Source organism: Ambystoma mexicanum, chromosome 13 (genome assembly GCF_040938575.1).
Source record: "Ambystoma mexicanum isolate Mex_15411 chromosome 13, UKY_AmexF1_1, whole genome shotgun sequence".
In the NCBI taxonomy this organism is placed as follows: domain Eukaryota; kingdom Metazoa; phylum Chordata; class Amphibia; order Caudata; family Ambystomatidae; genus Ambystoma; species Ambystoma mexicanum.
Genome location: NC_090938.1, coordinates 559383502 through 559455172, shown reverse-complemented (window position 1 = coordinate 559455172; position 71671 = coordinate 559383502). Strand labels below are relative to the sequence as shown.

General features: G+C 48.8%; 1 protein-coding gene across 2 annotated transcripts; it reads right to left on the bottom strand.

The window, feature by feature from the left end:
* Window positions 1-28747: 28747 nt before the first annotated feature.
* On the bottom strand, window positions 28748-59291 carry COL1A1 (collagen type I alpha 1 chain). 2 transcript variants are annotated; one of them, XM_069634357.1, is made up of 51 exons: window positions 59091-59291; window positions 56360-56557; window positions 54672-54703; window positions 54474-54509; window positions 54198-54281; window positions 54002-54070; window positions 53465-53509; window positions 52962-53015; window positions 51957-52010; window positions 51133-51186; window positions 50678-50731; window positions 50413-50466; window positions 50259-50303; window positions 49608-49661; window positions 49457-49501; window positions 48966-49019; window positions 47429-47527; window positions 47284-47328; window positions 47069-47167; window positions 45916-45969; window positions 45693-45800; window positions 45398-45451; window positions 44746-44844; window positions 44214-44267; window positions 44007-44105; window positions 43068-43121; window positions 42561-42614; window positions 42407-42460; window positions 42248-42301; window positions 41520-41564; window positions 41313-41411; window positions 40345-40452; window positions 39603-39710; window positions 38783-38836; window positions 38618-38671; window positions 37665-37772; window positions 37513-37566; window positions 36778-36831; window positions 36226-36387; window positions 35659-35766; window positions 34981-35088; window positions 34119-34172; window positions 33896-34003; window positions 33397-33450; window positions 33175-33282; window positions 32099-32152; window positions 31471-31578; window positions 31076-31358; window positions 30452-30642; window positions 30095-30337; window positions 28748-29390 (listed from the first exon to the last, which is right to left on the bottom strand). In XM_069634357.1, the coding sequence occupies exons 1-51, from the start codon at window positions 59164-59166 to the stop codon at window positions 29244-29246; spliced, it is 4347 nt and encodes a 1448-aa protein (XP_069490458.1). In that variant the 5' UTR covers window positions 59167-59291; the 3' UTR covers window positions 28748-29243. The 2 variants fall into 2 exon arrangements, with proteins under 2 accessions (XP_069490458.1, XP_069490459.1); XM_069634358.1 differs by lacking the exons at window positions 38618-38671; window positions 38783-38836 and having other exon boundaries at window positions 37665-37745.
* Between the last annotated feature and the right edge of the window lie 12380 nt (window positions 59292-71671).

Sequence of the window (71671 nt, the reverse complement as noted above, 5' to 3'; positions counted from 1 at the left end):
CATAACTTTCGAAGGAGACTCGAGACAGTGAAAGGGGCTGAGCTGGAAAGAAAACAAAAACACGACATAACAGGAGATGGGGCTGGCGGCGAATAGGCACAAGGGAAGGGTTAGACGCCTGGACTGGAGAGGGCTCGAAGAAGACAAGGGGGAGGGATGTACATGGGGGCAGAAGGGAGCGATGAAAGGAAGGAGGCAGATACAGAAAGAAACCACTCCGAGGACGGGAGACAAAGCAGAGCGCAACGAAACGTAGCACAGACTCCATGGCCTTTCCCGTGATACGGCCCCAAAATATGCAGCTTGAAGGACACATTGAGTACAGAGTGGAGGACCCCTCCAAGCCACGCCAGGGTCCACAGGCTCCACGCCCGGGTTTCCTACTCGGGTTTCTTTGAATCCATCTCCCAGAATTGAAGACTGGTCCCCTGGAAGCAATAAAGCCAAGCCTTGTTAAGCGCAGGCGCCAGGAGTGAGTCACAGAGAGGAGGCCTCTCCGGGAAACCAGACAGAGCCGAGGGCCCGCCTCGCCACGCCACGCCATGCCATGCCACGCCACGCCGCCAGGGGCTCCCGCAGTCCAGGATTCCGCTCCCCGGGCCACGCATACACATTCCAGCGCGGGCATCTCCAGGGAAACGGGGATGAGGCCACCTGAGAGGGGATGGCTCGGGATTCCAGAAACATTAGTCAGGTCCTCCACGGGCAGCAGGCACCGGTGGGCGGGCCGGGAGGTTCCCAGGGCACGGTCCCACTCCCCCGCGGAGCCCAAAGAGGGGAAATGGGGGTCGAGGGGGGGGGGGAATGGGCGTGAATGGCGGAGGGGTCATTGGGGCCCAGGTTGAAAGGCAGAGAGAGGGGGCGCTGGCAGAGAAGAAAGGAACGGACATGAGTGGGAGGGAGTTTTGTGGGTGGACTGGAGAGAGTGAATGAAACCAGGACTGGAAATTATAGAACAGGGAAGAAAATGTGACGAAAGAAACCCCTTGAAAAGTTGAAACAGGCCACCCTGCAGAGTCCTGGCTGACAAAGGTGGGCCAGTTCGAAGAGAAAGTTGACGGATGAAGGCCAGTCAATGCGCGGTTTTGTCTAGAGTTGAGCTCTTGTAATCCAATCACTATAGGTAGAGCCGAGACAGGCCAGTCCTTGCAAGGGCCGGTCCGGAGGAAGAGCTGCTACAGGCCAGTCACCAGGGTCCTGTGTGACGGGAGAGCTCAGCCGATACACCCTGACCATTTCAGCGCACGCCGGGAAGAGACACAGATGTGGGGGAGTCCAGAGAAAAGGCAGAAATGAAAAAAGACTGTCCATGCCGATGCGTACAAGAAGTCCAGGCTTGTAAAATGCAGAAGGGGGAGGCCAGTTCATCCTGTTGGCCCTTGCAGGATTGTGAAAGAAGGAAGGGTCGGTGCTGCCTGGTCCTTGCAGTGTCCCTTTTCATGGGTGGGCCGATGTGTTGATCCCCGCACGGTCCTGTGAGGGCTGGGACCGCCGGGCGGCGCGGCCTGGTCCTTGCAGTGCTCCGTCTGAGGGGCGGCCTGTAACTTCGGGGGCAGAGGGGTGTCTCCGAACGAAGACCGGTGCTGCCTGGGCTTTGGAGGGTGCCGTCTGAAGGGGAGCTGGTGCAGGCTGGTCCTTGGAGGGGCCTGGCTGAACGGAGGGCCGCCGTGGCCTGGTCGCTGCAGGCTCTCGGCTGAGGAGAGCCGCGACCGCCTGGCTCTTTTCAGGGTTCGTACTTCCGAAGGGCCGGTGCTGCCTGGTCCGTGCACGGCCCTGTCTGGAAGGAGTTTACGCGGTGTTTCCTGGGGCTGCAGTTTTAAAGAGCTCCTGCCTGGGTCTGGGGTGGAGGTGGGGCTGAGGGGTACAATGCCCGCATTGTACATGGCACCGGCTCTTTGCTTAGGCCCAGCAGGGAGAACATGTGTGCAGGGGAAGGCCGGGGCAGCAGGACAGAGAGTGACAGAAGGGAAGGCAGGCGAGGGGAAGCAGGGAGGGCGGGGGCACGTTGAGACGAGGGGGGGAGAAACAGGGTAGAGAGGAGAGCAGGACGGGGACATGGAGGTACTGACCAAGAGGGCCCACAGAGCAAACATACACGTGCCACACCGTGTTTGAGTAGAGTTTGGTCCGTGCACATCTGTGCCCCACTGTCAGCATATTAGCATAATGTCTGCCAAGTCGAATGGCCATTTGCTCCATTTTCATGGGAGAAGCTTTGCAGCATCAGACGGAATTCTTTACAACGTGGCCACAGACCCCACTCTCCTCTTGTCAGAATTGAAATGAACTTGGAGGCAACTCCTATAACCCACGTAAAGGGTTTGGTGGGGACCGGGGCCACACATCAGGGCCGCTTTTGCCCAGAGAGCGCCCAGGGCGGGAAACAATATTTGGTGCCCCACCTCCCTGGAAAAAACGAATCTAGCCCTCAACACCAGTACACGCCCAGATGCGACACTTTATAGCAACACGAACAACCAAGGCGGGTTGCCATAGCAACACGAAAAACCAAGACGGGTTGCCCCTGTTGGCCAGCCTGGGAGCAACGTGAGCCTTTGACACTGGAGGGGATCGTGGGAAGAGGGGGAGGTACATTACAAGACGTTACCCCGAGGGGACAAGACATTGCCACTGTGATGTGCATTATACAAAAGGGGAATGCTATTAAATTGCGCAAACGTGAGCGTGATGAAGGCTTTGTTGGGATAGGGGAGCGTGTGAACTGCATAGCGTCCTGTGCTTCAAATATTGGCGATTCAGGCAGAGGGATATACACTGATATGCCCGGGATCACACACCTTGTGAGAATAGGCTGTGACTTGGGCACTGGACCACATATATTCCCAGCTGTAGTTGGTACAAATATTTGTTTTGCTTTCAAGACTCCTCTGTTTTATAGTGAGGTCTTGAAATGTGCACGAATCGTAATAAAGCACCCTGACAATTGGTTAAGCAAAAAGAATAGGATTGTAGCATCATCTTCCCCATCTTGAATGGAAGACTACACATGTCTAAAAGCAAGTCAGCGTAACACTAAAAAGCCGCCTCTGGGTATAGTAAATGTACGTTCAAAGCGTAGACACACAAAAGATGCTGTCGGATGTTTAGGGTGATATGATATGGCATTTATAACGGCCTATACACAATTGTTTCAGATTGGTGAGCAGATTTAAAAAGTAAAAAGCCGGGCGACTAACATAAAAGTAGGACTAACTCTTGAAAGTGGCTGTCAAGGCACTACCCTTCAGTAGAGGTTCTCTTAGAAGAGGGTTTACGTGTTACTGTTCAAATAAACACACATTATCATTAATTTATCACAAACTAACACTATCTTAAATTGTAAAATGCAGCATTTCGCCTGTGCAAGCTGTGCCTGCCTGCAATGAAGACCGTCTACCAAAAACTGGGACCACTGCAGTTTCCAATGGACACATCATCTTGACAAAGGGGGGCAGAGCTCCAATTTCCGGAACGGTCCCTGCATAACTAGGATGTCTGGTCACCCTAGTGATGTAGTCACCTGGTTTTAGACATTGTTTGACACAGGCATGCAGCTTATATGATGTGAAGAAATTATGAAGTTCCCCAAAAAAAAAAACACTTTTTGTGGTGTCAAATAGTCAACCATAAAAATAACAGCAGCAGTATAAAACGTTTGTTTTGTGGGACCCAATTTAATTGCGTAAAATATAAAAGAAAGTACATATCGAGGTAACTAATTGGTGCTTTGTGTGGGCTTTCATAAGAAAAATGGACCCATTACAGTTCTTATAACCGAACTGTTAAAAGCTAAGGTCTTGTTGACAACAATGCGTGCTCACAAAAACATTACACATGAATAGCTTTCCATTGAAATGCTCTGTCTAAACAAAGAGTGTGTTATAAGTATTTGTGATGCCCACAAAAACCCCAATAAACTTCATGCCATGACTAAAACACAGAAATAATGTGTCTACAATGATGTTTTTCGTTTTTACTGATTTTTATACATGAATACAGACAGAAATCCATTTCTTTCCCTTCCGTATTTATTTGTAAAAGATAGAAACAGGCAGAACTGGTGATCTCTTACTTCGCCTTGTTGTCAATCAGGACTTGCAGGCCAATGGCTGTAGAAAGTAACATAACAGAAATGCTTTCAAATGATTGTGCTCCCCTTTCTATTTGCTTAAATGGCTGCAGAGATGTTGCACGGGTCAACAGCAACAACAGCCTGTTTGTTTTTGTGGTGGAAATGGATAACGGGTTGACGTGCAAGAACCCAGCTCTATGAGCGTCCCATTACAGGCATCCAAGCAGTACATTATTTAATTTTCATATGCGTTGAAAAAGTAGGGTGACCAGATGTCCGAGTTTTCCCGGGACAGTCCGGGGAAATCACTGGACATCCCGGGGTCCCGAGAATGTTTTTATTTCATAAACCCCGTTCGGGGTTTTGGTCATGGTGCCTTTTTTTGCCGGGACCCGATTTAGGAATCCCGAAATCGGGTCACGGCGCACCCCTTCCTGCACGAATGGGGGTGTGAAATGCTTTTAACGCCCCCATTTCCTCCCCCTTCCCCTCCCCGGCGCTCTCCTCCAATGAGAGGAGTGTGCCGGTTAGCACACCCCCTCCCCACCCCCCGCAACGGACAAGCAACATAGAAGTAGGACTAAAGTTACATGTGCATTTACTTTAGTCCTACTTCTATTTCAATGGCCCGTCTGTTTTTTTTTTAAATCTGATCACCCTAGGAAAAAGGCTAGTTGTGCCTTCCTTTTATACAGTTAAAAAATAAATATGGCTGAATAAAGATGGAAATGCTGACACAATAACTATCATTAAACTGGAAGACTTGATTATAAGTGATATCCTGCATTAAAGTACCAAACACAAAATAGACACAGACATCAACCAAAAATTACAGCAAAACAAACAGTATTCTGCCAAGCCTCAAACATCTGGGACTCTTAAAATGAATTGACACCTGAGGCCACTGCAACCAGGGCACACACACTATGTTCACCTTTCATTAAATTGTGATCCGTGAAGCATGCTAAAAGGAGGGAATACTGAATGACTCATCACTGAAGCGATTTTGTAATCATAAACATTTTCCAACTACCAATGCCTGTCCAAATAGTTTTTGCCTCACTAGATGTTTCTAAAGCAACACATATGATCCAAAACCTAAATAGGGGTAACGTTGAACTTCAAATTACACGTGAACCGACGGCTCTTAAAGATTACAAAAATGGCAGAGCTCGAAATTGACAGTTAACAGCTTAAGCCCCTCTTTTGCTAGATAGAATGAATGCACAAACTTGATCTATTTCCTGTAGGAACAAACACTCCTAGCTGCACATTTGAAACACAGGATACATGTCTAGACTCTGTGCGGTAAAATAACTACTGATACACACATTTATTTTATTTTCCTGTGCACTTTTTAAACACATATTTGAAAAAAAAATACTTCTTACCAGGCAATACCAACTTTCATAAGATTTAGCAGCATAAATATCCCGCGCTGCCAAGCACTGCATACATGTGTGCCAACATCAGGCAGACCTGGCTATTTAGCACTGAGCAGCCTTGGGCCTTTAGGCGAATACAAAGAATTGAAAAAGTGAAACAACATGACTTCCAACATTGTATTTCATTTTAAAGTTTTGTATGAATGCCCACAGTGCCAGTGATCTGTGTCAGAGTGTTAAGGTCAGGAAGAGCGGGGTTGGGAGACTCTGTGCATTCCCGCCCAATAGCACACTCCAATTGGTGGGCTTTGCTGGGTTTATTCCCCCTCCAGGAGCAGCTCCCATGATTTCTGCAGTGCTCACTTGCCTGTGCTGACACTGCCACAAAGGACCTGCATGTCTAATCTGCCTAGTCACTGCTATGTGAGCACAGGGGCAACCTCCTGTTTCAACTATCACAAGGTATTCGCTTAGCATCCTTCTTACTTATTCGAGTTGTTAGTGCTGTCATTTCATCTTCTCTGGGATATAGAAACTATCTGTTCCTGGATAACCATGATTTACAAAGACCTAGGTATTTGTTACATATAATCATTCAGTAAGAGTGTGGGTGGGAAAGTTTTTAAAAGTGTGTCCTGAGTGGGTCCATGAGCGACACCACACCAAAGGCCCCCCTCCAAGTGCCAGCCTGTTTACTCTCATTGTGAACTCTGGCCCCAGTCACCCTCGGCATGCAAACACTGTCTCTCAGCAATACTGAATACATTGTGGGGGGAAAGGGAAGGGTAGCGGTCAATGTTGGCAAGTTACTTGTGCTGGGAATCAAACAGGACACCTTCTCGAGGTGATGTGAGCTGATTACAGGTCCCACCGCCTAAGGCAAACCTGTATCAGTACTGCTATAGGAATTGGACGTGTTGCCTACAAGTTACACATAGATAGCTGCGGCAGGTGCGCTAACCCTTTGTGCTGTGGAACCCCTCTTTCTCTAAGGCCAGGAGGTTGAGGGCCTGTTCTGCCTTCCTTTGGTTCATTAGATCAACCTTTTGCCCCAATTCAGGGGTTATTTATTCTCACAACGATATGCTAATCATCGGGAGGTGCGAGCCATTTTAAGTTGAGCAGAGCACTTAAGTTATTGGCTTTAGTATTTATTGATTTATTTATTTACATTTATAAAGCACACAAAGCAGCTCTCAGGTATCGTGGCGCTGTTACAAGCAAGGCTTACGTAGTTACAGGAGACAGAAGGAAAGATAGCCTGTCTGTGGTTCGTGGTTACGTTGAATTTAACACCAGAGAGGTAGCGGTTAAACGTACACTTTTACATGGGGGACATAGTGATGTAGGCAGGGCAGGCTTGTCTCATCCGCCATCATACGTTTACTGCTGCTGCCTGTTAATGAACACTCTGCTTGAACAGGGAAGGCTCTTGTTGTAGCACCTCTTTCCCATCCGTGTCCAGGGCTGAACACCACGCCAGAGTGATGCCTTCTGCCTCCCCCTTCCTGAATTTGGGAGTTATCTAGCCCTCCCACACCAGTGGCTGGCTCTGCCACTGCCCTTCCCCAAACTATCCAGCCTGTTTATTCTCCTCGACCGCCCCCCTCCCCTCACCTGGTGCTAGCCGTCTGCTCATGCCTCTCGGTGGCTGGCATTGCCTTGGAGGTAGATTCTATGGGATTCTGTCCTAGTCGCGGAAGCCCGGGGTGATAGCGGAGCAAACCTGTGTTAAGATGGAGTGTGCTGGCAGAGGCGTCTGGAGGGTTTTAAAGGGATGGTTGAGGACAGGCTGTTGAACTGGGAAGATTTGGCTAGGTCACTGTCATGATAAGTAGGTGATCAGGACACGGTCTGAGGAGAGGACCTGACATAAATCCGAAAAGCTTTGGTGGCAGTGCCTGGTAATTCTGCACACATGCAAGGACAGGTCTGCTGGAACCAGCGTGGTCACCGTATTTCAAGATTGAGCTCTACAGTTCCAGACCACTTGCAGGGCCGACGGGAGGATTAATGTTGCCATGGGTTATGTGCCATATTGTCACCCTCCCGCCCTTACAGTGGGGACACATTTGTGTGCTTTAAAGACTACATGGCATTCCCTGCTGCCCCCCTGCGGATGGACCCCTTGACGGTCAGCTGGATTTGCCTTATTGTAGCACCATTCCTGCTCACTTGACACCAATACTGTGGGAACAACAGGCTCGAAGTTGGGCCACTATTGCCCCTATAATTAATTTTCCACAACTGGGCTATTAACGCCTGCTTTTGATCCAGAAGCTTCCACCACAGGCAGTCACCCACTCATTAAATTGCTCCTGAGTAGGCCAACGCCATGGATGGCATCTCAATTTACAGAGAAGGAACAGGGCCGGCTGAAGATTTGTCAGGGCTGCTGGGGTCCCCTTTCAATATGATGTTTGGGGGCCCTCTTCCCTACAGGTCGGGAAGACAGCCTGTGGCACCCGTGAGGTGCTAAACTAATAATGGATACAAAGAAACGCAGTAAGGATTTTAATCACTACAGATTATCATGGGGTAGGCAGCCTGCGGGGAGAGGGTGGGTGGCCGAAACACTACATTTTCACTGAAAAGCTAGTAATTGCTCTTTGTCAGCAAGGTGCTACTGCAGACGAAACCAGAGTAAAACACAACAAGATGATAACAGGGCTGCAGGATGCGGGGTCCCAGCAAAGGTAGCCATTATCATGCCTGTTCTGAAGCGCACATTTTGAGTATTGAGTTAAGGGGATACCAGTCAACAAAATCAGCCAGTACTGTACGTGTGGCAAAGTGCACATTAAATGCCATGAATGAAAGAAATATCTTGCTGTGTAGTAAGACTGCTGTGATAAATCCACTTCCGGGGCAATCAGCGGTCCAGGGCTGAATATCGGTTTCTAAACCATCAATCATCTCCACACCTCCAGTACACCAGAAGGGATCCAAACAGATTGGAAACACATATGTCACTCCATTATATGCTTGTCAATGCACCCCTCCTAGCTTCTTCACTGGAGTCATGTCATCCTTTAAGGTGAGCGGCCCAAAGCGAGGAGAGTGTTGCAGGCAGCTGCTTTGTCCTTGGTTTGGTTCAGAGACTCTCTGGCACTTGCCACCTAGGAAGCTTTTCTGCAGAGCGCAGCCAGGCACACTGTGTGCTAGCTGGGTACCAGTTCTGGAGCATCTGGAGGGTCTTCTGGATTCAGTATCTCCCTCTGTTCCCTGGGAGATGTATAGGGGAGGGATCTTGCTCCCCTCTTGGAGATCCTGGCCTTCCTTCACTGTCAGAAGATGTAACGCAGACTGTACCTCCAGCCAGGGTCCAATGATGAGTTCTTCCTTCTGCTTCTGGTGAAGCCTTCAGATTATCTGCTAAAAGAGGGCTCTGCCCTCTTTTAAAGCCAAACGGACCATAGGGATTGGTGTAAGCTAAGGCTACCTTAATGAACCAATCCTGGGTCCCCACCAACAATCTGTGTGGGGTCATAACCAGAGTGCTTTGCAACAGAAAAAGTAAAGGGATGAAAACATGTAATACTAAGCCCCATCCATCTTCCTGTCTTTTGTGAATCAAAGGGTCCCTCTGGTTAATGGAGCTCTCTGTGGTTCCCGATTAAAGCGGCATGTTTCCCTTGAAGATGCAGTGAGACCAGACTTCGTGGCTGTGCCAAACCACATTCTTGTACCTTCTGAATGGGGTCCCCTTGTGGGGATGACTACTGTAAACAGGCCATCCGAGACATGACATTCACTGTCAATCGATGCTGAGGGCAGGAGCTGGCTTCAGGTTGACACAGTGCATATGAAAGGGTATTGGGGTTCCCTGTCTCATTTGTTAGCCTCTGCAGACAGGCCTCTGTGTGGGCCTGTTTGAATTAAATTCTGAATAGTATGTGAATGCAGCCACCAGTGGCAGGGCTCAACAAAAGGACCATGGGGATCCATGGAGCCTTTGTTAGTTAATTAGGCTGGCCATGGCAGGGGGAAGGTTTGCCCCCGCTCCCCTTCTGGAGATGCATTGTGTACTCCACCTTTCAGATACCAAGTAAATATGGCAGGGGGGACTGTGCCTGTAGGCTGTGTCCACACAGAGTACACAGGTCTATGCATGTGTCGTGCAGTGAGCATAGGAAAATGTGTGCGGATTAGCCCCACACATTTTCCAGAAGTTGATCTACCATCTTTCAATTTAATTTAAAATGTCAAAAAAGCCCAGGCGAGCGCACACACACCCACCTTGCAGATGGTCGAATTCCTCACAACTTCATATACGGTGACACTAATCAGGAGTTGAAAGGACCTAACGCTGTCCCATAGTAGCGGGACAAGTGTCCAGACAGTACTGCCAACTGACCCGTGATTTGCGGTGTGACCCGAAATTTTAAGTAAATTACGGAAGACCATAACGGTCTCACCAAACCCACCAGCAAGGCAGGCTGGCCATTAGCATTGTGCTACTTCTCCAGTAAGCACAAAAGGCGCTCATCAGCTGCACTTTTCCTTTCAATACTGTGCTGCTGGATCCAACAACTACCTGAAAAACTTGACCTCCCTCCTGGCACCACGCATCTTCAGAATCCTAATTATAAAGAGACTTCTAGCAGGCGGATACCACCCTACATGCTTGCAGTATCTGATCACCTATGGACCCTGCTCATAAATCAGAAGCCCTCGGGGGAGCCGACTTATAAATTTCCCTGGGGGTGCCCAAATGTAGGAAGTGACATCACCAGCGGTTATATGACCGTATTTGCATGTAGTCACCAACTTGGTGCAAGGAGTGTGTGGGGCGCGCTGAACAGGGGAAACATTGGCTAGCATGTACTGCATATACTAAAGTCAAGTAAGAAGGAGGTTTAAGCCTTCGAGTTGCATTCCAGTAAGCCATCACTGCCCCTACTCCACCCCTCTATAATCATCCAGGTTGTACTAGCCCTCAAAAGGCAGAGAAACACAACTAGGATGGGAGAACAAAATGCCATCCCATCCTGTGAGTGTGTCAAACCTCAGAGCAAAGACTGTGCGTGTGCCTCCTAACTTGAAGCACAATCTCACTAATTTGGTGCAAATCTCGCAAGTGGGTGTATGGGAATCCCATGCGTGTGCGTGGGCTGCAGACCCCGGATCACATGCTCACTTCTTCAGTGTGAAACTCTGGCCAAGGCACTTTAGGCAAGCATTCAGGATGGGTCTCACACCTTTAAACAGTGTGATATATTGAGTGGGCACCTCACTCCTTGGAGCACAGTATATCCGTTGCTGGTAATCTCAAAACTGAACGTACAGTTTCACTCTTGGTCATCATATTAATGGTGTCAGTCTCCCATCAGGGAACACAATTATATTTCTATTAAAACACTCTGAATTCTCACTCCAGTTTTCTAGATCTATAGTTCCATACCATATTCATTCATTGTATGTGCAGGGGTGATAACTTGTGTCTGAGAGAGCTCATTCTTTCATTCAGGAGAGTTAACAAGGTAACAACCCCTTGTATGTGGGACCAGGCTCATTTTGCCCCATGACCCATTTCGTGGTGAAGAAGCACTCAACATACAGAATACAATGGTGTAGTGTTGCAGTCCTGCTGAGAAATGACAATTTGGTCTGTTTAAATGTAAAGCAGAGTGGCTAAGAAGTACACGCACTGTGCCATTAAAAATAAAGCAGCTGTGGTGGGTGGAAGTGGCATCAAGAGTGTGCAATTCCCTGCGAGGTAGTGTTGGTCATTTCCTATTGAAGTATAGAAGTCCTATTGAGAAGTGCCATTAAAAGAGAAGCTTTCCAGTGGCTGGATCAGTGCTGCCCCATAAAAGGTGTAGAAGCCTCTGTGAGAAGTGGCAGTACTGTCCCAACGGTGAGAAGTGTAGTATTTTCACATTAACTATGCTTAAGCACTTTGGGTTATTGAATAGTGCTGCTACATTCTGAGTAATTCCATACCTTTAAATATATTAGCTCTTGTATAACCACAACAGTGTTGAGTTATTCTGATGATGAGGACTATGATATCAGACTTGCTCAATAGTTCTGGTTCTCTATCATTAAATGTACTTCAGATCTTCAGAGTCTTGGGAGGATAGCTCAGGGGCAACGTGCTCACCTTGGAAGCAAGACGACATGGAGCAACACAGGTTCGATCCCTCAGTCTGCGCAACACAGGTTCGATCCCATGGTCCGCGCTAGAAACCTCTGGGTATTACGTGCATTATAAATAACCAATTAAAATTAAAATAATTAAATCTGCTGAGAAGTGTTGGGGCCTTGCCAATAAGAGTGTAGCAGCTCAACTGAGAAGTGCTGATGCTGTTCCATCAAAAGTATAGCAGCCCCACTAAGATGAACTAGCATTGCCTCAACAAAAGCACAGTATTACAATTATCGACACCCTGTTGCCAAGAGGGGTGCACAGATGTACAAATCCCTCAATTTCTAAAAATCGTTTTGGGTTGGGTGTATTTGTACATCTGTGCACCCCTCTTGGTAAGAGGGGTGTACAGATGTAGAGGTACACCCAACCCAAAACGATTTTTTGAAATTGAGGGAAAGACTTGCTTCGCATCTGTGCCTCTATTTCTAAAAATCGTTTTGGGTTGGGTGTACCTCTACATCCTGGCACCCGGGTGCACAGATGTAGAAGTATACCCAAACCAAAACGATTTTTAGAAATTGAGGGACAGATGCAAAACAAAAGCCTCTTGCTTTGCATCCGTCCCTCAATTTTTAAACATAGTTTTTTACCCGGCTTTTACCCGGGCCGCCAGAGGGAGACACAGTATGGATGGAGCAAAGGCCCATCTATACCGCGCCTCTTCTCTCCGGCCCGGGGGGTAGGGGTGGGCTCAGCCCCGACTTCATTCTGCCAGGGGGTGCCTGTGTACTCGGCGCCCCTGGAAGCCCTGCCCTGGAACCTCTGGCATGCAGCTCAGCTGCACCTTTAAATGGCAAAATGACAAATCATGCCACGCTTCTTATGTTCCTCTTATGTTACATTGGCAAATGTTATCAGAATGGTAACAGTCTGATTACTGCAAACTCGTGCAAGTAAAAAAAAAAAGCGCATAAACAAAAGTAAATCGGCGTGATTTGTGCTGGTGGCTCTTTGTTGCACTTTTCCTGATTCCGCGGGCTGGGTGAGGGACGTAGATCCCATATGTGTCAAATGTAAATCTAATGTTGGCATTTCTATGGTATTCTATTTGGGGAGCCTTAATATGCCCTTTAAGCAGTGCTTTACATGGACAGTTGCTTGCCGGGCCTCCTGAGTACCTACTCTTCTTTTATTTCAAGGTCATAGTACAGGGACGTCTTAGCATGACCCCAATACATTTAATGGAGGAGTACCGGCACTTCTCAACAGCAAGCACAGACTCTGGGACACACAGTACCTGCACTTCGGTGTTTCCACTTCAAGCACTGCCTACATACATTTCTCAAATATGCTCATTTAGTTAAGGGGGTGTGATGGGGGATGGCAACGTGCGAGTGACTCTGGAGTCCGCTGTGAAAAGTTGGCATCCATGCCCAGAATCATCTGATTTCCACCTGTGAGCCCACCAGACACTAGGTGTGTTTCAATTTTTTTCCTCAACAACACAAACCTTTTGTAATGAAGTGACCTCCTAGGCTTATTTAGGTAGCTTCAAGTGTATTCTGAGCTTCTTAAGTTACAGTTACATCTCAAGTTACACAAACACTGGCACCCATCACCCAGACAGGGGCTCTCTAACTGCCTGAGCTTGCAACCAATGCCACAACATTCTCACATCTACAACATAACATTCCACATGACATCACTGACTTCCACTTACAAGCACTATACAACACCTTTGCTTTCAAATGTTGCACCCAAAGAGAAACGCGTGATTGAGAGAACTTCTATTTCGACATGGAAGTCTGTGGGTCTTCCATTTCATCTATAGTTTGAAAATACGTTTCCTTTCCAGTGTGAGAAGCTTGCACTGCTGCAAGGAACTTCTAGGCTCCGTTCTGCCAATCTGTACCCATCACCAAATCCATGCCAAGTTTGCTGAGTGGCCTAGCAGCCACTGAATTCTCAAGGTGACTATTCAAGAAAACCTCGTCCATTTCTCTCCGGCAGTGTTTTTAGTACTGCTGTTCTGTGTAGGCAGAGGTACGTAGCACTGTGCAGGATGCAGTCTGCACACGAGAGGGCGCCATCAGCACACTTTTTGCATTCTTTAGTAGTTGATATGATGCGGGGCCCCATCTACACAAAAGGCACCCGCTAGAATATGAAGGTTGTTACACAATGTCCGCCATCTTGGAAAAAAGGGCACATAAAGGGAGCTTCCCAGGAAGTTTACTTCTAATGTGCATGGAAACTTGTAACTGTAATTTATGCTAATTTAGACTTGATTTTTTGTGCCAAGCTTCGGCACTCACTGCAATCACTCATATATGTGCCCCATTTATGGTGACCAGATTTCAAAAGTAAAAAACCGGGACAGGGAAACTAACATAAAAGTAGGACTAACTCTTGAAAGTGGCTGTCAAAGCACTACACTTCAGTAGCGTTGGGAGGAGAAGGAGGTTTAAGTGTTACTGTTCAAAGAAACACATATTATAATACATTTATCTCAAACTAACACTATTTTAAGTTGTAAAGTGCAGCATTTCTTCTGTGCGAGACCTACTACCAAAAACCGGGACAACTGCAGTTTCCAATGGGAATATAATCTTGAGAAAGGGGGACAGAGAATCTAAACCGGGACGTCTGGTCACCCTAGCCCCATTCCTAGATTCTGTGAATAGCAGACAAATACTGCAATGTGAGGCATTTAGGTTAATGATCCAGGTATCAGAGCTAGATTGGGCCCTAGCTAAAACAAGAGATTCCTAAAAGGCCAATTCAATTAAAAGGGTCAGGGTCTTATTCTCAACTCGGTCTTAAGTACCTTAAAGTCTTGGTACTTAAAACCTATTCTGAAGGTGGCGCATTCTTCCGAAGTCAGTATTAATGTGCCACTTTCGGAATTGTGGCGGTTGCTAGGATGAGTGGGAAACCAACCTAGCAACTACCACATTCGTAACCTGCGACTTAAGACAGGTATTCTTGTGGCACTCCTCCACTTTTAAATGTGTGCTAAATTGGTGCACATATACGCTACCATTTTGGTGCCTGTATCGTGGAGGAGTGCCACAAGAAACCTTGTTTCAGTGCAGGGTGTATAAGTGCGGGGTGTATATGAACATGTTCATATACACCAAAGTAAGCAGCTTCAATGTTGTATCCTGCAACGTTGAAGCTGCTTACTTTGGTGTACATTAAAGTGTTCATATACACCTGTGTTCTCGGCAGCATTTTTGTAAAATGTACTGGTTACTGGGGTTCGTACACAGGGTCACCGGGGTGCTACCTTGGTTGCGGGGGGACAGCCCGCAGTATTGCCAAGGTGCTTGATGGTGGCGATAAGGTAGGCGCAAAAGTTGGTTTATGTGCCTGGTTTTGGTTTGCATGTCTATTTTCCTTTCACCTAGGGTTACTTTGCAGTTAGAATTCTATGAATACGCAGAACACACAAAACATACTTTTGCGTGCAGGTAGGCGCAAAGTTGTTTTGCGCACAGAGTACTTTGCAGTGACTTTGTACATTTTCTATGAATTGGGCCCCAAATATCTTGTGCTCATAATGGATTATTGCCTCTCCTGAAGATGGCATGGGTGCACGCCTGCAAGCCTGTGTTCGAGCTTAAGCAGAGAGACCGTTGTTTAGTATTGTATGTGCTAGGTTGGGAAGGTGGCATCCACCGTGCAGTATCTGGAGACAGCTAAGTTAAAGCCCAGTGTTTCTGGGAGAGTCTGGTTAGGCCTGCACTGTGGTTCGTTCAATGATAGGGCAACATTACCCAAAGAAAGAGCTAGCAGATGGGACCCTGGCTGAGACAGAACGCACAGACCACTCTCCCTAGAAATGAAGTCATGTTTCCATTGGCACAGTGGGCAAGCAAGGAATCCACGGGGTATTTAAGGACAGGGCATGAAAAATATTTGCCCACATTGCGGGTCAGTATTTAACACACATCTAGACACAGGTGTCTAAAGAGATAAGCACTGGGGCACTGACCCTTCTGCCTTTTTTAAGCTGATAGTTAAGAAGATGGGCAGTAGTTGTTTCACAAGCTATTCCACCATTTGCTTGAATGCTGGATGGATCAAGGACTGGCAAAGTAAATGCATTTTAGATCTCAGCCTAGCTGGTGTAGGGAATTGGCATAGGACTGTGGAACCTTTCACCTCTAGAATGGGGGAGGTAGGGGATTGGCGTGCAGTCACTGCACAGGGTTTTTACAGAATGAATGGTTCCAGTGATTTTTGTGTAACGGTGTAGAACTTTAGAATTGAATATTGATGGGAAATGACCTGGGGTGTGTGAAACCGTTATTCTGCCTATGCGTGGAATTCAGGAGACTAGTACAAGGAAAGAGAACCTTTCCCACATTCGGATGGATGCCTCTGATAAAATGATAGAGAGCCTTTCAACTGCATAACTTGAGGGTCCCACAGATGGGTACAGGGATGGAGAGCGTGCCGTTGGAATGACTGCATATTGTGGCTGACAGTTGTACTGATGAAGAGCCCGACACCTCTAAAGTATGAAGATTCAGAAAATTAGTGAAATAATAGAGCCTTTCACATCCTTGGTTGGATGATTCTTGGCATTGGTGCAATTTTAGAGGGCCTCTCACCTGCATTGCTGGATAACTCAGGTACTCTTCTATGGCTGGATGTTTCAAGCGATTAGTACAGAGACGGAGAGGTTTTCACGTTTATGTTTGAATGGCTCAGACAACTGGTGCAAGGATATAGAACCTTTCACTTAATTGACTATGGCTAATTCAAAGCACTGTGTTGTAATGTGAGTTATGGGTCGTGATGTCATGGACAGCTAGGTGCCTGGAATGTACCTATGTCACCCTGGAGTGTTGATGTGTGAGTGGCTCTAAGGGTTCCAGGTGTGTCAGTTAAGATCTGAAAGCTGGCTGGATGGGATGTTACAGTGTGTCTGTACCAAGTAACATACTTGGAATAAACTTACCTATAAAGCTTCCCTGCTAGCTCCGGCGTTGTATGTGACTTAAGAACCCCACAAATTCACTGGCAACGAGGATGTTGTTGCTGCTGCGGAGGGGGCAGCAAGAAGTCAGGACACTACCCTCCAAGTGCAACACCCCATCCAAGGAGGTGCTAGCTTCTCCATGGATCCAGAAAGAATTGGTCCAGGGCACTCTAGTAAGCGAGGTGGTACTGGAGAAAGTATTGTCCCTCTTATCCCGGCAGGCCGGGTGGTGCTGGAGAAGAGACTTTTCTCAAGAAGTGCGAGGACGGCTGTGGTGAGGAGAGGCCCGTGGTGAGCTGGTGGTGAGCAGGGAGCTGCAGTTCCGGGTGGCACAGCAGGGAGCTGTCACACTGCTAGAAGCAGCGCCACGGGAGGTACCCGCACTGCTGCCCTTAGTGCGCTGGCCTAGGAGTGGTAAGTTTGGGGACATGGTGCCAGTGTAAGAGGTGCAGCAGGGCCAGAGCATTTATAGTGTCTGTAGCGGCGCCGTGGGAGAAGCCCATTTTGCTGTGGGCCGGTTGGCGCAGCAACAATGGGCCGGAGCGCATGGCTGGGAGAGGCGTATACTGTTGTGACATTGGTGTTTCCTCCTCAGAGCTGGCAAAGGTAATGACGACTTTCCGGTGCTGGAGCCAGCGTTCCAGCAAAGTCAACTTGAATGCCACGCCGACTTGATCGCAGCGTATGTTCTGAGGACTTTGAGGAGTGTGGCGTTCTCGCTCTGTACTTGGAATTCAGGTTGTGTTCCCTATTGCAGGATGAAGGGGCAGCAACGGCGGGCCAAGGGACATCGACAGAGGGCCACGGCCAGCAGATTCTGGTGTTTTTCTGTGGGATTGTAAAAAGGAAAATGGTATTAAGAGGCAGTGTTCGGTTTCCGCGCATGGGACTGTGCAGATGATTGTCCGGAGCATGGGAAAAGAAGGTGCTGTGCCTCCGATGCGACCATGGGTGTAGATACGTATTGTAGATACGTGTTCCATCTGCGCCGTGGGTAGGCGGTTCCGATAGGACTTTTATGACAGATGCAGCGGTTTTGTGGAGAACCTGAGGGAGCTGGACCCAGATCTCTGGGGTTTCTACGTTACAGATGAAGGCCCTTACCTTAGCAGAGGACTGACATGGGAAGGTGTTGGGGAGTCCAGTAATTGTGTTGTTGTGGTGTTTGGTGTGGTGGCCTCTGGGTTAGTGCTTCTGTTGGGGGGTCATGGGTTTATGTGCCTCTAGGGTCAGTCTGATTTGGGGTGAATGTTCATGTTGTGGCCCTGTTACCCCACTAGTGTTCACTGTGTTCTGCTTTTGTTAGGGGTGTCACAGTCTTCATGCCTTAACCTTAATTTACTTTTTAGGGGGAATCTGGGCTTCTGGGTGTGGGGTGTTTTAGTGCATACAGTGTACCATCACAGGACAGTGACAGGGTTTTGCCTTTTAGGTGGCATTTGGAAATGTGGGTGAGGGGTTCAGATGAACTTTACACTGTAAACCATCAAATAAGTCCACCGCAGGTCACTGTTAAATTCAATGGTGGTGTTTCTATTTTGTGGTACAGAAGTCATTATATGTTATGTCTGTTATAGTCCTATGGAATTCTGTGTGTGGGTTCTGTAGTTAAGGTGAGGTGACTGACTTACAGTCAGGGCAGGTGAGAGAGTGGCCTCATTACGAGGTATGCCGGTAAGTGAAAAACGATGCCGGTATGCTAATACCGGCATCGTCATCCGTTCAGTTGCATTCCGACCCTCAAACCTGGAATGAACGGCACCCTAAACCACAGTTCCGTTAACTGCGGCATAGGCACGTACACGCGCCCCTCCATTGATTAAATACCGGCATGCCGGTATAAGGGGGGAATCACAACCTACGCATACATGGAAATACCGGCATTGTGAACCCGGTAAACACGTGCTGCACGATGCCGGCCACACAGGCATCTCAGACCACCCGCAAACAGTAATCAGGATACAAGGTAGCTGCCACAGGAGCACAGAATCAGTCAATGTAGGCTGAGCCAGTATAAACTGAGCACACCTACACACAACAACCCTTCCCACACCAAAATGCCCAAGTATCAGTTGCAACCATGGCACTGTTGGACATGCCTATACTGCTCCAACAACAGCAACTACAGCAACAACTGACACAGCAGCAACAATAGGCAGCACAGAGGAGACGCAGGAGGAGAAGGAGGGTGAGAAAGGGCCAGCAATTACCACCAGCGCAGACACCAGTGCCTTGTAGGCAGCCACCAATCCCTCGCACCAGACCCAGCCCATCCAACCAAACCCCTGGCACATCCACACCTTATACCGGTTGGACTGTGACACCATCACCACCATAGTGTACATGATACATTTTCATCCATGTATAAATACGCACTGCCATCCCCCCACCACCAAGGGTGCTGTCTGTGCTACACCACCTGTCCGCAGGCACCTACGGGCCAGCTGCATGGCAGTTCACAACCACCATCTACACGTATGCTGAACCAAGTGCACGATGCCCTCATGAAGCACACAGGCAGCCATGAATCCCCATCACGGACTGGGCAGGATATACCCAAAACCAAAGTATATTTCCATGCACTGCCATGCATGCCCAAATTCGTAGGTGCCATCGACTGCACCCATGTAGAATAGTAATATTCCCATAACATAGCGGCTGTGTCCCGCAATCGTAAGCAATACCACTCCCTCAATGTGCAAATGGCATGTGACTCAAGCAAGATCATCACCCATTGCTGTCCCCGAATCCCTGGATCCACACATGATGCCATGGTACTGCGCAAGTCAACCCTACACCATCACATGCCGCAACATGCTGGACCACGTGCCTGGCAGCTTGCTGAGTTGAACCACAAGGCCATGGCCATGCTGTGGGGTACTGATGTGTGTGGATGCAGTAGGGGGGTTGGGCCACTGCACCAGGGTGGGAAAGGTGTGTGTGCGAAAGCACACCAGTGCGCCAATAGCCACTGACTTGGGAATGCATGCAGAGGCAAACACTCCTCACCTGAACCAGCCATCACTGTGCCACACATCCCAAATGATGCATACGGATGAAAATATGTAAGAGGCACAACCAGGGCAGCATGGTGTTGGCAAGCAATGCATGACTGAATGGGATGGCAACTACGGCAATGCGGCTAGTCTGACCATGCATAGCAAAAAATATCCCTCATGAATCTCCAGACTACACATTGTCGCAATACCACAGCACATGACCCTCAGCATGCAGGAATAGACCCTGTATCTTCCATTCAATCCCATCCAGTGTACCACATCCCATTACAGTATACATTGCATCTAGGTGACCATTTCCTACACGTACTGGGACAAGCGCATGCCCACATCAAGTAGCTGCTGACATGACTGTGCTCCCTGAAGGTGGTAGTTCTGAGCAACACATACCGATTCGTCTCCACCTGCAGGTGATGGAGGACATCCCTTGAGGCCTTGGATACTTACCCCTGTGCGTAACCCACAGAACTGCCATGAAGAGGAGTACAGTTGTGTGCACACTCGTACCCGTGTAGACATTGAGCCGGCCTTTGGCCTGCTGAAGGTGCGTTTCCGCAGCATAACCAGGCCTGGTGGGGCACTCCCATGTAGGCCGGAGAAGGTGGCACAGATCACCATGGCCTGTGTCATGCTGCACAACATGTGTGTCTGAAGGAATGTAACACTGCCACCTCACATTCACAGGCATGGCCTGGGTGAGGATGAAGGGGATGGAGACAGAGGCGAAGGAGTCCCCCTGCCAGTAAGGCTGCACGGAATAGACATGCTGTACGCCAATGCAAAATATACACAATCCATAGAAACGCATGGACCATGTGAGTAATGTGTCTACGACACACTGAATCAGGACATGCACACCTTGATGTTCCCAATTGGCCCACTGTACACCAAACAAAATGAATGCACATGTCTGAAAAGAATGAAGTCCAAACTATGATATGCTTGCACACTACGGTTTATTTCAATCAAACGTGATGTGGCGGACATAATACCCTCAAAACACCCCTGTGAACTCCCTCTCCCACCCCACAAACCCTCAAAACACCCCTGTGAACTCCCTCTCCCACCCCACAAACCCTCAAAACACCCCTGTGAACTCCCTCTCGCACCCCACAAACCCTCAAAACACCTCTGTGAACTCCCTCTCCCACCCCACAGATGCAAAGTGTCCCTATATGTGCAAAGAACAGTTCTCCCTTCCTCAATGTGGTTCTCTACAATGTCATTGTCCGTGCATTCACTTCTTTGGAAGTTTTGGTTCGGGGGGTGCCATGGCCGACAGTCGTGCGCTCCTCCTCATCAGACGCACTGGACTGGATTGCGACGAGGTGGTAGGGGTAGTTGTTGCGGAGGTATCTATTGTCAATCCACTGTCTGTGGCAAGGTGTGGCCGCTGCATCTGAGCGTTACCCTGCAAGGAGGGCCTCTGTCAGTGACCCCATGCACTCCCTGAAGGCACGCGTAGATGCCTCCACTGCAGCAGTATTGTCTGCAATAGCCGTTACAATGGCACCCATGGCCTCTTTCCCTGCTGGTGCATGATTTGGAGCATGGACTCCTGCCGGGCCTCTACCCTTGTCAGGCGGGACTCCAATGAAGTGTCGTCTGCAGGTGTGCTGGTTGCTGGCCAGGTGGAGGAATGCAGAGTGGTGGCTTGCAGAGTGGTGGCTGGCAGGGTGGTGGCTGGCAGGGTGGTGGCTGGCTGGGTGGAGGATGGCAGAGTGGTGGCTTGCAGAGTGGTGGCTGGCAAGGTGGTGGCTGGCAAGGTGGTGGCTGGCAGGGTGGTGGAAGGCACATGCGCGGAGCCCTCGTCCGGGGCACTGTCCTCAAACAGCGCATAGTCTGATTCCCCGAGGTCGGAGTCATGTAGACAGGGATCATTGAGGCACTCAGACTCCGCAAGAGGTTGGGGGCTGGCAATGTGGCTTGTGGTGGGTGTGCCAGACATCAAATCTGCATCATCTTCCACCTCTGTGGACACAACGTCCCTGGTGGCTGGTGGCACAGCTCCCACTGTTGTGGTTCTCTGTTGTTGTACAGTGGGTGCAGGTGTCCCCTGCAGGGTTGGTGCCTTGGGTGGCACACTGGCTTTGGCAGATGTCATTTCCTTGGCCTGGTGGGTTGCGGTGGCCCTGGTCCCCTTGTGTGCACTGGACGTGCTTGCACCCCTGTCCAGTGGTCCACCTTCATCATCGGTGCCTGGGGGATAGAAGAGATGCAGGTCATCAGTGATGTTGTCAAATGGCAGCTGTGATGAATTGCGGTGGGATATGTTCATGCATTCAGCCATCATTTCATTTCTGGGTTGTTGCTTTAGATGTACTGAGGGGGTATGTGGGGAATCAATGCATGGCTGGTGGTGTAGCATTAGTTTGGTCTCTGTGTGGTGGGTGCATGGGCATGGTTGGGTCATGTGGCACCTCTGTTTGGATTGGAGTCGTCACTCAGCGTCCATGTGGTGCAGGGAGTGACAATGATTATTCTATGGATATGTTGATGCATCACCTTGCCCACTCTAACTTCCCCATCAGTTGGGCCACATCATGTGCCGTAATACGTGGTTGTGATGGTACACTCACCTTCCTATGTGGTGATTGCTGCGCCGGCCTCCTGATCTCTGATCCCCTCAATGGATTCAGGGTCGATGAAACTACTTGCCGTATCCTCCCATGGCATCAATTTGACTGGGGAGTGTGGCCACCACCTGTCGCCATTGCAGCATTCCGGTTCTCCGACAGGATCCTCCAGACACAGAGGCGGAGGTCGTCCCAGCGCTTCCGGCAGTCACGCACACTCCTTGGGGCGCTCCCCACTGCTGACACCCTCTGAGCGACCTCAAGCCAGACCTCTTTTTTGCGGGTTTGGGCCGCATGCTTTAGGTCTGTGCTGCGGATTATGCCAGCATGCTCTTCCAGGGTGCTGGCGAGCATGGTGAGCTCAGCGTCCGAGAAACGCTGCTTCCTCTTCCTCTGGGTGGGTTTCCTGCTGGCCTTGGACATGATGATGCTATTCTGACACACAACGACACGGGAGGAGTGGTGGTTGTGGAGGATGGCAATGCATTGTGTTTTTAAAGATGGCCGCCGGCCCATTTCCCGTTCCTGCGCGATGACGTAATTTCCGGGTCCGGTTTTGCGAACACGGTGATTCCGTGCCGGAGTTACCGTGCCAGATTTTAGTGGTTCATTGAAGGCGGTTACGGAGTGGACGCAAGCCACAATGCCGGTATAGGGGGGTTGGTGGGCCGTTACCGGGATGGCGGTTTTTCCACTACCGGCATGGGGGGACGCGGGTGCTTGCGCACTCGTGATTGGCCGCTGTTAGCGGGTTCTTGAGTGCACGGACACGCACCTCCTGCCATGCCGGTAATTGAGCCGGATTTTTTGGCCAACTCGTAATGAGGCCCAGTGTGTTTTGGGTGTGTGTTCTTAATCGCGTATGTATCCTTAAAGTGCTGGTTACAGTTGTGGGTGACTACAGAGTACCGGGTGGGTTCTGTGGTGCATAGTTAAATGGTTGGTTACAGTTGTGGGCGTCTACAGAATGCTGGGTGGGTTCTGTGGTGCAGTGGCTGTTGGGTACAGTCAAGGAAATTGTGGTAGGATATGATAACTATGTATTGGGGTTGTCCGTCACAGAATACCAGCCGGGTTCTGTGGTGTATGTGACTGCTGTTACAATCGGAGTGCCTATATTGGCGCAGTGTTAATACTGTTGGTTACAGTAGTGGCCAGCTGCTGAGTGCGGGGGGCCTTGTAGTTGTTGACGTTTGGTCTCGGTCATGGTGTATTAAGTAGAGTAGTTTCTCTCCTGTGGATCACACCAAGCGTGGCTATGGAATGTCGGGTGGGTTCCGTAGTTGGTGTGACTGTTGGTTACAGTCAAGAAGTAGTTGGTGGACTGTTGGTTACAGTCTAGCCATAGTTACATTGGAGGTGTAGTTTGGGTAGTTGTTGGTTACAATCTAGATGTTGTTTTGTGTGGCTTTTGGTTACAGTCAAGATGTACTTTGGTGTGACTTTTGGTTACAGTCAAGATTGGTTGTAATGGCTGTTGGTTACAGTCTTGGTGTTAGTGGTACATAGTGGGTTCTTTTGTGGTAGCGAGGTTGGTAGCGAGTTTTATTGTTGTAGCGAGTTGTCTTGGCGAGTTGTCTGGTGGGGAGTTTGGTTTTTTGTTGGGATGTTTTTCTCTGTTCTGTTGGTGAGATTTAGTTGGGCCAATGAGTAGTTTGTGCTATGTGTTGCTCACAGTTGAGCAGGTTATGCTCGGGCGTAGCAGGCCTGAGGCTCTGGGGGTCAGCCCAGGGCAGAAGGGGTTGGTGCACCAGTGGACATGTTGGTTAGTTAAGTGTTGCACGTTCCGGGTAATGGTTCATTTGGGTGTGGCATGCCTGAGGTCTCGAGGGGCATTTCGGGACAGGTGGCTGTGCAGTTTTATTTATTTTGTTTGTTCTTGAGGGTTGCTTGTCGGTTTTGGGTTTGTGAGATGGGAAGGTTTGATGCCCTTTTTCCATGTCAGTGGGTGTTCCTTCCATATTTTGTCATTGGTGAGGACAGGGTGGAGTGTAGAGTGTAGTGTTAGCTGAGTAGTGCAGTGTAGTGGCGGAGCCAGTGGTAGAGAGTTCTTGCGTAGTGTGTGTGCATTTCCTGCAGGTCGTGCAGGAAAGCAAAATCCCTTTTCCATGTGTGTTCCACCTCATGGGGTTTTTGGGGTATTGATGCATCTTATTTTCCATAAGGGTGGTTTGTGTATTGGCCGGTGTATCCATCTGGATCAGTGGTGCTGTGGGTTTTTTATTTGATTTGTTGTTGTTGGGCTTCCTTTGTTTCAGGTAGTATGGAGGGAAAGGTGTTGCAATGTGAGTTATGGGTCGTGATGTCATGGACAGCAAGGTACGTGGAAGGTACATATGTCACCTTGGAGTGTTGATGTGTGAGTGGCTCTGAGGGTTCCAGGTGTGTCAGTTAAGATCTGGAAGCAGGCTGGATGGGATATGCCAGTGTCTGTACCAAGTAACATACTTGGAATAAACTTACCTATAAAACTTCCCTTCTGGCTCCAGCGTGGTGTTTGACTTAAGAACCCTTCTACTTCACAATGGCAATTGGACGCACAGACTTTCAGCTCTAAAACTCAAGCATTTTTTCTAGAGGACTGGATAGTCTGTGAGACTGACATAAAGAATGGGTATTGATATGATATGATATTTTATTTGTATCGCGCTCGTACACAAGTGTTTCAGAGCGTGACTAGGCAAGAGGGGAAAAGGGGAGAACACAACACAGCAACGACCTTACTAGGCCCAGTGACACTGAGAACGCGCAAGTGCATGGGAAAGCGAAAAGGGAAAAAGCGCATGGAAGGGGGAGAGTGGAAAGTACAGAGCAGAGGAGAGCAGATAAATAATAATAAATAAAAATAAATAAATAGAAAATGGAGGCAATAAACAGTGGTAGTGCAGCCAGCAAGTGGCAAGTGCTGTGTTTAAGGCAGCAGACTGGGTAAGTCTGATAAGTGCAGAAAAAGAAGAAAATGGTGGGGGTGGCTGTATGGGTACAGATACAGTCGCCAGTGCAGGGGGTGGCCAGGAGGCAGTGCATGAGGGTGGTAGTGTGAGCAGGTACCTGGGCCCAGGGGACAGAGCGTGGCCAGGTGCACAGTGCCAAGACAGAGCAGATCAGCAGGGTAGAGGGGCAGCGAAGGTAGAAGCAAAGAGGAAGGTCTTGAGGTGCTTCCGGAACCGGAGGTGGTTCTCCTCAAGTTTTAGAGTGGCAGGGAGGCTGTTCCAGGGAGAGGCCCCAGCCGAAGATAGAGATCTACCCCCAGCTTGTTTCTTTGAAAAACGATTGACCCAGAGGAAGTTAGAGGTAGAGGAGCAAAGAGCTCAAGAGGGGAGGTATTTGCGGAGGGATAGCTGAAGGTATTTTGGACCCTTGCCCCAGAAAGCCTTGTGGACAATGCAGATGGTTTTGAATTTAATCCTTGCATCCACTGAGAGCCAATTGAGAGATTTCAGAGCTGGAGCGATATGATCCCAGGGCTTCAGGCCAAAGACAAGTCTAGCAGTCCTGTTCTGGATAAGTTGCAGAGGGCGGAGAGTAGAGGCAGGTAGATTTAGAAAGAGGTTGTTACAATAGTCCAGCCTAGAGAGAACCATAGCTTGGTAGACAGTGAGCTTCTGAGGGAAGGATAGGAAAGGCAGAGTACCTCTGAGGAGGTGCAGTAGGAAGTTTAACTTTTTAGAGACCTCAGAGATATGGGTGGAGAAGGAAAGTGTGGAGTCAAAGATGACCTGAGGTTCTTAGCCTCACAGGTAGGGGTAGGGGTAGGAGGAGGAGGGCCAAAGGAGGCCGGCCAGAGTGTCAAGGAAAAGGATGGAGATGGTGTGCCGATGAGGAGGATCTCAGTCTTGCTGGCATTCAGACAAAGATCATTGGCGGCACACCAATCTTGAATGGCAGTTAGGCAGTCAGAGATGAGAGACGGAAAGGAGGTGGCCGAGAGCAGCCGGAAAATGAGTTGAGTGTCATCAGCGTAGCACTGGAAATTTGAGCAGAAAATGGCAATGCAGTGGGCGAGAGTTGCCAGGTATTGGTTGAAAAGCCAGGGTGAGAGGTTAGACCCCTGGGGAACCCCACAGGTAGAGAGGAAGATAGATGATAGGAAGGACCCCAGTTGGACCTGGGAGGGTCGCTCTGAGGGGAAAGAGGTCAGCCAGGCCAGGGCCTGATCAGTGATACCCAGGTTATCACGGAGACCGGTGAGCAGGATGGCATGGTTGACCGTGTCTATGGCAGAAGAGAGATCAAGAAGGATGAGGACAGAGGGAATGTTAGAGTCCAGGTTGGAGAGCAGATCTTCACGGATGTTCAGGAGCGCAGTTTCCATGCTTCTGCCCACTCTGAAGCCAGACTGGTGGTCATGGAGACAGCCAACAGAATCTGAATGAAGGTTAAGCTGAGAGATGGCCAGCTTTTCCAGGAGTTTGCCCAGAAAGGGGGTAATGGAAATTGGGAGATAGTTAGACGGACAGGAAGGATCAGCTGTGGGTTTCTTGAGAAGAGGATGCACAAGGGAGTGCTTCAGAGGGGACGGGAAGGATCCAGAGTCAAAGGAGTGGTTGCAAAAATCAGCAAGGGCTGAAGCAAGGGTGTCAATGTGGTCCTTGGTGGTTTTAGAGGAACAGGGATGAACCTGTTTTGATGAGGCTTTCATAGATTGGACTTTTCTAGCAACCTCGTCAAGGGAGAAAATAGGAAAGGAAGAGAAGGACGGTGGGGGGTGGATAAAGGGGGGTCTGCAAGCACAGACTGAGAGGGAATAGGAGGGGCAGAGGAGGAGAGGGTTTTCAATCTCTAGGCTGGAATGCCATGCTTCTGATGGATGAATGGCCCTTTGTTTTAAACATTTCAGAAACAGGCAGACATAACCCCATTCTCCATATTTTCTAGCCTTAAATCAATTTTGGGAAGTTGTGTTACTATTTTTGAATATTTTAGCAATGTCGCTTGTCTCCTAGTCCCCATTTATTCGCAGATCATTAACTCTTCCCCACCCATCACATGCCAATTCTATCATCCTGACATGTCAGCTGATACTGAAAAGGATGAAAAATACATTTAGGGTAAACGACTATGAGGCGATTTTGAGTCAAGGATCAAGTTACAGAGTGGAAGGGAAGAAGACGTTGTGAGAATATAAGAAAATAGAATTGGAAGAGCGAGGCAATGGAAGTAAAAATGGAGTGGCATTGAGGGTTCTTTGTCCCTTGTCATTCACTTTGTCGTTAAAACTGCAGTAGCCACCCCCCTTGAATGTCAGCCATGCACGCAAAGCTTCCCACCCCACCCCCACGACCACCAGGCCCAGCTACGAGAAAAGACATTTTGCCACCACGAGTTGGTTTTGGATCATTTCACATGCTTTATTTCAGCAGCCAAAATAATTAAAAACATCTCAACTTATTATACATACAAAATAGGTACAGATCCTTGGTCAAGAAATTCCCCGAGACGCACCCGCAACCCACCTCCTTGCAGTTGGAAGGTCAGAGGGGAGGGTGGTAGGGCGAGAAAAGGGGGTGAGACATGTGGGAAGAAGATGGAGGACCTTGAGATGAAAATGGAGAGACAGAACAAGTATGAAAGAGAAAGCGAGGGATGGAGCAGAGAAAGGAGATTTTGGATCCACCTGCTTCGATCAGGAAAGAAGAGCAGTACACTGTGTCCAAACACGACTTTGGATTCTCTCTTATAACATTTTTTTAAAAAAAACTATACACTGGAAAATTAGCACCATTTAAAATATCCTGTGGCAGGAAGGAGAAGGGGCCCTGTTTTCCCACAAGTGGATATTTAGCACCATCAGGCCCTGCAGCTCCCCCACTGCTCTCCATAAGTGGCTTTAGTTTTCTAGCTCTAGGTGGACGACGTTCCAAATAACAGATCGAACAAAAAGGGGTCCCGAACTATGGTGATGAACAAAAAAAGAAAAGGCCAAACTAACAGCATGGCGCTGGTTGGGCGGTGGCACCAGGAATGGCTTGGGTTGTATCTGAGGTAGCTTCCAGAGGAACTCGTTCAATGCGGATCAGCCGGTGGGGCCCTTAGAGCCTGAGATATCCTACCACCACTTGAAGCCATGCTGAAGGCCTGGCTTGCATGGCTGGGAGCGCTATTGGTGCACCCTTGGTCCTGGAAGTCAGGCTTTCCTTGTTGTGGAACCATTCTGCCGAGAACTAGGTTGCCCATTGGCGGTAGCCATTGGAAAGCCAGAGAAGGCCAAAGCTTACCCTGCTAACTCCCAGACACTACATACAGCAAAACTGAAAGTGCCGAAAGTGCACTTGTGTCAAAGACAGACTGCAGCACCAACAACTCCTGTGCCAGGCGCTCCTCGCCTTCACGCCCAATGCATTCTGGTAGTCATAGTCCTGCTTCTCCAGAGAAAAGCTGGAACATCAGATACCAAATACCACCAGGTAAAAGCTGCAAGAGCGACCCTGTGAGAGTGACTTGGGGCTGGATAGGAATCAAATGCGCTGTAGCCCTCTTGCCTTTCACAAATAAAATAGTCAAGCACACCCCCTTTGCTGCTAGGACTTCATAACAGAAATCCTGTTTTAACAAAACCCAATCTTCTCTCTCTTGTTCTTTTCCTTATGCACAACAATTACGACACCTTGCATTTAATTTTTTATATTTATTTTGCCACCGGAACAAAAAAAAAATAAAAAAAAGTTACATTACAACGATTCAGTGGAATTAAACATCCGCCTTCCGCCGGTCTCAAACAAATACGACCCCAGCGCCGAAAGGTTTCACCTGTAGCTTTTAATTTAAGGATTTCTTTATTTGTTTTTCCCCCAACTCCATGATTTCAGTTTGTATAGTTTTTATGTAACTTCTGACAAAGTTTAGCACCGTTTTAGTGTTGTCATGGAAACATCCAATTTTTCAAAGTGTTCCTTTTCTTTGGTGGGGTGGGAGGGCAGTCGTGTAGTCAGTGGTCCCAATAACCCCCATCCCCCAGATATCTTCAGGGGTTAAGGGTCAAGCAAGTGGAGCCCTTCCATCTTAGTCGTTTTTGGAGGTGTAATGCTTTACAGAAACAAAAAATCGCTTGAGAGATGGCGGATAGAAAAATGAGTTCAAGTCCATGTGAAATTATTTTCTGTGGGAATTTACAAGAAGCACACGGGGCCGACTTCGATGCCGAATTCTTGGTCAGGTGCGCCAACGTCCATGGGGGCGATATCGATGATGGGGAGGCGGGAAGTTTTCGTTGTTTTGTACTCGATGACGGTTTTGCCCCATTCGCCGGTGTGTTGCTGTAGAAAAGAAGGGAGAGCATTTAGAATATGATATAAAAATAACAGACGGACACACATGCACTGACATGGTAGGCAGGCTGGCACACACGCCGTGGCTTCAGCAGCCACAATCGTGCCTGGGACATGATACCTATGACACCGAGCTTGGTCAATATTTGGAAGGGCCATTTGGGGATCCAATGGTGTCTCACCTGCTCTAATCTGGATTTTGGATCTAGCATTGCAGGAAAATACATAAATGAATGCAGACCCTGGACACAGCATGCACACTGACAGCAGTTGGTAACTTCGGAACGATTGTACTGCTCCAAGGCTGGGCATACCGTTTATTGGAAGTGTAAATACTGCCCAATGTAAGTCCCTTAGGGTCTCAGCAAATGGATGGCATACTTCTGAAATTATAAGCTGGGCTATTTTGTGATGGCGCGTATACCCTAGCACTTTTGGTCCCTCAGTTGCCCAGCACAAGGAAAACTGGCAGCAAAGTCTATAGCAAGGAAACGCTGCAGCCATCGACTAGTGCCAAAGGATCGTGCCTTAAAATGGTGTGAATCTGTGAACACCATCAGCTATAGTGGAATAATACAGGGGTCTCTAAGGCTTTCTGTGGTCATTTGCAACTGTGCTCTGCTGGCCATTCTGGGAGAATGCAGAGATTTGGTTGTATACAGGGGCAGTCGCATGCAAGGGAAGGAACGTACCGTGCAACCGTCTTCGGTGACGCCGTATGTGAAGCGGCTGTTGCCCTCAGCTCTGATCTCAATCTCGTTGGAGCCTTGCATGAGCAGAGCCTTCTTCAGGTTACCAGTCTCCTGGTCCATGTAGGCAACACTGTTCTTGCAGTGGTAGGTGATGTTTTGGGAGGCTTCGGTGGCCATGAGACGCAGGAAGGTCAGTTGGATGTTAACATCAGCTGGATCGGATGTCTCACCACCATATTCGAACTGTTTATAGAAAGGGAGAAACAGAAACATGGTTAGCTCATTTGCTGCCACCTATAGAACACGAATAATCAGTAAGATGGCCTCAACTCCTCCCCACCTAAATGCCCCACCCACCTGGAAGCCATCGCTCATTGTCTCGCCGAACCAGACATGTTTCTTCTCTCTGGGGTTCTTGCTGGTGTACCAGTTCTTCTGAGAGATGGTAGCCTGGGATGGGTAGACACATGTCTCACCAGTTTCCATGTTGCAGTGGACCTTGATGGCATCGAGATTGCAGCCCTGGTTGGGATCAATCCAGTAGTCACCTGCAAAGGAGAGAGCAAAAAGGACAAACCGGTCAAAATGAAGCCAGGCACCATGGCTAAGAAGTTTAAGTGGTGCAGATGGGCACACAGATATTGGTGGATTTCAAAGGGGAGCAGGGAGGTACTACGCATTGTCCAAAAATGGTTCCCAATGTAATCATTAACCATAATCTCATATATAGGAGGTCCAGAGGTCACAGCCAAAACAATGAACACAGCTTGTTTTCTATTTTCTAATTGTAGTATCCAAAACCTTTCAAACCCATTCATTTCCAATAGGCCTTTGCATAAGAAATGTGCGCACCCAGTGGCTAAAATCTCTAATTGCGTGGATTTCAATAAAGGTAGCCCATTGGGGCATTATTTGCATTGAATATGCCACCGCTTCTGTGATAATACCTGAATGGGCATGAGCACAAATGAGGGAACTTACCGCTCTTCCAGTCAGAGTGGCACATCTTCAGGTCACGGCAGGTGCGGGCAGGGTTCTTCTTTGTGCCTTCGGGGCTGCGGATGTTCTCAATCTGGGAGCTCAGGCTCTTCAGGGTGGTGTCAACCTCCAGGTCACGGTCGCGCATCACGTTGGCATCATCAGCTCTGTAGTAGCGTCCACCACCTTCGGATTTCTGCTCTGGTGGTTGAGGCATGAAGTTGAAGTCGAATCCACCGCTGGGTGGGCCGGGAGGACCAGGTAGACCTGGTGGACCTGGGGGACCCTGTTGTGGAAAAAAGAAGAGAAGTGAAGAGTCAGAGACCAAAGAGCAACTGTTGCATCTGCAGAAGCCACAATGGGTCTGCTCTTGCAATTTAGCAAAGTATCCTACTTACAGCGGGACCCATATCTCCATTGCGACCACGGGGACCTGGTGGGCCAATAGGACCGGGCAGACCATTCATACCATCTTTACCAGAGGAACCAGAGGAGCCAGGAGGACCCTGCAATGGATGAACAAACCACAGGTTAGTCACAGATCTGCTGGGAGGGTCGGATATCTTAAGAGGTCTCTGCTACTGGCCCAGAGGCAAGCAGAGGCCAGGAGAGCAAGAACGAAATCTTCACTACACTTTGAGCATCAAACTGGAGCAAATAAGCCTAGATCTAGAATTGAAAATATGCATGCTCTGCAAGCACCTGGCCTCTGAACTTGTCATATGTTTGTGTACAGGTCTAAGGCACAGTTTGCAGCTTGGCATAAATGCTACTATTTCATTCAAGGCAAAAATACTTTTGCTTGGATTTTCTAGTCAGGGGGGGGAAGTGCGCACTGATGAGCATGCATGTGACAGCACTTGAACGCCTTTTCAATGCCCGGCTATTATCCGGGCCTCTCTGCACTGTAAAACATTCTAGAGTGAAGCTTGGTGTATGGGGTTAGGGCTGGAACCTTTTCGTATCACGAAATATACTGCATCTTTGTAGCTAGGTGGTGTTTGTCAATGTAACAGTGTCACTTACTCTTGGACCAGCTGGGCCAGAAGGACCGGAGGGACCTTGTTCGCCGGAGGAGCCCTGAAGAAGAGAAACAGAAGCATGAGGTCAGTGCTGCGGCGTAATGAGCTGGTATTAGCGTTATGCAAGAGTGGCAATTCGGTATTAACAGATAAGGTTCACAGTAGAGACGGCGGGCAGGATTGCATTATGGAGGGTGCCAAGACTGAGGTAGGCACCAAAAGATTCAAGTGAAGAAGACATTATTAGACACTGAGTCCGGCCAGCTTGTGCGTGCGCCTAAAGGGCCTTTCGCGAGACTGAGGCACTTGTTTTCATTCAAATACCCCACTTTCCTCGACCTCTGTTTTGCAGAGAGCCCTGTACTTTCATCTACAGGGGAAACAACAAAGGCCTGCCATCCCCAGATACGAGCACACACAGACCAAAGGCCCTTCACAGTTGAGCGAACCACAGCATGGCTTTCTCTTCTAAAGAGACCACGAGTTTTCAATTCCCAAGAGCACGAAGGCCAATGTGTCTGTTCTCAGTTACTGTTGCCCAGGAGATTCCCAGTGTGGGTGGCCAGTTCACACACTCCTTGGATGCAGAGTCCCTTGGCCTGCCCTTGAGAGATATAGGAGCCACGATTTTCTTCCAAAGATACAGACTCACATGTCCACCCTACAATTTATCCCCTGATGGCCTGCTAGCTCCATCCATACTAACTTGGGGGCTATTCGTGCCTCTCAGAGTTAGTGAATGCACCCTTTCAATGCTGAAGGGCAATTATTTCCAGATGCACACAACCAAAGCATGCACGTTTAAGAGGCACAAAGTTAAGGCATGTCATTTTCATATAAACAGAACCAATAACTGCCATCCCCTTCAGACACTTAAGGTCGTCACATTTCTTACAAATTACCGAGGGGGACGTCTACTTCCTAACTAAGCACAGCCAACACCCACCCTTTCTAACTATAGAAAATCAAGGCCTTTCATGGCCAAATACAGAGACATAGATCCTGTGCTTCTCAGCCACAAACGCTACAACTCCCTCAAGAGCACCACCATCCCCAGAGGAAACCCCCAGGGAAACTTACAGGAGGACCAGGGGGACCCTGGAGACCATTGAAACCTCGGTGACCCTTCATGCCTCTCTCTCCCTGTTCACCGGCTTCACCCTTGTCGCCACGGGCACCTGCAGGACCCTGAAAAATAAGAAACACACAGAGTCAAAAGCAGCTTCTCAAAGTCAAGGGCTTTTGGTTTCACCAAACTTTCAGAACGAATCCACTTGAAACCCCAAATGTATAATAACTTACAGCAGGGCCGCGAGCACCAGAAGGACCAGCAGGGCCAGCAGGACCAGCAGGGCCCTAAAGGAGAAAGAAGAAACACACAGACCATAAGCATTAGTCACTGCGATTAAACCACAATGTTAATCATGAACTGGCCCACTTCTATGCTAACGTCCTACATGAAGACTTCCATTGAATCTCTCTTTCCATGTAACAAGCGGACCTCACCCCCACTCACTGTGTGCAGGGATGGTCCCCTGAGCATCTTCTATTTCTGCAATTTTAATCTTTGAACAAAAGTGGGATGAATTTGTGAAGCATTTTTTGTGATATAATTCGCCTATTCCGGAGGTAGAACCTTTTCTAAGCTGGGATTCTGTCATCTTTTCCTTTCCTTGTCACTATATTCTGTTGCCTGTTCTTTGTATTGACGTCCTGTCTGACCTGCGCCACTAATGCGCAATGATCAAGAAAGCCTCCAAGTATGATGTCAGTGCTCAAAGGTATAATGAAAAGTACTTACATTCTCTCCACGATCGCCATTCTTGCCAGCAGGACCAACTGGGCCGGGAGCACCAGGGGCACCAGGAGCTCCGGGAGGACCACCAGGACCATTCTCTCCACGATCACCCTGTAGGAGAGAGAAGGAAACAGGAGGGTTTTAAGGTGACTATCAGTTGTCAAGTGCTAGATACAGAGTGAACGAGAGCAGCATTGTTACCATAAACTATGGAGGTAAGTCTCACCTTGGGTCCAGGAGCACCATCACGGCCGGGAGCACCTTCAGCACCAGGGGAGCCCTAAAAGAAAAAGGTGGTGTCTCAGAGTAGAGGTTTGAAGATATGCATAGCCATTTATTCAGCATTCAAAGCTGGGTTAAGGCATGAAGACCCAGGTTTATGGGTTGTTGTCAGATAGAAATTCATGGAGACTACAGTCTTTTAGGAGAGTTTCTAAGAGAGGGTTATCTATTGTCAAATGATCTATTGATGCCGGTGACTGCAGTCTACTAGGAGAAGACCTACACATTTCTGAAGACTGCAGCGTATTGGGAGGTCTATAGATTTTGGAAGGTGGCAGGGCATTGTGATATGCCCCAATGACCCTTACACACTGCATTGTATTGGAAGGTAGTAGCTTAACACCTGTAGGATGCCATCTATGGAGAGGGTCAATATGTCAATTTCTGAACACTGAAAGGGATACATCACCCCAAGAGAATCCTACTCTTTTGGGTATGCCCTATATATTGGGAGAACAAACATGTACTTTTGAAAACCTGAGATGGGAAATACTTCTCAAGACTGAAGAAGAAGAAATGATTGCCCGAAGAGTATGTGTTCCCTAGATCTTATAGCTGTCCCACTAGAAGGTACCTGATTGATCAGATGTGATTGACTGATCTGATGACATTTATCTTCAGATGCAGAACAAGCACTTCCGGGAATCTTCCATCGCTAAAGAGATGGCCATGCCATCCACTATCCTCAAGCCCATCACAAGGTTTACTATCGAGGTGTTTTCTATCACTTGGTCTATCACTTGCTGAGGCCAGTGTGAGCTATGGGTGGTTTTATTCAAATTCTGACTTCCTTGTGTGTCCATTACCTCTCGTCCAGATTCGCCAGGGGGTCCGCCCAAGCCGGGTGGGCCGCTGGGTCCAGGTGGTCCACGTTCGCCATTGGGTCCAGATGAGCCTTGTTTGCCAGGTTCGCCCTGTAATGGAGAGATGGAAATTCCCATTAGAGCTGGCAAGGAGTTGCAAAGGAGGTATCTGGATGGAGCAGAAAGGCCAGAACAAATTACAAACAACAGAACAAAACAACACCTGCTTCCCCTTATTCCAGGGCCATGTACGTTGCCTTGGGATTGCTGGTCACCTATTCACTTGCTATATTTACCTACAACTACCAAACGGTGAAAGCAGTGCTTGCTAGCAGTTACATTATTGGATATCAGGCAATCCTACTAATTTATTTTTTCCACTCCTTTTGCCTGTTAGCATCTATCTCTTTTCCAGTCTTGAGAACACAGAGAAATAGGAATTCTGAATATCTCCTAGGTTGCTAGAGTATGGCAGCCCTTCTCCCTTGCTGCTGCTAGCTGATGCATAGGCACTTTCTGTTGAAGTGCTATTACCTGCTCTGAGTTTTAAGTGGTCGCGAACTAGAGTCTGCTACAAGGACATGGCAATGGGTAGGGAAATGTTTGTCTTATGGAGTTGGTTCCTACTGTGAGAGGGATGGGGCCCTTTTCTAGAGAAAGGAAGAAGGCATGAATACTCACAGCTGGGCCGGGAAGACCAGAGAATCCTCTTTCTCCTCTTTGACCGGGCAGACCAACAACACCACGCTGTCCAGCAATACCTTGAGGTCCGGGGATACCTGGGGCACCCTAAAAAGTAACGACGTACATAGTTGAAAAAGCTATCAAAACTAAAAGGTACTAAGCATGCATAGCTCGGCCCCATTCTGTGCTTGGTGGCCCCCATTCTACATATCTCCCCATTCACTATAGACACAAGAAGCAATGGGACAGAGAACATGTTCATAAATCACCGTTTATGCCTAGGATGTACCAAACATCACAAATATGGAAGAGGGGGCATGCTTATCTCTAGACACTGAGCCAGGGTCCCGGCCCACCCAACCCAAAACTTGGAGTGCAATGCCCCTGATCAGCCTTACCTCACATAGAGGAAGAAAAAAAAAGCTTTCAAACTACAGAGAGGTGGACTGAAGCAAGACCATAACTCAACTGGTGCGCGCCGCAACTCCCCACCTCACAGAATTATGATTGGCAAGATGATCCCATAGTCATTGGAAATGTATCCCAAGATATGAGTGTACTTACAGCAGGTCCGTCACTGCCAGGGGATCCCTTCTCACCAGAGGGGCCGGGTGGGCCAGCAGGGCCAGGCTCGCCAGGGCGACCAGAGGGACCAGTCTCACCACGGGGACCTTTGCCGCCTTCCTTTCCGCCAGGGCCGGGTGGGCCGGGAGGTCCAGCATTACCCTGAGAGAAAAGAGAAGTTATATGTGTTAGTATTGATAAGAAGTGCCATCTCAAAAGTGTTGGAAAAGCAGGATACCCACCTGCTTGAGTCTACCGCCTAGCCAAGGCACGTCATATTCAATCACACACACCCCCGCCCCCACGCTTGGGTTGCACAGGTCCTGCCCCTGCACCCATCACAGTATGCAATACTCTTTCATGTTAAAGAGAAGGCCTGAATGTTATCAGTGCTGGCAATGCATAACGTTCAGGAGCACGACCGAAACTCTCCCATTATGTAGCCATCCCCGTATAGGGAACAGGAACGGCAATGTCCCATGTATCGAGCAATCGCATGCGCAATGAAAGAGTCAAAGAGCACAGAGCTATGAACAAGGCACCAGTACTTACAGATGGGCCGGGAGGACCGACTCGGCCAGCAGCACCAGGGAATCCAGTAGCACCCTAAAGGAGAAAGCGAAAATCCATCAGTCTGTTTACAAAAAGATTCATGTGTGCTTATGTTTCGTGCTATACCCCTCTCTGGCCCTGTGAATACATTGGAACACGGACTGTAGGCTAAGGGTCCCAATACTTCTGCCTTGTGTCCCACAGATAATGACCTGCCCTGCTCTTTTTTGCTGCCACGGGTCAATAAAAGGAGGGTTGGTGGCAGGTGGTAATCGATGAATCCGGCATGTTAGCATCAGTAACTGTGCCTGCCATCGCTCAGCGTAGGCACTGCTGTGGACAATCAGAATGGGGTGCGAGTGAATATAGAAAGGTGGCTGCTTACATCCTTCAGAGCTGCTTGCATGATACAGATGAACGAAATGGGCATATCAGTTATCAGTTCTGAGGCTTGCACAGGTCAGTGCCAGTTTAGCCACCACCCATGCTATCTGGTTTCAGTGCCACACTCCTCCCATTACTGATGGAAAATCAAGAGATGCGGCTGGGCCTACATACATAGCTGCGGATTTGTATTCACTCTGCCCCCGTTTTCCCTGCTATTGCACTAAAGGCTCCCCAACACAATCTATCAGGCCCGAGGCGTTCAACCTCACCTCACGCCACCTGGCTGCTGACTCTAGCCCACCTTCATAACATAACAGACCCCAAGGGCTGAGACTTGCAGATACTCACAGGGGGGCCATTAGCACCGCGAGAACCTTTGGGACCGGGAGATCCAACGTTACCCTGTAAGGAAGACAGAAGAGCGGTCAGGTGAAACTCAGACTGGGGCACACGAGAGAAGAGCTGAAGAAGCACAGTGCAGCCAGGGAAGAGAGACTCACAGCAGGGCCGGGAGCGCCAGTTGGGCCAGCTGGGCCAGGAGCGCCAGCATCACCTTTAGGGCCAGCATCGCCAGCTTCACCCTTGCTGCCAGGTTGTCCATCAGCACCCTGGGGGGAAAGACAGACTTGGTCATTGTAAATAATCACAAAGCATCCTAGGGAGAAGAAAGACTCAGTAAGCATATAAGTAGATGCACACTAAATCCCTATTTCTGTTCAACGAATGAATGATATGTCACAGCTTAGAGCATACATACTTGTTTCTTGATCCACCAAAGAAGCAAATAACCTTTCTGACAAAGCCAATATCTACAGAAGGGGATTGCCAATATTTCTAACACCACACAAACTCCCCCAATCCATTTCATGCCGATTTAACTCTGGGTCAAATGACGTAAACACTGGCAAATGGGATAGGGAACTGCGTGAAAATGCCCAAGACTAAAGCGAGACCTATGCGAACAGGTCTGCATTTCAATGTACAAATAGACAAAGCTCCGAATTTGAACCCTTCTCTGCTCACTTAAGCACTCGCTGCTACTAAAACAGGATGGATGGGGAGTGGAGATTTGCCTCTATGACTCCCAGTCCCTTGCGCAACAAGCCACTTTGGGAAGACTCCTTCTGACATGCTGCATAGTTACAGCATTCACATTTAAGTTCCGACTCCATAATTTCCTGTTCTTAGCACACTACCCCTACCCACATTCTGGATAAACTGAACAACCAAAAGTGTAACTCTTTCGTTCCATGCTTGGACAGGGCTACACTGTAGCTGAACTGCCCCTGCGCTCCCTAAGGCAGAGCATGCTCTTCTAAGGTTATTGGTAGAGTGCGGAAAGTCCAACCGGGAGGACCAACCATAAGTGCATCCTTCAAGTTAATTCATTCTGCAATTTCCCCCTGGCCATCCCCACAACCCTGTGTGCCTCGTGGCTGTGACCAATACTTACAGGGGGACCAGCAAATCCAGCAGGGCCGGGGGCACCAGGTTCACCACGTTCGCCCTGCAGGAAAAGAAGCAAGTAAGACAGTCAGTCAATGTGTTGACTAGGGCTTTGAGTTGCCCCTTCAATGCAGATTTCGCAGACAATGATTCTGAAGAAGCCATTACTTACAGGAGAGCCACGAGCACCGGTAGGACCAGCTGGACCAGATGGGCCAGCTTCACCCTGTGAAAAGGGAGAGAAAAAGACATCTTAGTAATGGAAGGAGGAGGTACTGGAGACAGAACATATTACACAGAGATGGGAAAGAAGTTGCTGGCTTGTGAATAGCATGCAGATCCTTATCTTTACTTGGATAGCTAAGAAATGAGGACCAATGAGAAGCTGCCCATTCTGGGGCCTTTTGCTACTAGTAGACTCCAAAGGGTTTGCTGTCTGGGCTATCTAGACTTCAAAGTCTGGGTAAATATCCAACCCCATGTCCACCCAATAAACAAAGTGAGGTGGGAAGGCTGCTAATATGGTCATCGACGACAAGCATGTAAACCCTTTCAAGGCGATTTCCTTTGGTTTATTCCGATTTTCCTTGAAACCTCAAGTCCATGTTGCAGACATGGGGGTGTTGGGCTGAGGTCACCTTGCTGCATGGTAAAGACCGAGGTGCCTGTGGCCCCTCAGCTTGGTGCCAGTGAGGGCAGTTTACCAAACCCTAGCACTGGAGGTCAATGCACCTTGTGGCAATTTGAACAACTTAAGGCTGTACTGATTACTTTGTATTTACTGCTTGGAGGCAGTGAGTGTGAGAACCAAGAGTCTGTGCAACTAGAGAGCACTAAGCAAAATGCTAGGCATCAGGGCCCTCATAGAAGTCAGGATAAAGGCCTGTTTGCTGCAACGAGCACTACCGCACCAGCTGACATTTCTATCTACTTTGCAGCAACCTACAAAGACTTGGAAAGGCTATAAGCTGCACATGTTCACTCCTTCTTACCTTATCACCAGGAGAACCAGATGGGCCAGGAGGACCAATTGGGCCAGTCAAACCTCTAGCACCATCTTTGCCGGGACCGCCATCAGCACCCTTTGCACCGGCATCACCCTGAGGAAAGAAGAGAGGGAGGATTTCCATCAGGGTTTGCAAGCATCAGGTACAGAAGGAAAGGACAGGAAATGGGAGTTAGCATTGATTTAGAGAATTGGGAAACGGATGGTATTTTAAAGTGGAATGTGTCCATTGTGGTGGGCCTGCAAGGCAGAAACAGAGCAGGACTATTGAGAAGAGGACGGACAATGGGCCTCATTACGACCCAGGCGGTAAGTTACCGCCTGGGCCGTGACTTTACCACCATGGCGTAAACTACGTTTACGCCATGGTGGTTGGCGGACTTACCGCCCCATTCCGAGGTTGGCGGGGCGGTAAGTCCCCAATCCCCATTTACCCTTCCCCATTCCCATTTTTGCCCCATAGGGCATAATGGGAGTGGGGAAGGCGTTAATTACGCCACCGTAAATTACGGTGGCGTAATTAACACCATGGTCCCTTAGCGCCATGGATTTTAACACCTGGGTGTTAAAACCTCCATGGCGCTAAGGGACCTCGTACTCAGGCGGTAAGGGTCGGCGCTGTTTACGCCGGCGTAAACCCCTTACCGCCTGGGTCCTAATGAGGCCCAATGTCTCAGTTTGAGGTGTAGGAAGGAGGCAAGATGGAGCTTTACTACTCGCATACTTACTCTATCACCCTTAGCACCAGGCATGCCAGCAGATCCACGTTCACCGGGCATACCCTGAAGACCGGGAGCTCCTTGATTGCCGGGAGCACCGGGAGCACCAGCTTCACCCTAAAGTGGGCGAAAGTATAAACACAAAGTTGAGCAAAAGAATCCATAAGATTGTAGTGAAGTTCGAAACACTGATCAATTAGCTTAACAGTAGCATGCATCACTTTCAGTACATCAAAACCAACTGCATTACTGTAATTAACAAGGTAATGGTGCCATGCAATTGTGGCATTCTGGACCACTGCTGCAGAAAACATCAAAGAAGGCGAATTTTTGCCACAGAAGTCATGTTGTAGTTTAATATCAGAGAGGAATAGCGACAACTAGGCAAGAAAGCTATCAAGCACATATTGTTACAATGGTTTATCACCATGAAGTCCCAGCATCCATGATGCTCCATTAATATTCCCATCCATTTGCAGGGTCAATGGTAGGTTATGGTGAAAGCCAGTCCTCTTTGGATTAAACTGTGATGACCGAGAAGCTACAGTATGGAGGAAGCAGGCCTAGATATCAAGCAAACATGCTCCAAGTGCGGCAAGACCTCAAGGCACCTGAGCCGAACACGAGGCCATAGCATAAAAATAGTCATGCAAATGAGGCCCACGTGCCTCAGCCAAGATGGCTGCCATCTAAGGCAAGGCTTTGCACACTCATTCCAGGACCCAAAATCAGTGCTGCCGGACTTTCTTATGAATTACAAATAATTCTGTCGGCATGCAGGCATATACTACCTGATGCCTTCTGCAAACTGAACGAGTGCATCCTAAAATAGCTACCTTCTTGCTGTGACATACCCTAGTTTCCTGGTGCATTTCCACATTTACAGCTACTACTAGGATCTTATTTTCTATGCGATCCTAGGCAATATTTCTGCTGGATACTATCAAAATGAGAACAGTAGAGTCTGAAAAACCTACCTTAGCACCATCGTTACCAGGAGATCCAGGAGAGCCACGGGGTCCCTGAGCACCGGCAGGACCTTGTACACCACGTTCACCGGATAATCCTCTCTCACCCTATGGAGCGGGATAGAAGAAGCAGGTTAGAAACCTCACAAGCAAGGGAGAGCAGATCAGAGGTAGAGCAAGCATTCACAATACTGGGAAAAGAAAAGCTTCACTCACTCTTGGGCCGGAAGGTCCGGGGCCGCCAGCGTCACCAGGAGCACCCTGCCAGAGAAGGAAGATGATGTAGGGTTAGGAGAGCATTGGCAAATGATATGCACATCTGTTTGCTAAGGGGGCTGATCTAAGATGCGGTGGACTTAAGGCAATGGGAAGAAAGGGGCGCTAGGAGGGAAAGCAATGGGTCTGATAGTAGAGGCGAAGCTAGCAGGCAGGGCATTTAAATTAAGTATTCAATGAGTCCTCCCCTCTCGCCATTTTTAATTCCCATCTTCCAGGTTTCCAGGACCTTACAGATAATGGCTGGGCTATTTGCCTGACAAGTGTGGAAAACGGCATGTATATTGAATACTGTGTACTTTTTGATTGTTTTTGGCATTCTGAAGTGCCGTTTACACTCATAGATATTCCACCCCGAGGCTTTGGCAGATACAGGGCGCTACATCTTTGACCATGCAGTTGTCACCCGCAGCCGCCAGGGGGCGATGAGGAGCCGAGGACCAGAACAATTTTTGGAAGAGAGGGAAGCTACTTGCAAACCTATTGTGGAGAATAGACAACGAGAAGAGAAGGCGGTAATTGGGCGGGGGAAGGAGGTGCATGAGGAGTAGGCAGGAAGAGGTTCCTATTTCAGAAATGGAGGTGCTATGTCAAGGTTTTATTGAACCCCTTAGGTTCTATTTCTCCCTTCCTGTGTCTTGCCCTCTCGCCCTGTATCCTGTACTCACCTGGTCACCGGGTTTGCCAGCTTCACCAGCGGGGCCAGGAGAGCCGGGAAGACCCTAGAAGAGGAAGACATAAGAGAGAAAAATGAGGTCACACCCACTACCGATAACATGCATTACTGCTGATCAGATCCAATCATGGTTGGCTTTCGCTTTTCTCACCTGGAATCCTGGGGAGCCTCCGGGACCTTGTTCGCCTCTCTCACCAGCAGGACCCTGCCAAAGGAAGCAGAAGAAGAAGTGAGCACCTTCTGGCACTCCCCAACACCAGGCAGCAGCCAGCCACAAGAGGGCAAGTAGTAGGGCATGTACTTACAGATGGGCCAGGTGGACCTTGAGCACCAGCTTCGCCATCTTTACCAGGAGCACCCTAGGGGGAAGGAGATGAAAGGGTCAGGCAAGCAGACAGACGTTCCGATACTGCTTCACAGTTTGCACAAGTCTATGGCATAGTCTGTGTGGTTAAAGCTAAAGGGGTATGATTACTACTTATGACTCAACTGTCCAATACCCACATTCTCCCACTCCCTTATCCTGGTCCACTACATCCCAATGGAGTCTCACCAACCCGCTCATCCCAGACTCTATATACACCAATGAATGTTCGCCCATTGTCTCCACGAGTTGCTCATAGCCCTGAGAGACGCCAGCGTTTCACTGTTCTTATATACTCCCCTGGAGTCCCACTCAGCTAAAGGTGCCTTCATTTAGCAAGAGGGAACTCCTGCACGATAAATCGCACTGAGAAGCAGAGAGGACAACTAGGCAAGTCCCGAGGGGAACAACGGGACCGAAACATGCAAGAGTGTGAATCAGTACTTACAGTAGCACCAGGAGGACCAGCAACACCTCTCTCGCCAGACTTGCCAGGCTCACCCTGCGGGAGAAAACATCCAATGAATGGGAGGTAAATATCAGACTAACTTAGCAGCAATATGTTTTAAATGTGCATTCTGGACAAATGGGCAATGGTTGTCGGAAGCTGTTTTGTGACAGCCCCATGACTTCCAAAAGGTTTGGAATATTCAGATGTCAATGAATCTTTTGCCATAAGAAAGGCCCACCCACTAAGACACACCACTGCTAAACTACGGTATAATTCACACCTTCCATATTTTCGCAGGTGCTATGTGAGCTTACAAAATGGGGTTGAGTGCCAAGAGGACTGGTGTGCACTGAGAACCCAGAATCCTTTTGGAATCTTCTGGGAGAGTGGCATATTGAGTAGTAATTGCTTGGAGCGGGGAGAGGGGCAGCTAGTGGCCATGCTAAGGCTGCAATGGGCCATTCAAATAAGAATGCTCTTTATTTCCTGGAGTGGTTCATTCTCTATTGGGTGGGGAATCAGGACCAGCAGGAAGGCATAGATAATTGAGGATGGATGACCTTTTCTAGTCTTCACCGACCCACAATTGCCCACAGAAGAGGCATCTATCAAAACATTGGTTAGGGATACAGGAAGTGAATGAGGAAAATTGGTCATCAGGAAACGACGTCACATCAGGGAAGATATTTGTTCAATATTTTCACTTTGCCTATAAATCCACTCACTGGCGTGGCAAACAGGAAGTTGCTATAGCGTATAAACAGGGATTAGGAAGTTGCATCACAAGGGAAGGCAGAGTTTGTCTCCATCTTTTGCCTCTGCTCTTTCCCCATGCATATCTTAAGCAAAGCCTTTGCTGAGAAATGTCAGCAGTGAGTGATGTCACAATGACGCTCACCAGCCTTTTGGAATGTGTTTCCTGATGTTCATACTTACAGCAGCACCCTTGGGGCCAGGGAAACCCATGACACCGGATTGACCTCTTGCTCCGGAAGGACCAGGGGGACCAGGACGACCATCTTGACCAGGGGCACCCTATTGATTAAAGAGTAAAGGGAGGCAGGTTAGGCCATGACTGTTTGGTGAAGAGAGGAGGTTGAGAAGGCGTATCCATGTGTGCCTCATACACGAGTGACTACTTACAGCGGGACCAGTCTTGCCATCAGGGCCGGGGCTGCCAGGGCTACCAGTCAGACCCTAGTAAGAGAGGAGAAGGAAAGTTCAGGTCATTCTGTAGGTTTAAGAATCACAACACTGTCAACACTGGATGAGAAATGCGCAAGAAAAAAAGGTGTACATCGAAGAAGGCGCCGAGAACTGTTAGTAACAATGATGCCAGCTAAGAAGGCAATAGGGAGAGAGATGGGTGAGTAGGTGCGGAAAGGAGAGACCGTATGTGGAAAAGGAATAGTTCACATTGGTCATTACGAGAAGCTACCCTGAAAATGAAGAGTGCTGGAGAAGAATTAACTTTCTGGGGCATATGACTGCCCTTGCATCAGTAGAGTTCATTGTTTCTGTTTTCTTGTTCACACTTTCACAAAACCATCTATTCCCAAACTCTGCCAATGTATACGTGTTGTCACTCTTGAGAATGGCCATTAATTGCATCTCGTGCGGCCTTTGTGCTTTTCACAGTGTGACCCATGTTCTGATGCACTTGCTTCATTCTTACCTTTGCACCAGGAAGGCCGGGCTCACCAGGACGGCCAGATTCACCAGGAGATCCTTTGGCACCAGCAGGACCAACGGGACCACGCTCACCAGGGGCACCCTATGGAAAGAAAGCAATCAGAAAACAGTGATGCCAAGGGTTGGTCACGGCACTTGTGAACCAGCATGTAGGTAAATGACTAGAGTCCTAGCCTGGTTTGAAAAGAGGCCATGATAAGTGGTAGCACGTGTGCGTCATTATAGGGTGCATCTCGGACCTCCTCGCAGCGCCATCACCCATCCTTAGAGGAATGGGTGTACCACCCCCACATCAAGCCCTGTTGCTGACATGACTATATCCGTTACTTTTTAAAATACACGCACCACAATGTGACACATTTAGGCACTCATTGCCATGTTAAATTTGTTTTTTCTTTAAGCCTCAAGGTAAACTAGACAATCAGTTACATCAGGGCCAGCAGCTGAAGCTTGGCTCTTATCAATGCCTTACAAGGCCATGGTGACAGAGCAAAGGGTGGTATGGCTCATGCCTTTTCCCAGTGGAAAGCGTGGAATGAGTGGGGCATTATCACCTCATTAAGAGGGTGGCAAACTACTCTCAGTCAGGACTGAGGTTCAACGGAGAAGAGAGAGTGATCAAAGCAAGTTCTCACCTTGGGGCCGGAAGCACCATCAGATCCGGGGAAACCACGGCTTCCAGGGCCTCCCTGTGAGAGAAAAAGAAATGAAAGAGAGAACGAGTCAGACTCTAGGGATGGGAGCAGGGCACATGAACACAGAACTCGCCAAGCCTTCCCAAGAGTCCACCATACATGATGCTTCCCAGACCACCCTGTTCATTCCATAAGAAATCCCAAGGAGAGCCCAGGAACAGTGGCACCTCTTTGGAGACCCCAGAGAGGTGCAGATGGGAGTCCTCAGCAGATTTCAAGCGCAGAAGCTACTTACACGTTCGCCAGCAGGGCCAGGTGCACCAGCAGGTCCGGGCTCGCCACGGGAACCTCTCTTGCCTTCTTCGCCAGATGGACCAGGTGGGCCTTGTACACCAGAGGGACCCTAATGGGGGTGAAAGATGAGACACTCAGGTGACAATCTGCCAAGCACCATGCATTGTGATGGTAGAAGAGCACTGGTAAGGAAGGCGGTTGCATACAGCACTGCGCATACTTACAGGTTCTCCCTTAGCACCGGGCTCGCCCTTGTGACCTTGAGTGCCAGGTTCTCCCTACAGACAAAAACAAATGCGCATTAAATCCCATTGTATTTACTAATAGAGCAGGCACTGATGACACACAGTTTCTCTTTAAAAATATTACAAAACAATGTATTAGAGTGAGTGCTTGGATTGTCTTGGACTTCCCTAGCTCGCTTTTCCCTATACAAACACGATCTTGTCAGGGTAACAGGGTTGGGGGTCGGGGAACCAGGGGGGTCTTTGAGGGGTTACCACAACTTCAAATTTAGAGAGATGGTTATCGAAAGTTACAAAGTCCTGGATCGTTGGCTAAGGACTGAGGCCTACAACGAGCTACTGAAATCTGAGTTTACTAATACAAGACATGCGCCTGACCTAGAAAGATTCTCTAATAGGGCTGTGGGGCTATGACAGAACAGGTCTTCCCTTTTTACTCAAGTGTGAGGCTCTTAAGAACTAAGCTCTCAGCTGCAAGCTTGGAGTTCTTGAAAAATACAGACGCAGATACTAATTGCTACAGGTTGTTGACAGTAAGATGTAACTGAGACCCTGGACCTCTGATGCCGGCCTTACGCCCTCACGGGTAACTGAGGTCCAGGCTCTCCGATAGAGGCCTATTGATATCACACTCTACTGTGGCACTGAAAGGGCCATGTGCTTTGAGGCAGCCTTGCTGCTGCAACATGTCAGTGAGGCCTATTCCCTCTGGCAGAGGTCTGCAGCCCCCACATGATACGCAGACCAAGGCCCTGTGAAACACACCTGGGTTCATCACAAGTGACTGAGGCTCAGACTTTCTGATGCAGGCCTGGCACCCTACACGTTACTAAGGCCAACTCACGCAGGTGTGGGGCTATCACAACTTACCGAGACCCAGTAAAGATGCAGGTCTTTGGGGTACCACTAGTTACTGAAATCCATGCCCCCGGTACAGCCCTGGAGACATCATGCATTTCTACCACCCAGCGTATCTGTACAGGTCATTGGCCTTATTATGTCCCCTTGACCCCAAGCACTGATAAGGTACAACCTATTTTCTAAGTAACTTGATCACAACCCCCTGATACCAGATGAAGCCAGGCCATTTTGGCGCAAGGCAATGGGTAGGTGAGGCAAAGGAGTTACGTACGTTGTTACCCTTGGGACCGGGGGAGCCAGCAGGGCCTTGTGTTCCGGGAGCGCCACGGGCACCGGGGAATCCAGGAGCACCAGCAATGCCAGGAGCACCCTGTGTAAGAGAGACGAGAAGAAAAGGTTAGGACCAGGGAACCCTGTATACATGGAAGAGAACATCAACTAAAAGCCAGTACAGTTCTCATAAGCCGCTTCACTGAATATACTCACAGTAGCACCTTTGCCGCCAGGTTGACCATCAGTTCCGGGGTTGCCCTGCAAGAGAGAAGAAGACAAGCATGGCTTAGCTCTAGTGTCTGCTGCTTCCTCCTGGGTCAGGTAGAGTCGCTTGCTTGAAAATGGAGGCTGTACTTACAGAGGGACCAGCAGCGCCAGCGGGGCCAGGTGCACCGGGCTCACCACGAGCTCCCTGAGGGCCTTCGGAACCGCGAGAACCTTGAGGACCAGCATCACCCTAGGTGGGGGAGAAGAAGAAGGCAGAGTGAGCATAAGGCTGGCAGGGGCCTCGTCAAGCTGGGCGATAGCAGCACCCATGCACAGTCGCTGTGCATGTTCCGCTGCATTCAAGCAGATAATTCTGTTTAGGCATGTCCAACATTCAAAAATAATTAAAAGAAATGTCAGTCTAGTCAACATGTCCGCAGAGCACGGGATGGGGCCTCCCAGTCTGGAAGAGTCATTGAGTGACTGCCCCTTATAGGGCACTGAGTGCATGACAGGTTCTGCTGCTTGAGTCAGACTGTCATGGAGGCCTCAGCCAGTGACCTTCGACTCCTGCATACTCTGAACTCAAGACGCACTCAGGTCACAGTTCAGTTCTACTTTGCTGAAAGGTGCTGTGAGTGCACATGTAAGTCAGTTCACAAAAAGGTAGGGAGCGCCGAAGAGTGGTATTAAGGTGTACAGGGAGGGTGGGGTACCTGGAATATCAGTGAGTGGTGTCAGGTCAGGAGGGAGGTACATTGCCAGTGCTCTGCAAGTGTCCCCCAGTACAGGTGTAGGTTGGGAGCGCACTGACAGGGCTTCATGGGTTTCCATTACTGGAATAAAGGATCTGCCACGTTAAGATTGCCCTGCCATGCCAGGGCTGTATGGGGGGTCGCAGCACTAGACTGGGATATGCATTGACAATGCGCTATGTCTCAATGCTGGAAGAGAAATGAGTCCTGAGTGATGAACATTGGAAGGGCTATCTGTGGCACTCTGCACAGGTACCTGAGAGGGAAGCAAGTTAGGAACATGGGTGCTTACTGGATTATCAGAGGGGCACACCACTACATCTCGGGATAGTGGTGCATTTCAGTACTGGAATTGCAGAAGGTGCTACAAGGCGAGGGTTGGGGTGCATTACCAGAGCAATAATAGGCCTCAATACTGACGTAGGAAACAATGCTAGAGGTGAGGAGCGGTGGACACTGGACGATCTGCACAGGTCCTCTGTGAGGTTAGCAGGGGTTGGTGAAGGCTTAGACATGGCTATTTGCACCGTTACAATACTGCTTTGAAGGTCACCCTGCTCATTCACTTCAGTGGTAAAGAAATGTTAGGGAGCACTGTCGGTACAGGTGCCGCCACCATTCTCTTACGCTCTATGGGTCAGGCCTGCTAAGGTTACATCTGCAATGTTATGCCAAGCACTGCTGCAACACCGAGGGCTGCTTGTTAGAAAAGACATGGGGATCGCTGGCAGAGCCGTGAGGCTGAACAGTGTTGAGAGGCTGGGAGTGGCCTATAGCAGCCAGCTTCTATTGCAGGAAACTCTCGAACTAAGCTCAAAGGCCACTCTCAATGCTACAAAACAAGGACTAGATGTCATGCCAAGTAAAGCCCAGAATCCCAACTCCATGGCCTCTGAGATAAGAGCAGAAGGCTGCAGATTTGCAATGGCTCACCTTAGCTCCAACAGCGCCGGGGAATCCAGGGGGTCCGGTTGGGCCAGTGGGACCCTAAAAGAGGAAAGAAAAAGACACGAGTTTCAGAAAGACAGCATTCAGAAGTCATCCCACCACATGGGCTGGCGCTTATAGAGCAATGGTATCCAAACGTTTACAGGGTGAGTGCCCCTGAAGGACAAAACATTGCTGCTGATCAGGTTGTCTATTAAAATCAGTCACTGCGCACTCAGGATTTCCATTGGAAGGGTGGAGGGGCACAGTTAGGCCACTGTTATAGACAAAGGTGAACAAGGGAATATGGGATGCTAATGGAGAGGGCTGCAATTAAGGGCGATACAATGGAGACATGGGCTATGACGGAGAAAGAGGGCTATGCGGAAGGAGGGAGGAGGCCCTCTCCTGACGCCATTTCCATGCACCAATACAGGTGGTTGGCCGGCCTCTCTGGCAGGTGGCAAGGCCCCGCCCCCTGCCTAGGGAATACTTACGGAAGGACCAGCAGCACCAGGAGCGCCATCATTTCCACGAGCACCCTGCAGGCAGAAGGAGGGAAAGAGGGCGACATGTGCATTAGAGTGGGCGCTGTTATGTCACTGGACGCAGGGGTCTGGGGGGGGGGGTATACACAGAGATACTTACAGCAGGTCCAGGGGCACCGGGGCGGCCTCTCTCGCCGGGGAGTCCACGGGGTCCCTGTGGATAAGAGAGACGAGATGCAGCAATGGGTCACCACGTTTTCAGGAGGGAGACATCCATTATGGGACAATAATACCTATGGGTTAGGAGCTGCTTAACCGGAGGGGGCGCTGCCTCTAGAAATAATACAGGCACACACAACAGGCAGCTGGATTCGGGCCATGCCCAACCGGGCGGCCCCTGTTATTACGTCTCTACACGTCGCTGGCGTCCTCCGTCGCAACACTGTGTGACAGCCTTTCCCAAAAAAGAGCCTTGAATTCATTTCTCGTCCCTCTCTGCACTTTAGCTCGCACTATAGACACACTAAATGTGCACAGTTCAACGACAGCCACCAAGACTCAGAGACCCGCCCTCATTAGCGACCAATCAGATCCTGCACAGCCTTTGCTGACTATATCAACTTCTACTGTTTGCAGAAGTACACTCGCTAGTACAGCTAGCCCCACCCTCAGCGCCCCCTACAGGTGACCACGGCTTACTTTATCGAGATCACTTCCTGTCACAATGAAACGTCTGGCTGCCAGCGGCGGCCTTTTCATTTATTTACACGGTGCTGTGCCCAATCAAAGCAAGTTAAACGTGCCTACTTACCACTTGTCCAGGAGCGCCATTCTCACCGGGGTTGCCATTCTCACCCTAGGAAAGAAGAGAACAGGTTTAGGGATCAGAGTCTGCCATATCACAGAGCAGTGCTTCAGGGGAGATGTCACACGCAAAGGGTTGGGGGAAGCCAGTCTCGCCATACCTTGGGACCAGCGGGGCCGTTGTCTCCCTTGGCACCATCCAGACCATTGAAACCCTGTAGAAAAGAAACGAGAGAGTTACAAGGGACAGTAAGACATGGGCGCTCCAACCAAAGTGAAGGCTTCGGCCTCCACACAAGCCCAGGAACAAGGCCTGCTGTGGGGGTAAGGAGGGCGGTCTGCGATCACTGGGTCTGGTGGAAGCACGGAACTTTGATTGTGTTTGTGTAGTCAACATTTTACTAAAATGCGTGGCCAGGAACTTACTCGGTGTCCCTTCATTCCTGGAAGGCCAGCTGTTCCGGGAAGACCACGAGCTCCCTGCAGAGAAGGAAAAGGGAAGACGTTTAGAGAATGCTGAAGAGCTGAGGCCTGCTGCCCAGAGCAAGGCTAGCGCTGCTGCGCAGGAGGGAGCGCGGCACGCGGGTCCTTGCTGGGCCGGGAAGCATTTTCTGGGCTCAGGTTTGACTAGGAAACGGATGAGAGCTGAACACAAGGGGAAGGCATGGGGAAGGCACCCTGAAAGAGTTGGTACATTTCTTATCAGTGGGTAAAGTAACAAGAGGTATGTCTCATTTAAGGTGCCAACACAGGGGTGCTTCAGAAAATACCAAGAGCACACTGCATTAGGCTTTCCAAACACTCCCTGCCCAAAACTGTACTGCACGCAACCCAGAGAACGCGCTCAACGAGGGGCATCAACTTCCCATAGGATGTCTTACCTGAGGGCCAGGAGGACCACGCTCACCGGGGCGGCCTGGTTTGCCAGCTTCACCCTGTGGGAAGAGAGAGATAAGGGGAGGGGGGTTAGGTTATCCGTAAAATGATTCCAGGACGCACAACCGACAAAAGCAAGGACTTTCTGACAGGCAGCAGTGGTGGGACACCCCTCGCCTAAGCAAGATAGACAAGCCCCTAGAAGGAGGCAGTATGGGTCCATACCTAGAGGGTAAGGTTCAACCATGTAATAATATTCTGTTATGATTTCCAAGTCAGTAAATACTGGTTTCAACATTGGCAGAAGGAAATGTGACTCTTGTCACAAGATCACACTATGTGTCTGCGTCTTTCTCAGGCCTGGGAAGCCAATGACTCAAAATGTAATGCGTTCATCTGGGATAGCATTGAATGCCTGCACTCAAGCCTTAGAGCTCGCACGTGCGGCCAGCAAGGGCCAGAAGCGTTGGGCTGCTGCACACTATATGACCCGCATTGGAACTGTGACCCGAGGGCAGTCTAGAGTGTGGGACCCTGGGATACCTTTTGACTCAGGCCAGAGGGTCAGGACACGTGATATCTCAGGCCCTGCCCATGAGTGAGCTAGCTGAGCAATTCTCCTGCCTCACTCGGAGTGCGAGAGGATATCAGTGGATGAACTCGCTATAAAATAATTAGATCTACTGGATTTTTTAATCATTAAGGGCGTCGGGATGTATTGTTTTTCGAAGGGGGAAGACTGTTGTACAAAATAAACCTACGTAAAATAAACACATTTTTATAATATTGTATTGCATTGTTATATTATCGATTGCTTGCAGTCACTTACATCATCACCGTTCTTGCCGGGTGGGCCTGCGGGACCTCGGGGACCAAGAGCACCCTAGGAAATAAAGAAAAGCAAATACGTGAACCCAGAATTACGTTTCCAAACCATTAAAATGCACACAGATCAGCCATATAGTAGCGCAGTGGTACATGGGATATTGATTCCATCACAGTTGTTCAACTGGTATCTAAAGTAGCTGGCTTGTTGAAAGGGCATTCATGATCCTCTCGTGACACCTATGGGCCATAGCTGGAAGCGCAGTTGGTATGACAACAAGTTATTTTGAAAAGGGAGGAAGTGGGCTACGAAATCTCAGTGCAAATGGCACCTGCTACCAGCCGGTGCTGGGAATACATTGCAAAGCTCTGACAAGAGGACGTTCAAGTCAAGAAGAAAAGCCAGCACCGGCTACTGCTTGCATAGTCTCATTAACGTGCTGGGCCTGCGATTGTTTGCGGAAGGGCAATTCGGTGCGATCTTGGGTCAAGGTCCAACATGTGCTTTAATGAGGACACCTGTTGGAAGCAGATGAAAGTTCAGCCAAAATAACCCTTAGAGCTTCCCCAGACTGTTCTTACAGTGACACCGGTTGGCTGCATGCGAGAGGACATGCTGCTGGGGTAATAAAGTCGAAGGAACAGGCAGAACCAACTGCTGCCCTTATAGTGACATCTTCTGGCCACACATATAAATGACACCCAGGAAACACTCAAAGCACAGGGCAAGCTGGTGGGGTCATTGCTGGAGTAGCAACCTCAGCCCCCTGGAGTAGACACTTCTTGATCCTACACTGGGATCAGTTGACTGGAACAATTCAGCCCTGGCGAGCAGCGTCTACATTCAATGAGCTGCACAACGCTCTAGTTCCCCCACCCCTGCCAATGGGCCCTTCCCGCGGCCATGAGCAATTGCAGATCCGAGTTGGGACCCCTTGGGTTCAAAACAGCTTGAACGGCCCTGCTTATCTTGCTCACAAATAACAAGAGAAGTAGCTCAAATACTCACAGATGCGCCGGGCTCTCCGGGTTCACCAGGGGGGCCTTGGAAGCCTTGGGGGCCCTGGAGGGTTGAAGAAAGACGGACGTTATTGGTAAATACATCTTTCTGCAGTATGTTTTTTTGACAAGCTTTGAGATGTGGTGAGTTTTCAGCCAATCTATGGCAAATGACTGCACTCTGACACCACCAACTGGATAGTTAAAACACATTTTGAAAAAGGCTTTTTGAGACAGGACTTCAAAATAAATATTATTAATAAGTAATTCAAATGGCAAGCTGTGGGATGAGGTTATGTGCTTTGGGGAATGTTGCATGCAGTTCCTATTAACATCATGTTGTATGTTTCAAGCTGTCCAAACCAATATTCACAATCATTCAGACTTTCTAGGGGGTGTGCCCATTTGCTCGATCAGGGCGGTGTTGGAGAAGGGGCCTTGCATATGTCTGGTTTGGAAACAAAGTGGGTGTGGGTGAGAGAGGGCCTAGGCGAGATAGAAGAGGTTACTTACAGGCGCACCAGAAGGACCAGGAGCACCACGGGGACCCATGGGACCCTAAAAAAGGAGAGAGAGAAAAAATCATTACATAGTGAAACAATAGGCTCTTAAGAAGCAGCATGTGGCCATTTTGTTTTCTTATTCGGTTAGCCATCTTTTCCCCTTATAAATGCGAATTGAAATCTACTTTTCTCAGCCAGGCCTATCTGAAATCTCGTCTTTATTACTGTTTCCTATTTATCGACTAATATCTTGTCCTTTCCTTGTTCTATCCAACAGAGTCAGCCATCTTGTTTCCTGTCAGTTGCAGTCAGCCATCTTGTTTCATATCAGTGTTGCAAAAGGTTGGTTGGTGCTATGAATCTCTTCCTCTCACAATGCATTGGCCACGCCCGTTGCGCTCTGCTCTTAACACAATCACCACTCTCTGGCTGAACCATTAGAGCATGTCTGCTCTTCCTGTTGACTTCCCCGCTTGAAGCTTGCTATATCAGTTGCCTAACTTTTTCCTCACAGTGCTAGCCTTGGACTGAAAATGGAAACACTCACAGTTGCACCGGGCACGGAGATACCAGCAGATTTCTCATCATAACCATAGGACATTTGAGAAGCGAAGTTCTGTGAAGAAAGGAAAATAACATAAAAGGGATTGTCAGAAAGGACACTATGCAGGCCACAGAAGACAATGTGAAATGGGTGCAGAGCTCTGTCCACTAGTCTCAGGACAACAGAACATCTAACTTACTCCGCCAAAGCCTGGGGGACCAGGGGGGCCGGGGAGTCCTGGAATGCCTGGGTTGCCATCTCTTCCGGGTAGGCCAGGAAGTCCCTGGGAAGGCAAGAAGGAGATGAAAATGAATTGACCAAACTGTCAAAAGCTGCACCATAATAAACATTAGGAGGAGTACATGGAATCAAGGGGGCGATAGAGATTTTAGGAACATGGTGGGGGGAGATAAAGGATCAAAATGAGAGAACTGAGCAAGACATGGGTTGAGGGTGGGCAAGCGTAGACACCTACCCTATCTCCTTTAGGGCCATCTTCTCCCCTGGGTCCCTGTAGAACAGAAGGCAAATGGCCAATCAAAACCATGTCCACAAAACTAACCAAAGCTTAAAAGCAGGTACCAAAGGCGGCACAACGGATGTTGGGAATAAATACATGCATGCATCTATATGGGATGTAGGGACATGTGTACAGTACATTGGTTTACTTTACCTCAACTCCTGTTTGTTCTGAATAAGAAGTTCCTGTAGAGGAAGAGAAAGGCCCAAACATTAGAATTGGAATTTCCCAATTGAATGTAACGTGCCTTGATCTTTTTAAGGAGGGTGTCGTTTTCCCTTGACATTCCTAAAGCCTTATTTTACAGAACTGTCTAATTGTCTGCACCCTGGGCTTTGGATTTCTGGTCTTCGGAAGGGTGATTGTTTTTCACAGTCAATATTTGGTTCCCTCTGCTTTCTGCCTACATTTCATAGACCTTGCATTGGTACAGCGGCGGCCATTTTGTCAGTGCCTTTCAAGCCAACGTGGAGACAGACTTGCACAGAGCTTCCAATACCAGCCAGTGCTTGCTGTCGACACCAAATTCGATTAAACAGGAACTTATTATGTTGGCACTTCAATTAACACAGTACATGAAGGGTATTTTTCAGGCCATCTAAAAGACTGGGATAGGCACACGCGTATGCCAACCTAAAATGATCAGCAACTCAGAGGTGCTATGCTTAATGTCTGGCCAAAGCCCAGCATCAACCATTCATTCCTTAATTCCCAATGTCCCAAATGCAAAACGGAAGCGATCAACCCAAACATGCATTTGAGATGGAAGTTAAAAACCTGTCACTGATCCATGGGTGGCCATCTTCTGTATGGTTGACCCTCTCACCCCCTTCCCCAGTGCTGCGCTTTGTAGGGGAAAGCAGAGGTATCGTGGCTCTGTGCTAATGGTGTTGTACTGACCATGTAAGGTACTCTTGATGGGTATTGAAATATTCTACAGAAATATCACCACTCACTTCACTGAACAATAGAGCAGAACTGTACAGAGACTTGAAGCCTGAATCTAGCCATGAACCTAACATCTTGGGAGATGAGGGCAATATTGGGTCTTGAAGGTTGAAACTAGTGACTGCCACAGCAGCTTGTGGGTGTTGGCTGTATTGGGACTTGAGGCCTAAAGCTTGTGACTGCCACAGTATATTAGGGGTGTTGGCCGTATTGGGACTTGAGGCCTGAAGCTCGTGATTGCCACAGCATCTTGGGGGTGTTGGCCGTATTGGGACTTGAGCCCTGAAGCTCGTGACTGCCACAGCATCTTGTGGGTGTTGGCTGTATTGGGACTTGAGGCCTGAAGCCCGTGACTGCCACAGCATCTTGTGGGTGTTGGCTGTATTGGGACTTGAGGCCTGAAGCTTCTGACTGGGACAGCATCTTGTGGGTGTTGGCCTTATTGGGACTTGAGGCCTGAAGCCCGTGACTGCCACAGCATCTTGGGGGTGTTGGCCGTATTGGGACTTGAGGCCTGAAGCCCGTGACTGCCACAGCATCTTGGGGGTGTTGGCCGTATTGAGAATTGAGGCCTGAAGCCCATGACTGCCACAGCATCTTGGGGGTGTTGGCCGTATTGGGACTTGAGGCCTGAAGCCCATGACTGCCACAGCATCTTGGGGGTGTTGGCCGTATTGGGACTTGAGGCCTGAAGCCCATGACTGCCACAGCATCTTGGGGGTGTTGGCCGTATTGGGAGTTGAGGCTTGCAGCTAGTGATTGCCATAGCATCCTTGGACGTGAGGGCCCTGGGGTGTCCTTGTCATCCCACACTTCCTTGTCTTGCACCCCACCCCTTCCGGTCCCTTAATACTCATAGCCCCTCAGCAAAGCAAAGAGGGGCGTGTGCATACCATCGCTTCTGGGGCAGACAGGGCAGCACTCTCCGTAAGGAATCTCGGGGTTGGGGCAGTCCAGAGGTTCTTCGCCACACATCACCTCTTCGCAGAGAGCATTGCTGTTGTCGCACACGCAGATCGTGCATGGTTCGGGTTTCCAGACATCGGTTGCACTGTATGTGTTTCCTCCGTGATGGCAGAGGCCATCTTCAACTAAACATCAAGACAAAAAAAAAGCACAGCGGTCGTTCAGTGCGACGGGCAAGGACTGCACTACGCGCAGCGAGCTGGTCTCCTCCTGCTGCTGCTGCTGACCAATGAGCAAGACCCTCGACTCTGTGGCCTCGCTGCTAATCCCAGGAAGCAATGGTATACAGAGGCGGTTAACTACATTATGGGCCCGCGGGAGGCATCCCAGCACAGGACCCCATCTACTTCCCCTCCAACGTGCCACGAGAGAACGCTCTACACCTGCAGTCATTCTGTAAGGAGCTGTTAGGGCAATCGATTCTCATGAAGCCACCCCAGCTCAAGAGACCTTTACTGTGAGCCAGGAGCCAGCAGCCGCTTCCCAGGGACCCTGAGAAGAGAACAAGGCCTGCTGCCAATTCTGCTATCCAAATGCAAGCTTCGCTTTCAGACAAGGCAAGCCCAGCATACATCACGATTTTCAAAGAAAAGCCAGAGGCAAACTAGGTGAGGGGTGTTGGTGGTGGGCTCGCGTTGGCACAGTAAGGAGTCAACCCATTGAAGAATACGCTGAAGCGTTGCGGAAGATGGCAGCTCGGCGACTAAGCATGCTCAGAACATGGCATGCACAAGTCTTCGAGACGAGAGTTCCCATGCCATAGCAGAAGCAGCCCCTTACATCAAGTCTAAGGCACCTGCAAAGGCACGCAAAAACAACCCCGTATGCAAATATTCACCTGCCCCGGGCACAGTGAAAAGAAACGAAGCGCGACCAACTGCACAGGGCACATTTACAAAAAGCCGCGGGAAATGAAGGGATCGCCCAGCATTCTGTAGAATCTAGCAGTACAGGCTGCTTATAAAACACATTCAGTACGACTCGTTATTGCAATCTAGTACACGTAAACTGCAGTCTTCTTTTTCATTTCACCCTCCTGAGTTACACACTTAAAGAGCTCACAACCTAGGTGATAAAGAAACAGGGAGCCAACCGGCCCAAATCTACAGATGTGGTTTATCGAGATGCAGATGCGGTTTACAGCTCTTGCGCTATCTTGAATAACAAGGTACAGACCAATTACCTCAATGGATGCAAAGGAAACCGCCATTCTCGTCAAACAACCCCCAGCTCAAGTGAATACAGAATAATTACACTTCCTACCACACGAGAGCGCTGGAGGATTTCAAATGTAGCCACGTAGCCAACTGCGACTTTTCAGCATGCACACAACTTTTTTTTTGGTTTTATGAAGTGATGTCTAGACGTTGTTCTAGCTTTCTGTCTGTTAAAACATTTTCCCATGAATCATCAAGGCTTTTTTTTTTTTTTTACAAAAGATCATGTCCTGATGGACTTTACAGATTGTAGCCTCACTGCACTTCGAAGCGTACACCAGCACCACTGGAGTCACATCTGTCTTGTCATCTACTGTTTATTCCAAAGCCTCTTAGAGCGCAGCCTCCTCCCACCCGCGCATACTTTCTCCAGTACGTCTACCATGGAGCCCACCTCCTGGAGGATGCCTCTTGCCTCCCCCCTCGACCCCTCCCCGTTTCAGAACTTGGCAGTGACAGAAGCAAAAAACTTGTTTAAACTGATCAAACTCGTGGGCTGCCCACCCCCGGGGCTCTTTTGGGAAAGAACACACCCTTTTCCCTCTGCAGCTGGACAACAGTTTTCTTTTTTTTTTGTTCATTCTTTGTCAAAGCAGAACATGTTATACATTCCCTGGACCTGCTGTAATGCCTTTCAAACACTGAGTCTTTAAACCACAGAAGTTCTGAGCTGTAACCCTCTACCTTATTTGCCAAGAGATGGGACATCTCCGCATTATCTGCCAAGTGACAACTCCTAACACAACTCTGACGTCCACATTTTAGCACCCGTGAACAAAACATACTCTGTACCATTTTGACTGCAACAATAAGCAGATGTACTCTACCGATGCGTCACTTTTGCACTCAATTCTGAAAATCAGGCCTTTTCACATTTGTGCAGCTTTTGGCATACATTTCATAAAGCTAAAGTGCTCACCATAAACACACGCTCAAGCACATTTCATTACAAAAATAGCATATTTAGGTTGACAAAGGAATTAAATCTGTATACAGCTTTGTTACACGACAGTTCGTTTAAGGCTTTTGTTGTGTACGAAGCTTAAAACCACTGGCAAACTTGCTTTGCACAGATGTTTGGCAAACCATCCAAAGAACGTTTAAATAGCCTACTAAAGCTTGGAGAATTAAAAAAGTATGCTACTGCTAACACAAATAAGAAAGCATGCTACTACTCGGAAAAAGGTTGCACACATTTGCAACTTCCCAGAGAAAGATTAGGAACACTTTTCATTACTGTACAGAGAAGTCTGAAAAAGACTACAACTGCCCAGAGGAAGCCTGGGAAGGCTTGTTGCACTACTGCAATATGCAGAGAAAGTGTAAAATCTTTGCAGCTGCTCTGAGAAAAGTCGCACACAGGGGCTGTATCGTTTTTGCAGCTGGAAGAAAGTTTTAAAAGTTTGTTGCATAGCGTAATAAGAAATAAAGTGCTACTTACCGTCTTCTTGGGCCCTGACCAGGAGCACAGAGGCCGCCAGCAGGACCAGTAACCGGTTATCCACAAAGCTGAACATGTCTAAATATTAGACATGTAGACTCTTTGGGGTCCCTGGGTTCTTTTAGAGTCCGGTCATACAGTGGATGGTCTTGCCGTGTACTTTTCAGTTCCAGCCCCAGGAGAAACTTCCTACTGTCTCTGCACTGGCGGGCTCCCCTTTTATACCCAAGCAGCACTCTGGAGAGGGTGGGGACCACCTCGCCTCTGCTAGGGAGCGTGCACTGGGAACATGGACCAGCCCCCTCAGCCAATCAGAGGCCGCCGAGCTGGAAGAAGGGAAGAGGAGAGAAAAAAAAGCCCAAGAAGAGTGGAGTTGGCGCTGCCCCCCCCTCCTCCGCCCAGGCCAGCACAGGGGTGAGGACCGGCGCTTGACTCAGTTCACTGGCATCCCGGCTCTGTTGCTGCAGGAGCTGCAAGGGGATGCTCGTGGCACTCGGGCTGACAGCTCAGAGAGGACCCCTCTCTCTTTAGTAAAAGGAAACCTTGCTGGAGGGGATCCTGTCCTGTGCAGGGAAGCTGACTTTGGCGAACAACTTAGAGGCAACTTTCATTGTGGGGACGGGTAGCTTACAGGAAGCATTGCACGGGGGACTTTACGGGGAACCTTACATTTGGGAGAACTTTTACTGGGGTTGCTGCTTTAGGGAACCATTTTAGAACAAAAAGCGCAGTCTCGCGGCAGGTTTAATTCCCCTTTTCAACATCACAGACAGGAAAGCGGGGGGCTGCGTTGTAAAGAGGGGCAGCTCTCACTTTACCGCTTACTGCTCTGTGTAGAATGGGGGCGACACAGGGGCAATGAAGAGAAATGCTTCCAAATGGCCGACTATTGAGCCCCAAAACCAGAAGAGCCCCTTAGGCAAAGGGGTTCGCAATCGACTGCGCAGACGAAGCCGGACCCCCTTTCTGCTCTTTAATAAGCTTCCTTTGCCAGTCCCTCACTGCGCTGTGGGAGCTCTGGGAAGGTTGGGCAGTTTCAACCTCGCCGGGGTGTCACTTCATGATCGAACGAAGCCCCTGCGATTAGGAAGGCATTGCACCCCAATGTATCCTCACATGAACTCGTTAATGCTACCGCGCGAATTCTATCCAACGCATACGCCAACTTTGCGCATTTGCATGGACCATTACCCCAGTTCACTGAGCAGCACCCCGGGGTGTCAGCAACTCGGGTGTTTGCAAAGTTCTTTATAACCCATGTGCCTTTTCCGCGTCGGGTGGCTTATGTCTTTTGCTGTCTGTTCTGGCTGGCATCAGTTCTATCAGGAATCGCAGTGGGTCGTTTCTCACGGGTCTCTGAAGATGGTGCGTGCATTGCGAATCTCAGTTCTAAAGTGTGTGGCTGGCCCGTTATGCCCCCCCCCCTTCACATCGATGCTGCACCCCACTTATGAGCTCGTGTCTTCCCCACATTTCAGCTCCAAAATGCCCTTTTGTCTCACGGTCAGGAAGGCGAACTAAGAGGACGCAACAGGAAGATGTCCTGTCAAAAACATTCCCCGGATTAAAATGTATGTGTTAAAAGTGAAACAATAGCCCACAGCCTAAAGATATGAGAACAGGCGTTAGTTACTCGCAGTTCTAATTGGATTCAGTGCATTTAAGCCACTGTTTTATACATTAATAAGAGACAATGCATTTTTCCGCGTTGGGTTCAGAAAGGGAAGGCAGATCTTGGCAACAGGTCCCATCTGTGTGCATGTAAAAGAGCCACGTTGGAGAAGGAGGGTGGGGGAGGGAAGGCCACATGGCACCATAACATGCGGGTTGGGATCCAGCGCGCCGGTAACAGAAGCTATAATTACTCTCAGACAGGCGGGTGCCCGGGTCCTCTGCGGCAAAGGTGGCACGGTGCGCCCTCGCCCCGGACTCCGCAGAGAGGCACCTTACCGCCTTCCCTAGCGCCACTGGCTTGGCTAGGTGCTAACTCCCCCGTGCAGGACACAGACTCACGCCTGCTTACACCGTCTCAGCAATAGCCCCATCTCTGCAAGAGAGCACCCCCCCCCCTTTGCCGGGCACCTATTCGCCTGCATTTAGCAGGTTGCAATCGTGCTCTTTGTTATATTCTGTTGTATTTTTGTTGCAAACGCATTTTTCCAGAGAGAACGACTACGTTTATATATCACCCTGGAATGTCATCTTTCTTTTTATTGCATATAATCATTTCAAAGATGCGTATCTATTGGACTTTTTGCATGCTACTATTTTGATGTAGCTTCCCGTGGCATGCATGGAGTCCATCCACATTGCTTAATTCACGTATCCTTTACACCGCATTACATTATTTCGTTAGATGTCATTACATTTGTTTTTCTAAACGCTTGCAACTGTGTGTACCTTTCTTGCACATACTTTGTAACGTGTTGCCATGGGATGTGTTGCTGTTGTTTCATGCACCCATATGAGTATGCCCCCCCCCCTGAGCCCTTCAGTAGGGCCCTTGTCCCCAGGAGCACCGTGAGTGTGACACGTGGCCCGGCACCCATGCGAGTATAACACTATTCTCTGCAGCCCTCAGTATGCCACGTGCCCCCGCACACACATTAGGCTATTCGACCCCTTTGAGTGTGACACGTGCCTCTCCACCCGTTTGAGTGTGTCGTTTGCCCAGCCACCCACTTTTCAGTAGTGCTCTTGTCCCCAGAAGCCCCTTGCGTGTGACACAAGTCCCTGCACCCTTTTGAGTATGACATTTGCCCATGCACCTCCTTTTCAGAAGTGCCCTTGACCCCTGAAGCCCATTGAGTATGACACGTGTCCTTGCAAGCCTTTGAGTATGACACGCGTCTCTGCACCCCAGAGGATGATGACACGTGCCTCTGGCCCGCTATCTCCATGTCACTTGCCCCAGCAACCCTGACCATGACACATATTGTCACCCATATTAGTATGTCACTTGACCCTGCACCCCTTTGAGTTTAACACTTGGCCATGTACCCATATGGCTATGCCACCACCCCCCTTTCAATATGACCCTTGCCCTCTGCAGCCCCTTGAGTGTGACACGTGTCCCTGCATCCATATGACTATGGCACTTGAATCTACACCCTTACCCCAGGACACTTGTCCATGCACCCATATGGGCATGCCACTTGAACCTGCACCCTTTCAGAATGGCCTTTGCCCCCTGCAGCTCTTTGAGTATGACACGTGTCCTGCACCCCTGAGTATGACACGTGTCCTGCACCCCTGAGTATGACACGTGTCCATGCGCTCATATGAGTATGGCCTTTGGCCCCTCAAGGCCCTTGGACACCTGCTCCCTGCACCCTTTTGAGTATGACACGTGTCCATGCACACCTGTGTCACGTGCCCCAGCACCTATATTAGTATGTCACTTGACCCTGCACCCCAGTATGTATGTCACTTGCGCCCTGCACCGTTTAGGTAAGTCACGTGCCCCTGCACCCATATTAGTATGTCACTTGACCCTGCACCCCCATGAGTATGTCACTTGCTCCCTGCACTGGTTTCGGTATGTCACGTGCCCTTGCACCCATATTAGTATGTCACTTGATCCTGCACCCCAGTATGTATGTCACTTGCGCCCTGCACCGTTTCGGTATGTCACGTGCCCCTGCACCCATATTAGTATGTCACTTGACCATGCACCCCAGTATGTATGTCACTTGCGCCCTGCACCGTTTCGGTATGTCACGTGCCCCTGCACCCATATTAGTATGTCACTTGCCCCAGAACCCCCATGAGTATGTCACTTGCTCCCTACAACCGTCTGAGTATGACACGTGCCCCTGCACCTCTACGTGTATGGCACTGACGTGCTGGTTTACCGTTTTGAGTGTGCCCCCCGCCCCCCGCAGCTATATGAGCATGCCACCCGCCCTTGCACCCAGGGCCATGAGACTTGCCCTCTGGACCCATATCAATACTGCACTTGCCTCTGCAACCACATGAGTATGACACGTCCCCTCCAACTGCTGAGACTTGTCCTGGCGCCCGGAGGAACATTACACGTGCGGGCCCCAACACACATATGAGTTTTTCACGACCCCCCTCCGCTCTCGTGCCCCTTCACCCAAATGGGTTTGTCCCAGCATCCATGAGTATACCACTCCACACGAGACGCAGAGAGTGCATAGGTGCCCCAAATGCTGCGGCGAGGGTTAACTCACTTTTAAAACGCCCAGTAAAGCTCCCTGACCCTCAGAGAATACATCGAAGGGTCGGGCTGACTTGAACGCGTATACAGATGCCGTACACGTGGGCGACTTCCAAGCGTCTCATTTTAGGCGGCGCGAGCTATTTGCTTCATCTAAAGGCGTTTTCTCCCTCTCGGAGACTTGTCTTGTTGGGATCAGGACACGTTGAAAGATAGAGAGGGTGGTTGGGGGAGGGGAGCAATCACGCGGGCGAACATCTACCATTTCTGTGGACTGTAATTAAATGGAAACGTAGCTCCACCAAAGCACAAGTCTGTTTTTTTCAACAATACGTATGTCTATACATAAAAAAAGAACTCTTGGCTTCATTTCAGATTCTGTATCCAGGCCCCCTAGACACGTTGCAAGACCAAGCTTCTCCAATCAGGGCCTGCTTCCCTCACTTGAAAAAGCTGGATGGCTTCCAGGCTGGGGATGTGTCTTTCATTTTTTTTTACCATGACAGAAAACGAGAAGAATGCATTTTTTTCTCATATGTACAGTGGGAGGGGAGCGGAGAGTGCCACCTCACCACTTACAGTCTCTGCACTGAACACTTTTCAGGAATGCTGTGGTGGATCTTTGATGACTTATTGAAGAATGAAGTGAGGAGGCAAGTCTCGAGCCTGGTAAAGACAGTCTTTTTAAGCAAATGTCCAACTCTAGCTAACGTAACACAGAAAGAATGGGAAAGCACCGTGGGTTCTGTACTGCCAGCAATATTACAGGCTGGGTGCTGTGCATGCACCCTGGGCATTGGGGTACATCAGTCCCATTTTGTGGAAGAGGCTCTTATTTACCTTTGTGCGCCAGTATGTGCGTATATGTGTTGTATGCGCATGAATGCAAATGTGCGTGTGTGTGTTGAAGCATTGTTTGGCATGCCATTATTTATGTGTGTGTTGGGCAATAGTGGTTGAAGTGATCAGGAACGGAGTTAATAATAATAATAATAATCTTGCATTTATATAGCGCTACGAACCCTCAGGCATCTGAGCACTGCTTATTATTACCCACGGGTGTGTGGTGCACATTTATCGACCTCAGAAGGATGAAAGGCTGAGTTTGGCCTGCCGGGATTCGAACCTGCCTCAGCAGGTTGTGCACAGATGTCAAAGGGAGTGCTCTACTGGCTGTGCTATCGGACCAGCTCGTTCCATGAGTTGTATTATTTACTCTTCACAGTTTCCCTACTCGTTACAAACATTTCACGATCCCGAAGCTGTTCTTTTTGAAGTCAAAGCATACCTCTTCATTTTAGCATCCTGCAGTTACAGCTAAACGGAAATCTGCTTGGCCACACATTCACGAAGCCTGGATGGCATATCAGGTTGGATGGACTCTAAATGGCTTCATCCTAGCCAAAGGAGATTCAGGAGGGCCTCCTAACACGAAGACTGTGGGCCTCATTACACGGAAGGCGTAAGGGTTAACGGTCACCGGTAATGGTACCCGTGACCGTTAACCCTTACCGCCTTACTACGAGGTCCCTTTGCGGGTTGGTACTTTAACGCCTGCTTTTTAGCAGGCATTAAAAACCAACCCGCAAAGGGACCAGGGTGCTAATTACGGTACCGCAATTTGCGGTACCGTAATTAGCACCTTCCCCATTCCCATTATGCCCTATGGGGCAAAAGTGGGAATGGGGAAGGGCAATGGGGGAAGGGGGAATTACCGCCCCGCCAACCTTGGAATAGGATGGTAATTCCCCTTTCCTCGAAGGCGGTGCCGGTATTTTACCGGCATGGACCCACCGCCTACCGTGTAATGAGGCCCTGTATCTTGCCACACCCTGTACCTGTACCCTGATATTTGATAGACTTGTCATTTCAAAAACGTGTCAAGTTATTAGCTCAGGTTACACTCTTAGACATTACAATCCATAAACGTTTACGCTATTTGAAAAGGGTGCTACTTTAATATCAGGCGGCTATGTGGGATTTCTCCCATATCGCCAGTCCAGAAGTCTGCAGCTGTTGTAGGAGCCGTACTGACTATTCCCTTTGGCTATTGTAATGCACTCCTGTGGGTGGCGGTGGAGAGTGGGGGGTGGGGAGAGGGGTAATAATTCAATTAAATGTATTAGAAGACCTCCAGGTGGCTCAAAACGGATAGGTTTCTGAATGTAGAAAACATGATCATGTCTAAACACCTTACAGGAACCTGCACTGGCTTACAGAAGAGAATTCAGCTTAAGGTTCTCTGCATCATCTTCAAATGTATCCATAGGTCTACAGCTGCCCACCTTAAGGAAAGTATCCCACCATGCACCCCAGAACAGAACCTTTGCTACGTGGAGGACTACAGACCACATTAATTACATGAGGTCTCTCTGTCAGACCAGCGAAGAGCAAAGCCTGGGGCCAAGGTTTTGGTATTCATTACAGCACACGTTTTTCTAGGTTCAGGCAGCTGTTGAAGCAGCATTCCTTCAGGTAGGTGATTAATAAAGGTTCCAGTGGAGCTATGATCAGCAAGTAGAGGCAATTGATTTCACAAAGGTGATGCGTTCATGTTGCACCTGACTGACCGACCGACCGAAAACATGAAAAACAATGCAGGCAACCTCCTTTTGCATTTTCCACCCACTCGGCTTTCAACCTGCCCACGCCACAACACCTTGACATGTGTTGCACCCTCCTTTTGCCTACACACACCGTCCCTGATAGAGTCACAGTCCCACTAAGGTTATTGGTAAAACTCTACCACGGGTTGGAGAATGATCTGGCACATCCTGCGGAACAAAATCCCAAGCACCTGATGTCGTGCAGGAACCAAGGCTGCAATACGTGAAAAAGGACCTGATGTACCCTCTTCTCCACCTCCCCCCTCCCCCCAAGATCCCCGCCCCAGCTACGATGAATGAATCATTGCTATGGCATTGTCATTAGATGCTCCCGGCTCGTCTTTAACCCACTCCCCTCGTGCACATGGGTCTTTTTGAGGTCTCAGCTTTGACAACCAGCATGGTCCTTTGGAGATTTTATCAAAAGGTGGTGGGTGGCACCCAAAACAGAGGTATACTTTGGAACTTTTCGTTGTTGCTCGGGACTGCCATTCCTTTTACTGTGCTGATATAGTCTCCTCACATAGCCACCCCCTACTGCAGCAGACCTTTGTTACCCCCACACAGGACAACCTGGGGGGGGGGCATGATTTACACCAGCAACTTATAAAAACCTCTTCTACCTTCCACACAGTCCTTCTCTGTGGCAGAAGCTTCATCCCTCCTTTCTTCATTTCCGCGTTGGCTCACCACTGAAGGTGATACTTTGCCTTTTTAAAATGGCGCTCACACCTTCAGCCTACTCCTCTGGACTGCCTTGCCTGTAGAATTCAATCAATGCAATACCACAAAGTGGCGAAAGCTCATAAAATCAGACTTTTTACTTCTTTTATACTGCCCGCTAATAAAATTCATAAATAGCTATTTGCTGCGGCAAATCAACCATCTGCGGCTATGGCCTCTTATATTGTGGGCATACAGGGCCTCCTCTTTTGGGACTAACACACATTTGCTATTTGTGCACCCCAGGTCTCTAGTAATCATGAGAGCTTGATATTTGCCTCGCAATGTTCTGTCCACAGGCTCCTGGGCTCTGTCACTCTTTTCCACTTTGATCTGTCACTTGAGTCCATTGTTTCTCTACTTCTACTTTTCAAACTAAACCTGGCTTCTCTCTGGAACCCTCGCTTGTTCTCCGGAGTATTGCCGATGAGCCATACTATTGTGACCTAGCCACCACTGATAATACCTCTCTGCAGTCTAATGTGGGATGATAGTTACTCTACTGAAGAAACCCACCATAGATCGGGATGTCTTCTCCAATTTTCATCCTATCGCCCTTTTGCCTCTCGCAGCTAATCCCATAGAATGGACTGGCACCTACAGGATCTGTGCAATCCTGATACTGTTATCTTTAGGACAGCTTCAACCTAGCCGTGGACACCATGTCAGTGCGAGTTATCACCATGACTGATCTCCACTCAGCTGCCATCATAAGTGGTGTCCCTGCCCTGATTCTTATCAATTGGTCAGTAGCTTTTGACACACCACTGGCCGCACGTTCTTGCTTGGTTGCCTTTCACAGACTGGCACCAGTCGGACTACCCTGGCCTGGCGTGCATACCTTTGATCTGAGCTAATTCAGCTGGGTTATCTAACTCCAACCAGCTCCCAATCCATCCGCTATTGTCTGGTTTAACTCTGGGTTCTTCATTGTGGCCCCTAATTATTTGAAGTCTACATTTGGCCGAGCCGATTCCCACCTTTTGGCTTGCATGCCTCTCCTGTGCTGTAGAGACCCAGATCCTGCTCCATTTAGACCAGCATTCGCGAGTGAAGCACACAAACAGAGCTATTGGATGAGAAACCACTGATTGAAGTTCAATTGTGATAACATGAAAGGTTTTGTTGATGAGTAGTGAGCAGGTCCTCATGCATGGCCTCTGATGGCCAGCAAGCATGGGTCTTCCACCCATGTCTGTGTGCACAATCTGCAATCTGGCATTTGACGCCGATGACCCACTGTATACTTTGCACTGTGTATTTTGCCCACAGTTTGTCAGATTATCTGCCACACTGAAGTATTTGCTGCCCACTGTACTCCTGTTCTCTATATCCTAGATTAATTGTTCATCCCACTGCTTTCTATTACCCAAGATGCATTGTTGCTCACTATACGTTGCACCATGGTGTCCAAATTATATTTGTTTACGGCACTCTATTTATTTTTGACCCAGATATCTACATCTGCTTGTGGGGATTTTAGATTAACTGCCTCTCCCTTTGCACTACTACCTACACTAGATATTTTGCTGCGCCTTGAACAATTGTTCACTCTTGCTCTAGATTGTATTACTGCACTATCAATCGTTGATCTAGTTTAGTTTTCTGCCTATAGTATATTTGCTCCCAGGCACTCTAGATCCATTGCTTGGCCTACTGTATTAATTGTTGCTCTAGATTCATTTCTTGCCCCTCTGTACATTTCCTCCAACATGTTCCAGAACATTTGTCGGGTAGATTATTTCAGTATAAATCTGTATTCATTTTCATTGTGTAGCGGAATTCATTTACTTTCACAGGCAGTTTGTTTGTGTAGCTAGTTCAATTAATCTTGCAGCTAGTTTAACTTTATGCCCAACTTAAATGGCTGTTACAGTTATATTGTTTTATTTTTTGAAACCAGTGCAATCCCATTGTGTATATACATCAATTCATGGTCTAACTGGGCCCAATTGATCAGTCTCGCAACTACACTAATCCTATGCCTAGCTGGATTGCTTATTGCAGATATGTTAATTAATTTTGAAGATAAATTATGTGTTTGATGTAGCTAGATTATAGACAGACTAGTGTATGCAATTAGATCGATTGCTGCAGGTGGACTATTTCATTTTGTACCACTTGCTAATTCTCTCCACTAACCACTCAAATTCGACCCTCAAATACAATACACACAAACCAAAACAGCTTCATAATACTTCTACAAGATGGCAAATAACAGAACAGTACACCTCTTCAACATCCGACATCCCACAACCGACACCAGTGCACCCTAGTGCCATAGGCACACATGGGGCCCCATTACGAGTTGGGCGCAAAGGGATACCGGGCACCATTAAGGACATTGTTGCCGGTAATCCCTTTGCGCCCTACAACGAGTTCCCTTAGCGGGTCCCTTCCTTAACGCCTGGTTTTACCAGGCGTTAAGGACAGGACCCGTTAAGGGACTTTAGAGCTAATAATAGTACCGCAATTTGCGGTACCGTTATTAGCGCCTTCCCCCTACCCATTGAGCCCTATGGGGGCTCAAATGGGAATGGCTATTTCAATGGGGACTTACCAGTCCCGCGAAGGTTGGAATAGACCGGTAAGTCCCCATTGAACCAGGGCGGACTCGGTAACGGTATTGGAGGTAGTCATGGCACAAATAGCGCCATGATTACCTTCATAATTGGAATGAGGCCCATGGTCTCCTTTCTGAAACCAAATGCCTTGTTGGTCGTTGGTCTGTAGACAAAATAACTAGGAACTCCCCAGCATGCAGAGCTGAGGTCCTTCCGGTATGCATGTGCCAACATGCGAGCAAAGCAATCTTGAATTTTCCTTCTACCCACTAACCACTCCCAGTCCGTTCCCCTTAAGATCTGCCAGAGAACATGCAAATGAAAGAGGTGGCGTATAAATCCAAATAATAGAGCATTTATTACAGGCCTTGGCCTCACCATTTGTACTAGAATGCCATCTGCCATAGTGTACCAGCCTTAGCGTTTTGATTTGATTAATAAAATGATGCAGGAAATCTGTTTCTGAAAGCGGGGCTTGCTAATTACCCCCCATTTCATATTGCTCCATGCTGAAATTATAGTGCATTTATGTTTCTTTTCTGAGACTGTCCCCTGACACCCCTAGCTTGAGCTATACAGTGGCATGAAGTCCGGTGAAAAGGTCAAATTGCATTACTAACAGCTGCTGGAACACAAACTTAAAGCAGGCAGAGATGGCTTTTAATGGTATACACCCCTGATTCAAAATATAATTGTGTGTTCTAGTCAACATGGTGGCACTGACAGGTTAAACTTTAAATCTACGCCATGCATAGTGCCTACAATGCTCAAACAATTATATAGCCATAGAAACTTGACATGTTACTAGTGTCAGCTTGGTGAGCAGTTTTGGCAAGCACATACAGCGTCCCAGCTGCAAAAAGGTTCAGGCTGAGAAAAATCGAATAGCCCGAGATATTGTGGGACTAGGTAATGGTTTGTGCAGCAGAAGGCGCATGCATTGTTTTTAGTTAGGTTTCACACATTTTGTATGCTCACATATTATTATTATTAGTATTATTATTGTTGTGTTTATTGAGCGCAGACCTAGCTTCGAGAAGCAACAGAGCGCTTTACAAAGGTATACAACAGTACAGATGCATAACAGAGCGATTTTCAGAGGTAAGAACAGGACAGATATAGAGCAGGGGTGGGATACAGAGGGGCACAAAGGAGGGGTATAGCTGTACCGGCTGGCGGGGAGGAGAAGGGCGGACGGCGTCTAGCGATTCAGGTGGTGCGAGGGGCGTTGCGAAGGCTTAGGTGTTGAGGCGACACAGCAACACAGAAAGAGCAACAAATGTACTACTGTTGCGGTTTCAGAGGTTATAGGTAGGGCAGTATTACAAGCCCAGCGTTTAGTCGATGTATTTGAAGTTATGGACAGTAGTGAGGTGAAGAAAGAGTGGAATCAGGTGAAAGATGGAGTCAGAAAGGTACCGTGCTAGGAACGAGATCAGTGTGCTAAAATGGCAAAAGTATGCCATATTGGAAGTTAAGGCCTGGTATACTCTGAACAGAATAGAATGCCGTCCCAGATGTGGAGTCACGGCTCTCTGTAGCTTAGCTCAAAAAAACAAACCCCCTTTTCCGTTCTCCACGGGAGAAGCTACGATCAGAGGCACCTGAAGGGCACAGATAAACACTAATTGTATCCAGCTACTAAGCACAAATAATGTGGGAACGTAATGTGATCTGCAGTGAAAGCTGGTAGGGATGCGCCCTTTGAAGGACACATTCATGGGAGCAGGGCCTAAGGTTTTGTGACACCAAAGGTGAAGGTGAGGATTTAGAGCACTACTGCCTTCCCAAAGAATGGCCATCCCATACAAATTACAAGTAGACACACAACCAACAGAAAATAAATCCCTGAAATTCAGACTCAAGATCGGTACCCCAGTGTCGTGATCACTGTGCACCTGGGGTCTGAAGGATATAAGAGTGGAGCCGTGTCTGGAACGTTCCATGATTTAGGATAGGAGGAGCAGAGGTGATGCCAATAAATACAAGGTCGGGGAGGCAACATGTGTGCACTATGGTGTCTGGTATAATTAGAAGGCCTATTGGCCATTCATGCAGAGTTGGCCTCACCAGTTTACTTTGATCATGTCTGGGTCGCAGGGGTGCACATCATGTGATGGTTACGATTTCTTACTGTGTGAATGAGATAAGAACACCCATTCTGGTTCTGGAATTAATAGTGATGATGTAGTAAACCGCATGTATAGGGGAGCAGGCTTAGATTAGATGTGGCCAATTGGTCCAGGGACTATAGAGAGACATTAGCATGTTATATAGGTGAGAGCGCTCCATGTCAGTTTAGTTCTACGGAACCATCTGAGATCTTTTTGCATGTAATAAACCTTGTTTTCCTGTGCGAAAATGTGAAGTGCTTATTTGGCTTTTTAGATTATTTTCCCGCTCGGTATTTGGGTTACTTTCCTTTCCATTTCGTGACCTCAACGTGATCCCATACTCTCTGCGAAGTCGGGGTTGTCCCAGCCACGCATCCTGGGGTGCGGCGCC

Bases quoted from the DNA above. Each gene is read 5' to 3' on its own strand.
- COL1A1 (XM_069634357.1), bottom strand. From the start codon at position 59,166: ATGTTCAGCTTTGTGGATAACCGGTTACTGGTCCTGCTGGCGGCCTCT. The intron at 44,106-44,213 runs GTAAGTAGTCAC...TTTAATCAATAG, and splicing joins ATGGCAAGACTGGTCCCGCT to GGTGCCCCTGGTCAAGATGG. The intron at 36,832-37,512 runs GTGAGTATCTGC...TTTCTCCTTTAG, and splicing joins GCGGTGCTAATGGCCCCCCT to GGTGCTACTGGATTCCCTGG.